The sequence below is a fragment of the Urocitellus parryii genome, chromosome 1, assembly GCF_045843805.1.
Source record: "Urocitellus parryii isolate mUroPar1 chromosome 1, mUroPar1.hap1, whole genome shotgun sequence".
Lineage (NCBI taxonomy): Eukaryota > Metazoa > Chordata > Mammalia > Rodentia > Sciuridae > Urocitellus > Urocitellus parryii.
The window spans coordinates 195,788,538-195,860,626 of NC_135531.1; the positions used below are offsets into that span (position 1 = coordinate 195,788,538).

The window sequence follows — 72,089 nt, forward strand, 5'->3', positions numbered from 1 at the left end:
GTAAATCGAACTCAGAACTTCTCCTTAGTCATGATCTGTCCTTAAAATGAGAAGGAAGTAATATATCAGCAAGAAAAAGACTAAACTGTCAAGTGCCTCATTCAGGTTTCTTATACTGTATCACTTTGGGGTCATTAACCTCACTGAGGGAAGGAAGATCTTTTGTTTGTTTCTTTTTTTATTCTGGAAGAACAAAAATAAATGCACACATTTTCAAAAATGTAGTATAGTTTGGGAAAAATAAAATCAATGTATTAGAGCACATCTCTGGGAAGGTCCTTTCTATTTCTTGATATGTTTGCATTCTAATTCATTTCATTGTTAGATTTGTGCATGGATTTCTCCTGTTGCCTGATACTCACTGGAAATGAAGGTAGTTGCTTTGAGGTGGCCAGAACATTTTCTTCCACAAGAAGAATTCAATACAAGTCAGTGAGTTTTATCTGTCTTAGCAGAACATCTGAATGCCTGGCTCTGAATTAGTAAGGCAAGACGGGGAAGGAAAACATGCCTGTGGTCTGCTTATTTCCAGGATAAGGAATCTCTTTCTTGTACCATCTTTCAACAACATGTAACTAGACTTAAATAACAAAAGGCAAAAGAAGTAAACAAAGACAGTTGTATAGTGACTAAAAGCTCAACGGCATAGATTCAGAGAGGAACAAGGAGGAAAAATGAAATATTTCTGAGAGAATTCAAGGGCTCAATTCAAGAGCCATTGAGATAGATTTTGAAATCATGAGGCTTGTCCTTTGGCTTCCAAAACTACTATGTAGGTTACTCACCTGACACTGTCAAAAAGAATTCTGAGTATCTTATAGTCAACTCACATGTTGGAGTTCCAAAGAGCTTTTGAAAGTACCATAAAGGTTGTGATAATACATATTTTTCCTTAAAGAACAGGTCAGAGGTTCTATTTTAAATCCTCTTTAATAGAAAATGAATGTATGAAATTTTTAGACAGAAGCTCTATACAGCACAGAGAATGTCTATTATAATGATGTCAGATATTGTCCCAACAGAGGGGTCAAGAAGTTTCAATGGGGGAACTTCAGCAGTAGTAATTTTGTATCACTAATATTCCCTTTGTGGAGACAGGAGAAGTTTGGTTGAAAGAAGGGAGGTAACAGCCATCAAGTTATTGGACTTGTGCATTGTTCATGTGAATAAAACAAACAACAAAAAAGAGCCATGCATGGATGTAGCAGTTGTAGACAGAAAGAAGAAACACAGCGAGAGCATGATATTCTGCTCATGGCTTGTGAAGAAAAGTCAGTCATCCACCCATACACTCACTTATCTATCTCAAATATTTCTGAATGTTTCCTGTGAGCCAGAATACTGTATTATTCATTTCTTTCTTCTGGAAGCAGTCTTGTAGGACATGAAGTGCATTGATTGGAAAAAATGTTTTCAAAAAGGGTGTAAGAAAACAGCTAAGAGTGTATGTGACACTCTTATCCATATGTACACATGTAATTTGACACATTTTAAAATGTTAAATTTGAAATCATTTTACATTTCCAGTGGTGTTGCATAAAGAATTTATTTACTTCTAGGAATTTGTGTTAGGGAAATAATCAGGCACACATGCACAGACTTATTACTTAAAGACATTAATTTTGACTTTTTTATGATAAAAAAATTGTGAAATACTAAAGGAAGATCAGTTGAGGGCTACTTAAAGAAGTTAAGAGGAATTTGTATTATTACATATTTTTATAGCCATTAAAATCCTTAAATATTTCTATATTAAAACATTTAATGTTATGATATATGCTTCAGACATACATAACACTTAATGAAAACTTATATCCATATGTGGTTATTTCTAGGAATACTTATGGTGTTTCCTAGATAGTATGTTTCAGGAACAGTAGTTTGATATAAGGCAAGAGTAGTAGAATGGTAACAAGGAAACATGGAATCAGGACTGCTGAGTCACAATCCTCTATTTTGTATGGTATTATCTCAACTAAGTTCAGGTTTCTATGTAAGCAGAGAATATCGGAATAGAATAATATATTCATTGATATATGCTCACTGCACAGAAATGCCACCTGCCTGCTTGCTGGGGCGGGGGGCATGAGTTCCACAAATAGACACTGTGATTAAATGCTGACAAATCTCAAAGATGCAGCTCAATGAGTAAAATTCATATTGTGTGTGAACAACTGATACTAAATTTTTGAAGAGGGGAATTTTGAAATAGGCAGAAGGAAACTGATGAAGGTGAACTTGCTTTTAAAAAGATGGGAGAAGTCACAGGAAAATCAAGACAGCCAAAAGCTATTTCCAATTTCACATCTTTTCTGAGCATTGACTTACATTTTGGTCATAAAAAAGATCACATTTCTGGGTGCAGTGGTGCATGTCTGTCATCCTAGTGCCTCTGGAGGTGAGGCAGGAAAATCAGAAGTTCAAAGCAAACCTCAGCAACTGAGCGAAACTCTGTCTCTAAATGAAAAAATAAAAAGGGTTGGGGATATGGTTTAGTGGTTAAGTGCCCCTGGGTTCAATCCCTGGTTAAAAAAACACAAACAAAAAATACATGTTTTCTGATCTATAAGTGCCCATTTTTTATTCAAAACTAAATTTAATATATTGATTTATGGACATTCCCATTAGATTGGAAGATTCTTGAAGGTGAAGTTTCTATTACATATAACATTATAATACTAGTACCCAGTAACTTTGCAAATAAAATACATCTGAACATATTAATGGAATCCATGCATATTTTTAGTAGTAATAAGAGAAAAGAGTACCTTTTGGAACTAGAAGGTACTCATTCAGCAATGCAGGCTCTGCCACTTCCTATCTTGGTCATTCTTTTTTTCTCATTCCTTCACTTTCTTCATTATTTTATATCTACTTTTGCCTGCCAAGTAGATATCTTTGCTAAACAAAGCACAAACAGCAAATTTTGTACCTGTGCAAAATATCAAGCAAGCAAGCTAAAATCTCGTAGACTCAATTTTTTTGTTTTGGTTTTTGTTTTTATTAATGGCAAACAATCATAATAGTCTTCATCTTGTTGAATGGTTGTGGATTTTCCAATGCAATAAGAAAAAAAGGTATTACAGCCCTCTTATACTGTTTTCACAGCATCTTAACTTAGTCAATGATAAATGATACATATGGATAGTATTATGATCATGTATAATAATGCATTCTTTTTGCTTTTCTCATTATTCAAAAATCACCAATACTTATTGAAAAACCACTGTGAGCCAGGCAGTATTCTAAAGATTGAAAATACAACAATGACTAATACAAAGTCCCTGTCCTGAGATCTCACCTCACAGTGTAAAATGAATCATGTGGTTGTCAAGTTATTTGTATGCACTCTTTGTCTAACTCAGATGACCTCTAAACAAATTACATTTTTCCAAAGTGCAGATTCTTTTTTTTTTTTGGCAGAGATTATATATATATATATATATATATATATATATATATATATATATGAGGAAAAAAGACTCTTAGAGATCAGGAAGGAGATCCGTCACATAGCTCAAAGGTGGTGGAACTGGGTTTAGAATCAGCTCTTCTGATATCCAGGGTTTAAAGTGCTAAGTCCTCACCACAGCTGCCTGGAGCACAATTTCTGGCTTCCTTAGCCATTGTGAAGTTTTTTTGCATGTGGATAGTTGTTCAAATTGGTGTTTTCTTTTGGGGACAGCACTAGTGGTGGAAGACCACTATTCCATCATCTTTCTCTGCCCTCCTGGGAGCTAAAGTGCAGATCCTTAAAGATAAGTTTTTCTAAGTCACTGTACTCTAATTCACCATTTCAATGACTATTAGTCTCAAAGAGTGGGGACCATGTGAATGGAAGCAAAGAAAATTTGTTTTTCATCAAGATTCCAGCCTTTTAAATGGAGATAGTTTAAACCTTTCTCAGTCAACTCAACCAGGCCACTGGACAACTGCAAAGTGGCTTGGGGTTAAGGTTTGTATCTCAGTACAGAATAGGTGAGACAACACCTCCCCAAGAGTTCTAGGCATGGAAGAGTTAGTGGTAAATAGACTAAGATTCTTCCAAGGGTCATGGAAAGAAAGGATATTGATGGGAAAGACAAATACAATTTGTGAATAAAGTTGCTCTTTATATTTATATTTTATATAGAATAAAATCAGAGCAACTGAGTAGACTACTAGAAATATATCTGTCATCTGAATTTTTCTCTTTACTGACTCTCACAGCATTCAGGGATGGGTCACGGTAGCTTAATGGTAGAGCAGGGAGGTATAATTTTGATCCCTGTAAAGTGTTGATATTCCTGCAGTGAGGAAACAGAGACCATTGATTACACAAAGAGACAGGAAAAGACTGCCTGAAATCTTCAAGTAGGAATCCAAGGCAAAAGCTTCTAGGTGAGCCCTACAAAGTAAAAAAATTTCTGCTGGCTGCAGACAGAGATATGTCAGCTCACATGCTACTGTCAACCCAACGGAATTTTTAGGTTAATACTTCAGTTAAAATAAAATGTTAGGGGATATCAAAAGTATACAAATGGGGGTGGGGCGTGGAGAATTTGACTGATTGCTAAGGAACTTTCTTTTGGTTCCAAGTAGGGACGAGTAGATCTGTCATGACAAGTCTTTTTTAATTATCTTTCAAAAATAATTGGAGCTTAGGAGGTAAATCTGTGTGACAGCAAGTACAGGATTCCTGAGTGGAATTCTTTCCTTTAAACGTGAATAGTTCATAAGGTTGGCACCAAAGAGAAGCAGCTATTTGCCTTCCCTGTTTCCTAGCTACACACGGAAGCACGCTCCCACATAGGCAGCTGGAAATGAGTTCTGACTGGGGCAATTATATAAATGTCACTGTAAGCTGTTATCTTATCAGCTTTTTATTTTTTCTTTCAGAGTTCCAGCATCATCTTTCTGGGGTACTGGATTACCTAAGATAAAGAAAAGTCTGAGATATATTGCCACAATAAGAACAAAGATGCCTCAGACACTGGCTTTATAATATTAGCTACAGATGGGGACTGCTTGAAACCCAGCTCACTCATTGCTCCAGTGGTAATGATAGCCATACTTTCCAAAGACCCTTGACAGTGACTGATTTATCCATTACACACTCTGCATCTTACTTGAGGCAATTCTTTAAATGCAAGGTCACTACTTTGCATGGCACAAAGCCTTTTAACATATATTAGGAGCACCCAGAATCTTATCAATAAATCTAGATTCTGTGAAACCCACTAACCTCTCTGCACAATAATATGCATACCCAAGAGGGAGGTCTCAGAGAATAACTACAGACTTGCCACTTTGTCTGACTTAGATATATTAGGAATAGACAGTGCCTCTGAAGTGGCCCACAGAAGAACAGGCAAGTGAAATAGATAAGTGCAATTTTGTATGTCTGTGAAATAGAGACGGATTTAGAGAAGCAAAAGTGACATGCTAGCTCTGAGCTACATTTTCCCTTAAAGGTTGGGGACAAAGTAATCATATGTTAATTCTTAGAAAACTTTAATTCAGGTACTTATGGTTATGATAGAGATGTATCTTTGTTTCTGGTTGTCATTTCCTCATTTGTCAGAGGATGGTACTTCACTCTCCGTTGATATGCATCTTGAAGTGTCTTGTTTGGTAGAGTGCACATACCTGCTGCACTTGACTTTCCTTGACCATTGTAAAATAAACACAAGTGCCAAACACCCCTGGTGACCATACTTTGAGAGTGGTTACAATTGTGACCATAACCCTTTTGCCTCTGCCACAAGACCACTTGTGCAACCTGGGACCTGGTCAGAGCACAAGTTACGCTAACTGAAATCAACTTTCAATAGATATATGAGAGTGAGAAATACTGTTGTAAACCCAGATATTTGGGGGCAATTATTTTTTTAACTGTGACATAAACTTAGTAAGAGCTAACTTATGTGTGATTTCAGAATGTATCTGAATTCAAAGAGTATTTGGTGGGAAATATGAACTCTTTTCCTATGCTCTCATACCACATCAATCAACTTGGTAGACTTATACAATCTCAAAAGATGTGAGGATTTCTACCCACCAGTAAGCAACAATCAGTTCTACGGTGGACACCAGCTGTATCCTCTTATGCAAGTCATTTTTGATATTATTTATATGTACATAGTTTTGGATTTCAGAGCATAAAAGCTCCATCTCCAAGACAGCCTGCTCCATGTGCCAGATGCCAATTGCAAGACCTGGTTATCTTACCAGTGTTTCTACCACTATGTACTAACTGGAATTGCCACAACCCCATCCATGGACATACTTCATTTATCAGAATGGCACACAGAACTCAGGAAAACACATTTATTAGTTCAGAGGCATATTGGAGAAGGTATAGATGAAGAGATGCATAAGGCTGAGGTATGGGAAAGAGGTATGGAACTCCCATGCCCTTTCTGCATGTATAAACTTCTAGGAGTCTCTATGTGTTCAGTTCTCTGAAAGCTCTCTGAATACTTCCTTTATGTTTTTTATGGAGGTTTTATTACATGGGAATAATTGATTAAGTCATGAGCCAATGTTAATCAGCTTGACCTTCAGCTGCTCTCCTCTCCATGAGGTTAGAGCATGGGACTGAAAGTCCTAACCTTCTAATCATGCCTTAATCTCTTCTTAACCAACCCCATCCTGAAACTACCTAATGACTGCTAGCAACTTATTTGCATACAGGAAAAAAAACTGTTATTGTGGAAATTACAAGAACTTTAGTAGTTGGATGCAAAAAAATAGGGAGGAAGACCAAATGTATATTTACAATATTACATGCATCGATGTACACTTTTAGTGCATCAGGTTCTTCTACTGAATTTACTCATATTAGTCATTCAGTAACCTACAGCCACTTCTCATTTGTATTTTTTCCCCTTTGTCCTTATTGATTTTTATGTTGTATTGACCTGTTGTTTTGGGTTTGTGTGGGCATCAATAAGAAGTGAATTTAAGTAAATTCAACAAAAAAAAAGAAATTAAGAATTCAAATTTAGGTGGAAAATCTTAAAGCCCAGATTTCATTAAGATGGGTGAATTAGCATAGGTAGGTCAGAGTGACTTTATGAACCACAAAGAGAAATGCCTTCTCACTGCAGTTCACTATCTAAAGCAATGGATTATTCTTAGACAGCCTGGTCTCTGCACTCATCTCTGAACAGAACGTGTTATCACTGCCATGCCTTCCCTTTGCCTTGCCTCTTCTAGAACTCAATCATTAAGGGAGCAACTGGTGTGGGCCAGATCCCTGTTCTCTTTCCTATATATTATCTTGTTGAATACTCACAGTTATCCCATGATAATGAAGTAATTACCTCCTTATTGTCACCTTACATAATAGAGGATAAACTGGAAGTCAATGTGTTTTAAATTTTGTTTCCAACTTGGTTAGCAATTTTTGCCTCATGTCAATATAATTCCATCATATTGCAAGGGTCTCTTCATTAACCTTAGAAAACTCTACCAAGAACTCAGGGCACAGATTAAGTCCTGTTGCTCTGTGAAATCCTCTCCCATTCATTTAGCCCAAACTTTTCTCTCCATCCTTAAATTGTTATCTTGAAAATTTCTTCTTTACAATATTTAAGCAAACATTGTATGGCTACTTTTCTAGACCTCATGCATGGATGATATCCCTGATTATCTCAAAATCCATTAGAATTAGACAAATGCCTTTCTCAGTCATCAACTGTGCTCAATCCTTTGTGAATGAGTAACTCACTTCCTTTTTCAGGAAAACTTCTAAGTGGAGGGAAAGAGATTGGATGGGACAACCCAACATCATTATAGATGATTACATTCAGTTGGGGAAAAAGGAGGGAAAAATCAGAAAAAGATGATACAGGGCTCTTAAGAGGTATAAATGGCATTTAAATATTTTAGCATATATCTTCAAATTCCAAGTTTAAGATATTTTCTACTGTACCATGTGGCCCCTTTGTATTTTTCCCCTAACATCTTTTCTATTTTCTAAATCAAGAAATTCTCTGTCCTCTCTTTCTAAATTGCCCAAGAAAAAAAATATATATTGGAAAGAAAACTCCCAAATTTATTATAAGTTGCTTGTGAAAAATTGCTTAAGAAATAATTCCTCAACTCAGTCTCATTAGCTTTCCCCTTTGAGGGATTAAAAAAAATGGATCTTTCTAGCAAAAATCAAATTTGTGCATGACAGCTACTTGAGCTTGGAGGTCAAAGGATGAATTTGGGCTGCTTCAGTGCATTCCCATCCCTTCAATCTTTTGTAGTGCTTGCACAGCAGGTAGGATTTGAATTAGAATCTGCCCTTGCCGAAAAGAAATTTCTAAAATTATGTAAAAGGCTAAAAATAATCAAATTTAAACTTGAGAGGAGACACAGTCAATGCCACTTCCAATGCTAATATAAACCTTCTGCCAATTCTTAGGATAGGAAAAGTATTTCAAAAGTGCCACATTTCATGAAGAAGGCTATTCCCCCTTTTGTGGAATTTGTGAATGCTGAAGGGTGGAGTAGGAGAGTAAGAAAAGCAGGATTAACTCTCCCAAGGGAAAAATCTCAAAAAAGATGGGGCACTTCTGCAAACGTGTGCAAGAGGATTCAGACAGATAAGCCTAAAGTTAATATCACCAAACACCAATATCCCTGTCAAGATTTAAGGTCCGGGTGACTTTCCTAGTGCAATTTCAATTTTAGCTTTTATGCTCTTGTTCTTACAAAGGCTTACTAAAACGTAAAGGACACGAGTCAAAAATAGAAATGAACACTAGAAATGGAAATCAAAAGGAGAAACCTCTGGTCACCTCTTGTTATAACTTAGATTGTAAATAACTCTGTATTCAGGTATATGGCACTTACTTTTAGACAAAAACTGCTTTTTGTGCGTTCAGAAAAAAACATGGTGGCTTTAAAGGACTGAAGATTTCTTGAGTCCTGGACTTCAGTGTCAGGGCAATGTTTTCTGCTGAAACAGTGAGGCACTGACATTTGTTAAGATAGGGCAGTCTTGTTTTCTTGAAACACTTTTAATTTGCTGGGTATTTATGATCTTTAAACCCACAGAGGTAAAACACACGATCAGATTTATTTGAAAATTTTGATCTTCCATTTCTATGTGGGCCATGCTTTTCCTCTTCAAAGTCATGTAGTGTCTGTCCCTAAGGGGCTTCCAACTGGCACATCCTAGGAAACAGTTCTTTCCTCATCAACCAGAGTCTTCAAAAGGTGTAATCTTAGTTTATATGTCCTCTAGTCCCTGGCACCAGAATGGAAAGTCTCACCAGCTTTCCACCTGAACAGTTTAGCCCAATCTTTTGCCAATGAGGCAATGGTGTGCAGTGGGTATTAAGTTTCAGTGTACTAGAAAATAATTAATGATCACAAACTATACTTATGTAGTGAGGGAGAAAATTGGGATGGTATTTTCATGTATAGTCGCTAATGCTTGAAGTATATGAGAATATTTTTGAAGATTATATTAAAAGAAACTTTAGTAAAAATGTATTTGCATACTAATATTATTTTTTAAATAGAAAAATTGAAATATTTGTTTGACTTTCTATAAAAAGCTCTGGTTGGTATTAAAATTATAGACATTTAAATTGGAGAAAAAATCTTACTTTGATTAGATCTTGATATTTAGGATATTTCTGTATTAACAATGATGGAAGCATACTGGTAACTAATAATTATAAGTATTATATGCACATACATATTATATATACACTTATTTTTGCTATATCTATATTGGTCTAGGTATATATAAGTACATGTATATATAACTATGTATGTGAGTACATGCATATATAGATAGATGGATAGATATAGATATATATAGATATATAGCTTAACATACTAGTTATAAAACCTAAATTCTCATGTTTATTTTAAAAATATTTCCCCAAATTCTATTTATTACTATTACCCTAAAAACACACATAGAAATAAAATCTTGAACTGTATACAAATTTCTGAAATATGTCAGTTATATATGTTTATTATTTATAAAACTTAAAAATATCCTCCTTTAGCATAATAAAAATATTAGGAGCCAAGAGTCCATCTCACTCATGTGTGCATGTGTTTACTCAGTGTTGGTCATGTAGTATGCACACGGTGAAGCTGTTGAATAAATGAAAGCGTGTTTTGGATAATAATGATACTTTAAAAAAAAACACAAAGTTGGAAAGATTTTACTATTCATGGGAAATTATTAGCAGAATTTTCAAAGGGAGCACCTTAGAAGTCAGTAAGTGCACGCATGCACGCACACACACACACACACACACACACATACACACACACAAACACACAGTATGATTTCAAATACCTAAGAAATAGTGCAAGGTTCTTCACTGAAAGAAGCAGGGGCTAAATTTTGCTAGGGTAAATGGAAAAGGAACTTACCAGAAAGCTAACAAATATCTTACAAAATTCTTGAAAAGTCTGAATTTTGAGACCTTGATGTATAGGCAGGGAAACAAGATAAATGAGAAGCAGAAATCACAGCCAGTGTCCAGCAATCAGAAGGGTTGGATTAGACCTCTACTGGCTCTGCCTTTACCATAGGGTGATAGACACTAGGGTTATTGGGAGTCTGTGTGACCATTCGGCCAGGCTATTGTAGATTATGTTTCAACTCCTTATGCATTTTTGTCACTCATGAAAATTTAAAAATCATTGTTAGAAGCCTCTTCTTGGTAAAATCAAATTTATATGTTTCCGTTCCAGTCGCCAAGGGTCTATAGAAATTAATTTCTAAAGGAAATTACCTTCATTAGTTTTCATAATGCTCATGATGAAGAACTCCTACAAGTTAGGATGGCCACTGAAAGAGTGACTCATATCCTTGACAGTCCTCTCCTTATACTTCCCCAGCACACAGGTATACCTTCATTTTCATATTCATACTTTATGGGAAGCAAATAACGAAAACCCCCAATATAACATGAGGAAAATTGAAAAAAAAAAAAAAACATTCATCCCATTACCATAGAGATAAAATCCAAAATCTAGTTAGATCATTTGTACAACTTGGTTCCCAGATGCTCTGGACTAGATGTCCATTAGTCTTTTGGTTTTATAACTGCTATCTCAAATTTTGTAAACTATTACTTAGCTACATTGTAGAGATTTCCCTCATTTTGTAAACTATTACTTAGCTAAATTGTAGAGATTTCTCACTGGATTTAAACTTTTATACTGGTTATAAAATTTTGGTAAAAGAGAAGTAATAAACTAAATATTAAAGAAAGTAACAACCAAATTTGTTGTTTCCTCAGATTGTCTTGGGACTCTCTTTATGAGTTGATTTCACTGTTACCTTTTCCATATACTTCTTCATATTTCCCTTTAACCAGCACCTGGGTTGATTGGATTCCTTTTTTTTAGTGAAGGATTCAAATCTTGGTCACCAAGGGTTAAAAACATTAAAAGTATTTGAACATATCAGGTTAGTGTGATATAAGAAGGCACATTGAGAATCCACAGGACTCCTGCTTTTCCTCCCTGCTCTCATTATACATCAACAATCTTATATTTTGATGGTTATAATCAGTTCCACAATCTGAGTCTTTCTGCTTATTCATGGAGCTCCTGGAGGATCCTAAAGCAGCCAGAGGAATAGGCTATACTTTCAATTCAGTGGAATCACTGGTGGTCATCTGGTGGAATTATTCTCCTTTAAACAAACAAATGTATAAATAATTAGATTCAATGGCAATGTAATAAGAAACAGAAACCCAAATCATAAGATTAAATCAGCATAGATTATTCAACTAACCATCTGTAAACTGATGTCAGTTGTCTTTTTTACAGAGATGTACATTAAATCTACCATCTATCTATATACATATCTATCTATCTGGAGTATAAACGTACAGAGGCACATGTGTTCTTCTCTTTCTGTCCCTCTCCCCCCATGTATTCAGAGTTAGTTATAGACTTGGCGTCAATATGAACATATGGGATAAGGAGGGAGGAGTCACCCAATTTAAGGATTCAGAATTCAAAGAAGAGGTTGCCAAGCAGTAAACTAAGAAGACAAGTATGATCAACTACTGAAGTGGTTTTCAATGTGGAAGCTCATGGGGAGAGCTCAGGGAAGCTGTGTCTGTGTGTAATCACTCTTAGTCATAAGGGAAGAAAATACAGTAGCTGGATAAAAAGCAGAGAGAGAGAGTTCTGGGAACTGCCAAACAACCTTCACCTGATCATCACTGTGTAGGACCATGAAAATAAGTTCAGGGAGAAATGACTGCTATTTTTCACCTCTGCTTTCCAGTCCCATGCCATAATTCTACCAGAGGACCATCAGTGAATTTTTTTTAGGAAACACTAAAGTAGAACAACATTGTTCCCTGTTAAACCAAATTGACACAATGCAGCTGTCACATTGTGAGTCTGTATGTGTGTGTAAAACTGGTACAAAAATAGATCAATATAGTAATTTTAGTTATGTGTATATCACTAATGTTTAAATTGTGAATATTTACTCATGTCATCAAATTGTACCCCCCTCCAAATAAACAAACCAATCAACAACATGAGATAAGACACATTTTTACAGATAAGTAGCAGTAACTGTGAGTGTGTGTGTGTGTGTGTGTATGTGTGTATGTATTTTATAGGGAAGTGAATCGTGGGCCACATGCTTGCTAGGCAAGCACTCTACCACTGAGCTACATCCCCAGCCCTTTATTTTTATTTTATTTTATTTTTTGACACAGGGTTTCATTACGTTACAGACACTTGCCTCAAACTTACAATCTTCCTTCATCAACTCCCTCATAGCTGGGATTATAGATATGTGATACTACACCCACCTAGATGTAATGTTTCAATTGTCCTTTCATGGGTGGAAAAAATTTAGACAGAAGGTGACTTTTAGGTAGAAGAAATAAACAAAAATGAGTAGAATGCATAATGTGTTTAGAGAATGACTTTAGCTTGCTGTGGACAAAAAAAATGTAAATACAGCATTTAGAGAAAGAATATAAAAATAAATTCAGCTAGATTGAAGAAAACCTTAAATTTTATCTCATGAAGTTTAGACTTAATGCTGTAGGCTCCAGGGAGCCAATTAATATTTTAAATTTGGGAGTGGTGATCAGCTTCTTTTTCAGATAAATCAGTCACGAGGAAGTTTAGGCACTGAGTTAAGAGGTCCAAGGGACTGAAGTAGAGAAAGCCATTGAGATAATTGGAAGAGTTCTGGAGAGACATTACTCAGAATTAACTAGAGCAGGGGCTGTGGGGAATGAAACCATAGAAGAAATTTGAAATTCATGATGGTTGCCAGTTTCAATGGCTTGATCTCTAAATATGGAGACATGAACACAAAAATATGTAAAAGATGATTCTGAATATTCTATTTTGGGTGGAAGTATGGAGAATGAAGCAAACTTAAATTCATATTAAAAGCAATTTAGGTTTGAGATACAGAAAGAACATTACACAATCTATATAGAATTATTCCTGGGATTCTCAAGGAAGTTCCCACAGAGCCAATCCCAGTGACCTAGAGAAGTCTTTCCACCTAGAGAAGTCTTTTCCAGACTTTAGTGAATCATCAGAATTACAGTGTGGAGGTTTGAGGGGTGGGGGAGTGGGAGATGGGAGGATAGAGACAGGAAGGGAAGGGTTTTAAACATATCATATATTAGGTTTCATTCCAAATTTACAAAATCAATTATTGACAGAGAGCCTTAAAATGCATGATTTTAAGCTCCCTACAGTGGTTCTGATCATCAATGAGGTTTCAGAGCTTGGGTGTGGACTTCCATGATTTTAGTGTTGCCAATCCTGTCACAGCTGTGAATATGGAAAGCACACAATATATGCACTAGAAAGCAATGGACCCACTTATTAACACCCAACAGCAGGTCACAAATGGAGCAGAATACAAAGAATAAGATGAAATAAGCCCAAATGAAGTAATAAAAACAATTTTTTTTCTAGGGATATCCAAAGAGTATAAGGTACACAAATAACAGTAGTAACAAAGCCTCTCTAGTGTAGATATGCAAACTTGCCTTTAAGAACTTTGAACACTAGATCCATGAGGTGAGGATTTATGTTCACAAATGTGGCCCCAGTGGCTAATACAGAGGCTAGAAGGCTAGAATATAGGAAGTGCTCAATAATAGTCACAGACAGCTTTGACCATTTAATTTCACACATACTATCAAGTTTCATAAATAGTCTAGACTCTGTGCCAAGTGTCATGACATATAAACCAATAATACTGTCTCTAACAAAAGGGAACCAAAAGTTGAGGAATAGGAGATGGATTTATATGTGAACAAATATGTTCAGCAAAATGTTACAGATATGTGGATATGGAACTATGAGACCTTGCAAGGTCAGCCAGAAGTCGAGAACAGCAGTTAAGATCAGTCATATGAAGCCAGAGATGACAATACAGTAGAGATGTGCAGGGACACAATAGCAGCAGTACTACTTAGTCAACGGGAAGAGGGAAAATTCAGAGTTAAATCATTTTCTATAGGCCTTATTTACATATTGGTTAATGTGCATGTGCTCAGTTGTTGCTAAAATCCTATAATGACCTCCAGGATGTTCTGTTGGTCTATTCTGTGCACTATGGGCTTATGATATAGATGTGTGGTATCCTCCAAAAGCTTTTGTGAGACAATGCAAGACCACTTAGAGGTGAAATGATTAGATTATGAGAGTTGTAACCTAATTCTCATTGATGTAGATTCACTGGTCATTAACTACCAGCAGGTAGGACATGGCTAGAGAAGGCAGGTCAGTAGAGAGATGCCTTTGGGGTATACAGCATATACTTTTATCCATGGTGAACAGAGCTCTATTTCTGCTTCCTCATTGCCATGACCTGAACACAGTCATGCCCCCACCCACCATGTCCTTCCACCTACCTTATCTTACGCCCAGAGGTATGGACTCCATTTTCCATGGACTAAGACCTCTGAAACTGACAATCATAATACACTGTTCTTCTTCTGATTGCTCTTGCCCTGTCTTTTGGTTACAGCAAAGAAAAAATTGACTAAAACAGAACTCAACTTTAGTAAACACAAAAAGAAGCTCTTCTTGGCACTAAGAGGAATGACTCTCTTGGGAAATAAGACATACTCTCATTCTGATTTTTCTCATCACTCCTGCATATTTTCATGCAAATAAATTTTATTATGCCAACATTTTTGAAATAGTGTTTTGTCTTATACCAAAGTATCACAATGGAGAAAGGTACATTATACTAGAGAGTCCATAGTACTACAGAGAGAAGCTCTCTAATCTACCAACCTGAAGGACTCAGGGCTTTTCTGCTATCTCATTGCAAGTTTTCAGCCTTCCTTGACATTGTAGAGTAGACCTTACTTAGTTAAGCAGAGTTTTATAAGAAACTTAGGGTTCACCAGGTAGATGGAGCAAGCAAAGGGAAAATGATTATGACATACATATAAGGTTATGTTAGGAAGTATTATGAAAGAAGAATTGGGGATTTAGAGCTCAAAAGAGAAGTATGATCATTGTACATGGAACTCTTCTTATGTGTCTGGCAGGCAAAAACATGGGTTGATGGTATCTGTCAAGGAAAATCCTAAAAGTGAAAAATATGGTATAATACTGGTACTGTAGGGTGGTAGAGAAGGAAGAGCCATTAAAAAGAAGTTGAGAATCTTTGAGTGGAACATTAAACTTAAAAAAAGAAAGTGAATAGTAGTTAAGTAGCAGTCTATGATCTAGGACAACTAAGTCCCTAACTCTGATTATCCATGGCCAAAAGGCAGTCAATATTTTCAAAAAAACACTATTTATTAAACCAGTCAAAACTGTTGTTGGAATAGTGCCATATTAATGCTTTTTTGAAACAAGCTATCCACTAAGTAAGCATGCTTGCCATTTTTTACCATTCTTTTGGTCTTCTCAAATTTTTTTATTATTTTCTTAAATTCCTGAGCTAAAAGACCTCTTCAGGTACTTTAAATTTTAAAAAATGCACGAAATTTCAGAGACTTAGTAATTTATTAGAGTTTACAAGAGAAATCACTTTCTCAGGACTACTTCACACCCAGAGAACTTTCAGAATTATTTGTATGGATGATATTTCTCTGTCCAAAAATAACTATTGATGATTGACTGCAGCAAGTATGAGTTCTATAAACTCAGGGGCTTGCATGTTGCTCTATAAATATTGTGGTAAGGACATAATTGAACTAGCATAGAGTCTCAGACCTTGATATGTTGAGCTATAATATGAATAAAAATAGGAATCTTGACATTAACTATAAGCAGAACTGTCATATCAGGCTATTTGCACCCCTCATTGTAGCTGACCTTTAAAGAAAAATGAGTCTTAATGGACATATCTGCATAATGGCTTTTCCTTTACTTTCATTTAATGCTAATTGAGTACAGATTAAGAAAAATTTAAAAATTGATGTTTATGTCCTGGAGTATGAAGGAATTTGACCATTCCTCTATGAACTATCAACTTCCCAGGAAAGCTATAAATTTTGCAGAAGCAAAGTACTTACTGCTCTTATTTTTTTAAGAGAGAGAGAGAGAGAGAATGAATCAACACATTCTTTTAAGTTTTCATCGGACACAACATCTTTGTTTGTATGTGGTGCTGAGGATCGAACCCAGGCCGCATGCATGCCAGGCGAGCGCGCTACCGCTTGAGCCACATCCCCAGCCCCCTTACTGCTCTTAAAACTAATATTTACGTGGGTCACTGTAGTCTTTGTAGTAGGGAGGAAAAACAATTGGACTTTATAGTAGGCTGAACATTTATAAAATTCCTTTGGGAATTTCTGTCACTTGGATCAGGTGTAGACAAGAACATCACCTGTATCCCAAGTTATTGAGTAATTCACATAAAAATGTAATTCCCTTAGATTTAACTAACAAAAAAGAAAGAGTCTTACAATCTTTTATTTTTATTTTTTGGTACTAGGGATTGAACCCATAGGAGCTTAACCAATGAACCACACCTCTAGCCCCTTTTTACAGTTTATTTAGAGACAGGATCTCATTGAGTTGCTTAGGGCCTTGATAAGTTGCTGAGGCTGGCTTTAAACTCATGACCTCCTGCCTTAGCCTCCCAAGCCATGGGGATTTCAGGCATGTGCCAATGCACCTGGCTCCTATAATCTTTTCAATTATGTCAGGTTCCTACTGATGATGACTAGTGGAGTCATGAGTTTTGTATTTTTAATAAAAAATGTGGAAATTAAATAAGAAATTTCAAGTAAGTTGGCCAGAGATAAGGAATTGAGAGTATATATGAAACTAAAATTCAAATCTCCATTCTCCACAAACAGTACTTATTTTTCGATTTGTACATATATATTTTTAACCACACTATGCTGCTCTTGACAGCAACTCAGGAAATCAAATGTACCAGAGGAAACTTATTAACCTATGGAATAATTTTGTTGTGCTAAGAGCTATGTGATGGAAGAATTGATCTCCCCAAGCTAAGTCAAAAAGTTTTCTGATAAAAAGTCAGATTGTGATAAAACTAAGTTAAGAAGACACATAATTGGCTGCATACATGGTAATACATCATTGAGCTCTCACTAATCTTTTAATCTATTTAATTCAGAAAATTTAAATTAGATGTAGAAGAAACTCATGCTATTAACTACAGCAGTGGAACAACCCATTAGCAATGGACCATGGAGGTACATCTTTTTCCCCTCTAGTGATAAAGAAAGATCAAGTGTGCTGATTGATTGGAACATCATAGGTGTTTTTTAATTGCACAAAGAAGTTGAATCTAATTTGCTTTCTTTTATGTGAATGGCATTGAAATGGAGTGAAGAAAAAAGTGCATCATGTAGATCACTCTACCTTATAATATATTCTGGAATCAGGATAAATGCTTTTCTTGAATAGATTTTAAATGACTTGGAGTGGAAATGGAGAAAACATTACTCTATCTCAAGCTATTTGCTAATCAGTGATGCTCTGTAACTTAATGCTTCTTGCTATGCATGTGCACACACATGAACATGATATATATTATGGTTTGATTGTGAGGTGTCCCCCAAAATCTCACCTGTGAGACAATGCAAAAAGCTTCAGAGAAGAAATGATTGAGTTGTGAGAGTCTTAACCCAATCAATGAATTAATCCCCTGATAGGAATTAATTGAGTGGTAATCAAAGTGGTAGGGTGTGGCTGGAGGAGGTGGGAATTGAGGCATGGCTTTGGGATATATGTTCGTATCTGGCAAGCAAAGACCACACTCTCTGCTCCTGATCATCATGTGAGCTGCTTCTCTGGAGCCCCAAAGAATAAAGCCTGCTGTCTATGGATGGAGACCTCTGAAACCATGAACTTTTAAATAAACTTTACTTCCTCTACCATTGTTCTGGTCCACTCTTTTAGTCACAGTAGTTAAAAAGAAGTCTAAAACAACACATATATATGTAAACTGCTATTTCTTTTCTCCTGGATATTCAACACAGTTGGAGTTTCTGAATGGCTTTGTTTTTCAACTTAAGTTTAATCTTTTCCAAGAGTTCTTATTTAAGAACTTCTTTGCCAGGTATGGGGTGCACACCTGTAATCCCAGCATCTTAGGAAGCTGAGGCAGAGGGATTTTGAGTTCAAAGGCAGCTTCAGCAACTTAGCAAGTCCCTAAGCAACTCAGTGTGACCCTGTGACTACATAAAATACAAAGAAGGGCTGGGGATGTAGCTCAGTGATTAAGTGCCCCAGGTTCAATGCCCAGTACCCAAAACAAAAACACTTCTTTAACTAAAGTAATAATCCCAAATATTATTACCCAATTTTAATTCATTAATTGAACTTAACATTTATTGAGGCCAATTTTATGTTTTTTGCCTTTTTTCCTTTAATTATTCTGCATGATGAAAATGGAAGAACTGCCAGCCCAGTAGATTCTTCTGGTGGTCAGTCGTAGTCATCCCTGAATGCCTTGTACCCTAATAGTCCCTGCAAGAAAGGGGAAGCTTAATAAATATTCATTGTATATCCATTTATTAAAAGATTGAAATACCAAACTTTTATTGCAAACTTATTGGTAAAATGTTCTAAAGTACATGACTTATATCATTACTAAGGTCACATTTCAAACACTAGAAAAATTATCTCTAAATTCAATTAAAAATCCTTTTACAAGTGATGAAGCAGGAACTCACAAACTAAAGAAACAGTAATATATACATAAGTGTGAACATGTTAAAAGCCAGGAAGTGGGCCAGTTACTTTGTGTTTCATGAAATGTTTATTTTCATCATTAGCCATGGAACATAAATAAATTTATGTATGGAATCAGATAATGTGTATTCTTTAAGTATTTATCATGTAACCATCAGTCACTAATCTTTACCTATATCCACTTAAAAAAAACTAATCTTAGATAGATGAAATTTAATCCTCTGAATATAGTTTTTAGGAAAACAAGCATTAAAAACAGTATTTGGGCCCTTCGGGGAAAAAAAAATTTAAAGAATCTTTAAAACAAAATTTTACAGTGAAAAGAACATAGGATTAAGAGGACTATTTAGATCTCTTACAGAGCTAAAGGAATGGAAAGAGCAGCATTCATACAAAGAACAAAAAAAGTGAAGTCATGCATTTTCATGAATCTGAATCTGAGTTGACATTACTGGACAGTAAACTAGTCCAGAATCTAATAAATGCAGGCACCAAAATCTAGGGAATACCAACCCACTGACTTATTGGTTATACATAACAAGATGCTGATAGCAAGAACTCCTCTAGAGAGGGTGGATAATTGGTACAGTCTGGCCACACTCTGACAAGAGAGTGTGGACCCCTGAGGATCACAGTATTTGGGGCATTAATCCTAGTCATGGTTTTTCTTCATGATCTCCACTTGCCCTCACAGAAGGTACTGGGAAAGGTAGCAAAAAAGCATACCTTATGGTACACACTAAGGATAGGGAAAGGGCAAACACTGCAAGAGAAACACAAACTGCCCCAGATTTTCTTTTCCTGGTCCCTTTCAGATTAAAAGCTTTCATCTATGGAAGAACAGGCAACAAATACCGTCATTCTAAGGACAGTTAAAAACATATTGCTGATGGAAAAGGAAAAAGGTGACTGATTCCTGTAGAGCTTAGAATATGTGTGAGCTCAGAAGATCCCAGATAGGGGCAGGTGAACTTAGCAGTCTCCAAGTCCCCAGGGAAATTGTGTCTGCACTATGGGCCACTCACCTACAACAACAACAACAACAACAACAACAACAAATAACTGCAGGGTAACGCTGAGAGAGAGAAATAAGAAGGACAAGAACATAGAAAGACATTCCCACTGGGGTGCAACTTCTGAAGCCAAGCCAATGCCAAGAAAATACTCTCTGCCAAACTAGCCATCACTGTGTATCATTAAAAATCTCCAATACAACACTACTTCTAATTCATTGGCTTGCACGTTGGGCCTACAAGATTAAAGAGCATGGCTATCTCCAAGCATAAGGCTTGTTTACCTTAGTCTCTAGCATTTTGCACAGTATGTTTGGCTTGCAGGAAAAAAAAAAAAGTGGCATAAGAAAATGCAAAAGCAAACCAAACCAAATAACAAAAACTCCTCCCTAATGAAAAAGAAGTCATCAGAATAAAATTCAGGTAACACATACAAATTAGAAGTTTCTGACACAGAATCTAAAATAACAATGAATAATACATTAAAGCTGTGGTTAGAAAACCTGTGAAATAACAAGAGTAATTTCATCAGTGAAATGAGAACTCTAGGCAAGAATGAAGTAGAAATGATAGAAATTAAAAGTTATGTTAGAAATGTTCCTTCAATGGGTTCATCAGGAGACTTAGTACAAAAGAGAAAAAAAAACAAGTAAAAACAAAGAATAGGAAGGATAAAGAACAGGGTAAATAACACTAGTGAATAACATAGTAAAGAAGTTTAATATATGTATAATGGAATCTGAGGACAAGAATAAAAGAATAGAAAAAATATTTTTTAAATGATCAACATTTTCCAGATTCTACAATTTTGTATTTTTGGGATATTAAAGAAATGGAAAAAGTATAAGAAATAATAATAAAAAATATGATAGCCCAGTATATGGGGTGGTATGGGAGTGGGAGTAGGAGTTGCCTAAAAGATTGGCATGAGAGAATTTTAGTAGTTATGACGCTATGCCGTAAGTAACTGTGGTGGTTGCTGCATCCCCCTAGGCATCTGTCAGAACCCATAGGACTTAACACCACAAAGTGAATTTTTACTATGTGCAATTTTTTCAAAAATTCCACCAGGATGTGGGGGAAACTCGAAATGAAATGTAGACAGTGACAGATGAACCTGCCTGATTCATAAATCAATCATGTAATCATATTGAAGAGCCTATGGGGAAAGGAGCTAACCTAAGTTACTTTAGAAAAGAATGTTTTCACTGGATGTTGTAGGGCTAAGATCAAGGGAGCTGTGAATAAACATTATATTAGGTAATTGTGTTTTTTATAGGAAGAAGAACTATCACCTTGAAACCCATATAATTTCTAGGGTTGTAAGGCCCTAGAAATCTAAGGCCCAGATTCTCACTGTTGGAAAAGTAGTTACAAATTAGGAAGAGAGAAAAGGAGAAAAATAAATCCTGTGGTTTTAGATATAGATGTGGATAAATCTATGCATATCAGCATAGACATGAACATAGATATAGATATGGATATAGATTCCAAATGTAGGTTGGAGTTGGTTTTATCAATATGAATTCATGTTTAGGATACAGAAATAAAAGTAGATGTGCATGGATGGATAGATTAGTTATACACACACACACACACACACACACACACACACACACTCCTAGCTTTGTCCTCTGAGAGGACTTCAAGCACTGTCTGCTCCAAAGTTTGAGCAATAAGCACAAACCATTGGTTTCTAAATACTCTTCTTCAATAAAACTAACAAGGTTTTTCTGGAGAAGTGGTGATTTTAAGTTGCTCAGAAAAGATACAAGGTAAGTCTAGAGCACTTTGCATTATTGAAAGTAGTGTCCAGAAAAAGAATCATATATTGAAAAGAAATAACATCCAGTTTAAAGCAGGTCCCAACAGTCAATACTGGAACAATTTGGAAAACAAGTACAAATCACATTCAATTTTAGTCCCTGCCTCCCAATAAAGTAAATTTCCTTTAGACTACTTTCTCTTATTATACCAAAAATATTTGAGGCTGGGAATTTCATAAAGAGAAGAAATTTATCTGGCCTACAATTTGAGAGGCTGAACTAAAATATATGACTCTGGATTTTTGCAAGGACCTACTTGGTTATATCACATCATGGTGGGGGACATCCTTGTGGCAGTTGAGTGCAGAAAACGTATCACATCACAAAACCTGAAGCCAGAGCAAGGTGAGAGGTAATACTTGGTATTTTCATACCAATACTTTCACAAGAATTAATTCAGGTTGTCACATTTCCTTACAAGGGCATGCCTCCAATGATCTAAACACATTCCAATTGGTGAAAGTTAATAGGACATTGTTAATTTGTTCCCATGGTAATTATGCACACTAGATTGGCTACAGTAAAAAAAAAAAAAAAAAAAAAAAAAAAAAAACACCTCCAATATTATGGCAGGCACTCTCACAAGAACCATACAACAGTACTACTTCAAAAAATAATTTGGAAGTTTCTTATTAATTTAAACATACATCTGCACTCTGATCAGTAATGTACCCCAAAATAAAAAATGCATTAATGAGAAAGATTCTTCTAGTGTCTTTTTTCAGAAAAATGATATAAACAACTGATATATCAATTAAAAATTACATGAATAAGCTATACTCTCCTGCCACATGTTTAAGTCAAAACTCACTTTTTTCCTACATACTCTTATATTAGACAAATGTACCAAAAATATGCACTGGAAAAAAGATAACATCTTCAACAAACGGTGCTGGGAAAACTGGAAATCCATATGTAACAAAATGAAATTAAATCCGTATCTCTCACCATGCACAAAACTTAACTCAAAATGGATCAAAGACCTAGAAATTAAACCAGAGAGACTCTGTCTAATAGAAGAAAAAAATAGTCCTTAATAAGACTCCTATAGCGCAAGAATTAAAACCAAGAATCAGTAAATTGGATGGAATCAAACTAAAAAGTTTCTTTTCAGCAAAAGAAACAATCTGTGAGGTCAATAGAGAGCCTACATACTGGGAACAAATTTTTACCCCTCACACATCAGATAGAGCATTAATCTCTACGGTATATAAAGAACTTAAAAAGCAAAACACTGAAAAAACAAATAACCTATTCAACAAATGGGCTAAGGATATGAACAGACACTTCTCAAAAGAGGATATACAATCAACCAATAAATATATGAAAAAATGCATCATCTCTAGCAATCAGAGAAATGCAAATCAATACCACTCTAAAATATCACCTCATTCCAGTAAGAATGGCCAGCTATTATGAAGACAAACAACAATAAGTGTTGGCGAGGATGTAGGGAAAAAGGTACACTCATACATTGCTAGTGGGACTGCAAATTGGTGCAGCCAATTTGGAAAGCAGTATGGGGATTCCTTGGAAAACTGGGAATGGAACCACCATTTGACCCAGCTATTCCTCTCCTCAGACTATACCTTAAGGACTTAAAAACAGCATACTACAAGGACAAAGCCACATCAACGTTTGTAGTATCACAATTCACAATAGCTAAACTGTGGAGCCAAACTAGATGTCCTTCAGTGGATGAATGAATAAAAAAAAATGTGGCATATATACACAATGGAATTTTACTCAGCATTAAAAAAGAATAAAGCCATGGCATTTGCAGGTAAATGGATGGTGTTGGAGAAGATAATGCTAAGTGAAGTCAGCCAATCCCAATAAAACAAATACTGAATGTTTTCTCTGATATAAGGAGGTTGACTCATAGTGGGATTGGGAGGGACAGCATGGGAGGAATAGATGAATTCTAAATAGGGAAGAGGGGTGAGAGGAAAAAGGAGGGGGCAGGGGATTAGCAAGGATGGTGGAATGTGATGGACATCATTATACAGAGTACATGTATGAAGACTTAAATTGGGTGTCAACATATTTTATATACAGAGATACAAAAATTGTTGTATATATATGCATTAAAAATTATAATGCAAAAAAAAAAAGAATAGTGTTACCTTAGATTAGGTAGAGGGAAGTGAAAGGAGGGGACAGCAGGAGAATGGGAGATAAGAAAGATAGTAGAATGAAACAGACATTATTACTGTATGTATGTATATGACTCTATGACCAATGTGATTCTACAATATGTATACTCAGAAAAATGAGAAATTATATCCCATATATATATATGATATATCAAAGTATATAAGTGCATTCTACTGTCATGTATAACTAATTAAAATACATAATTTTTTTAAAAGAGTCAGCTGAGATTCCTCAGATATATCTTGGGACCATGTGTGAAGCTTCTTGGCTCTTTTAGCTTTTCTCTCCCCATGGTGCCAATCTGCCAGGATGGGTCATGGTTCTGCTGACCATATGTGGCTTCTCTTGGAAACATCAGGGACATTTCCTCTCCAATGTCCCTCCTCTTTACCAAATGTGCATTGGTTGGCTTCCTGTTGTCTAGGGTCCTCTTGATGTCTCTGAATGGCAGATCAGGTGACTCATCAGAATTGCAGGGCCTCTAGAGAGGTCCTGTCATTCTGTGGGTCTTGGATGACCTTAGAAAGCAACGGTCAAAATTGTTGGCTGCCTTTTCCTTGGCTTTTGACTTCCTTGACTTCAGTCTCCCAGTTTTTGCTTTTAAACATCCAGCAAACCAGTTTCACCATTCTTAAAGTGGGAATATCAGGTTATGACTTCAATATCTGTAATTCTGCAGTTACCCCTTTCATTTAATTTAGATTAATATCAGTACCGGAAATCAGCACTATATACTATCTGTCCTATAGGTTGATGGCTTACTATCTCAAATTAACTCAAGTTGTTTTATCAGAAACAGTACCTCTGCAAAACAGTAACAGGAAACAGTTATAAAGGAAACAGTAAATAACAGGAAACAGTTATAACAGGAAATAGTAAGTTATAAAGCTTACAAGGAAAATACAAAATAAAATTAACACAGCAAAACCATATTCAATTTGTGTAATAGCTATCAGCCAAGAAAAAATACTTTTATAATTGTAAACCTTTACTTAGTTATACATTATATTCCCTGTTTATTTTGATATCACAGTAATCTTTACAACAAAAAGCAATCTTTTGATTACAATTTTAAATAAACTCAAGTCTAGTCTATATTGGAGCCATTCTAACATGGAGTAAGATGAGAGGGAGAGACTTATCTCAGGTAAAGTGAGGTTCTTGACAAATAACACAATACAACATTAGATCTGAAACTTGAATAAACAAAAGCTAAGAGACTGTTGAGCTCTCTTTTTATGGAAAAAGTGGCAAAATGCTTTCATGTGTTACAATACCATCTTTAAACAGATCAGGCTCTCCTTATTACCTTCCAAAATATATTTAAATTCCTATTTCAGTATGAAGAATAACACAATAGTCTATGTATAATTTATTGACAATAGGAACAAAGTCACTTTTGACCAACTTGATCTTAAACACCTGGCATAAGGTATAGCCTAAGCACAGCCCTACATGTATCTTTAAAGAAAAAACAATGATATTCTTAATGCAACTGGGGAGAATCACAGCCTCTGGGACAGGAATTCCTTGTATTTATCTATTTCTCTATTGCTAACAAATCAGTAAACACTCTTTTCTTTTTCAAAAAAGAAAACAAAAACAAAAACAAAGCTAATAATAAAGAAAGAAAGAATTACATGGATAAACAATTCTATGTTGATATAATAGACTACTAATTAAATATAAAGGAAAGATGGTAATATGATTTAAGCTCAAAAATACTAATTTAAATACAAACCAGTCAAAGATGCAAATACTGTAGAATTCTAAACACTAAAAGTAATATATGGTAATAGAAATCAGAACAATGGATAAATCTGGAAATAACGAGTGAGAATTAATTAGAAAGTAGGGAAAACTTTTAGTATTTCATAACTTAATACATGTGATGGACTTCCATGACTTTATAAATTGGTTAAAACTCATTTATATATATATATATATATATATATATATATATATTATAAAGGAGTAAATTTAATTGAATATAGTGAATATAGTTAGGTTATGTCTCAGTAAAAGCATAAGTTTCCTACATATCTAAATATATGTATAATCACAATAAATGTAAGTGGACTAAAACTGCCATTATGCTAAGTGAAGTTAGCCAATCCCCAAATACCAAATGCCAAATGTTTTATTTGATATAAGGAGGCTGATTCATAGTAGAATAGGGAGCGGGAGCATGGGAGGAATAGACGAACTCTAGATAGGGCAGAGGGTTTGGAGGAGAAGGGAGGGGGCATGGGGTAATTAATGATGGTGGAATGTGATGATCATTACTATCCAAAGTACATGTATGAAGTCATGAATTGGTGTGAATATACTATGTATACAACCAGAGATATAAAAAATTGTGCTCGATATATGTAATAAGAATTGTAATGCATTCTTCTGTCATATATAAAAGAAAAATTTACATAAAAAAGTAATTGTCAGACTTTGCTTAAACAAACTTCTCTTGTATGCTGTGTTTAAGCAACATACATAAAAGATTGAAATGTAAATTGGAAAATATGTGCCATAACTCATTTTTTTTAGTCTTATTTATTTTAGAAAAAGCAGGCATTGCAGGTGAAGCAAAACTAGAGATAAGGTAGATGAATACATTATAAGTTTAATCCACCAGAGCTATTTGAAAATTAAATAAAGTTATCATCCATATATAGCTATTTAAAAGAAGATGTGGGGAAAGTAATATAACAATTTTTCAAACAGAAGTCAGTAGTTAAAAATATTTTCTTCCTGCTATATCAGACATTGTAAAAACTCAAAGGAATGCAAATCAGATAGAAGGTATCTAGAACCAGTTTCAAAAAATCAGTTTTATGATTAATTGCCTACATAAAACAATTTATATCAAAGTACTAGAATCAAAGTAATACCTAAGTGTTATATTTCTTTTGAGTATAATAAAAGTTAGAAAATTATGTATTATAAAGCACACACAAACACACAGATAAGTGATAAGGTCAGAAAAGAATATAGGAAATATTTTTCAAACTTACAAACTGGAGAAGAGACATATATAAGTTGTTGTGAAAGTCTTCAAATATTCATACAATTTGATTTCTATTAAAATCAAAGGTCTAAAAAGTTTTGATCATCTTTACAGTATGTGCAATCTGCAATTGACTTCATTTTTCTTGAGTTCTACTGCCTATGACTTGAGACACCTTATTAAGGTTACTAAACCTCAGAAAAGTGGAATATAGAAACCAGAATAGCTACTGTATAGAGTTTTGTAGGGATTGGGGAAAGAATGCAGAAATATATAAATATATACTAAATGTTTAAAACCTCTTTGGGACAAAGGGAATTATCTATGAATTATCATCTTATTATTTTTATCTTACAGGATGTTGATGAAGAAATCTATTTACAGTTAGGGAAGACATGATTTTAAAAAAATAAAAAGTGATAATGTCACTGGGGAATTCTTAATATCCAAGAAAAGGAATACTACTTCCATTCGGAGTCAATATCTATGAGTTTAGAAAAATAAATGTCAAGCTTCTCAGGGAAGAGAAAGTGCAATCCTCTGGGCAGGGGCTTTGTAAGGGACTAAGGCTCAAGGGAAATGTATGGCCTTTTGGAGGAAAATATAAATAGAATGAAGGAAGTGGTTAGATCAATTAAGGGTGGAGTTAAAACTAAAGAAATCATTTTGAAAACACACACACACAGGTTTTTGAGCTATGATCTCAACAAGAAGGATTTTAAAACAACAAGACAAAAATGTTAAAAATCCTGGAATTGTAAAGTGAAGCAAAATGTTACATCCCAAAATAGACTATAACAAATCATACTAAGAATAACATAAGGATTTAAAAACTGTGTTTGGAATAAAAAGGAGAACAAGGAGGAATATATCCAGAGTTCAAGTTGTAATGTTAATAGACAATAGACACTAAGCTGAGGGACACAACTTTAATTTTGCTCCATTTTCTCTTCCAAGAACAATAATCTTTCAACTAAAATATCCCCTTAACTACTGAGGTTATGAAGACTGTTTGAAGTTTCTAGAAAGAAAACAAGAAAAGGAATAGCCTACAGATGGATGAATTACTTGATTTCCAAAAGGGTAAACACTAAAAATGCCCCCAGATTATAGCACCTAATGTAAACTCCCTCAAATACCCAGTCCATATTACAAAACAGATGGTCGGTGAACATTCACAAAAGAAAGCATATAACATTTGGGCTCAGCATGATCTCAGTAAATGAAACATGACAGACTAAATTTATTTCCTTTTTTTGATACAGCTACCAGAAGGCTAGATGAGAGAAATGCCCCAGAAAATAATGCATCTGGATTTTAGAAAGCAATTTGACAAGTGTCTCAGCTGTCCTTGCAGACACTAGAGCAATGTGGGCCAGCAGATAGTACACTGGCTGGATGTGAGCCTGATTCTGTGCTCACATCCCAGGTGATGATTTATGAATCAGGGTCAGGCAGGTAGAAACTATCCCACAGCATGCCCAAGTTGTAGATTTTTGGCCTTGTTTTGTCCAACCTGTATATCAATATCTGCTTGCATTCTGCTGCAGCTGTTTGTTAAACATATCAAAGCAGAAGAGAAATTCACTAACATTTATTCTGCATAAGACCACTATATGTTTGTCATAATGCATACGTTAACAAAATTTATTCTTACAATAACTTTATATGGTATAGGTATTATCCTCATTTTAGTGGGAAGGAAATTGGAACTCAGAGGTCTGAAATACTCATCCTATAGCTAATGTTAATCAAACAAGGAGATAAGTTTGCATAATTCCAAAGTTTATGGCTTTTCCACTGTAGTGTGCTATCTCACAAAAAAGATCAACTGCACAATGTGATTATCATAAAAATTATCGCTGGGTTCTGCTATATTTATACATATTTACTGACCAGATTAATGGAGATCATGCTCTGCAGTGATCTGGCCATAAATAGAAGCACACATGCAGAGAAATGCATAATGTGCAGAGCATTGAGAGAACAATCAACGTGGGGAAACCAGTTACGTGATTACTTGGATCAATAGCATGCATTTGAAGCTATTATAATAGTTTCAAAAAATACCAGAGACTCAATGAGGGAGAGGAAACATACAGTGGGGTATAAGTAGTAAGACAGTGAATCAATAACACAGGTCACTATGTGAGAAGAACTTTGTAAATAACAGGACATTGCAAGGAAGGGAATATTCTACTTTGTGAGGTAGCAAACTCTCTATAATTGGACAAATTACAAGGATAACTGGGTTTTTTTTTTTTTTGGTATGTTGCAGTAAAGATTATTTTGCATTTAATGTAAAGTTAGACCAAATGACTCCCAGAGACTATAAATTTCTATGCATATTCATCCACAGTTGCTCTGTACTATCTCATATTCTCAGATTTTAAAATTTATTGTGGACTACACTAGCAAGATAAGTGTAAAATAATAACAGTATTACCATATCATATAATAATATACTATAAATAAACTAAAATTGGATAAGTCACTTATTTTATTCATTTCAAAGGGGCCCTTGCTTCACCAATACTATGCCCAACCTACCTCAACATGACCCCAGGTCAGCCTCAAGGCAACCCATAGAGAAGCACACTCCTGCCTGTCCAATGGTATTTTTCTGTCAAGACACTACTCAACTCTTCTTTCTTTGAAACCACACCAGTCTAGAATAACCTTCTATTATGAAATCTTAACAGTATTTTTATTTTTTTCCATTAGTCTTTTAACTATCATCATGTGTTGTGGCTTTTTTAGCAGGTTTTTTTTTTTCCTTTTGAAGAGAAAATGGCTTAAATACTTGTTGAAACCCACATAGTTCTATTTTATTAATGAATCATAAATAAAGGTAACACCTAAATGCTTCCAAAGCGTTAAATATATTCATAATTTGAAAAAAAAATTCTAGCTTGACTCCTAATACAAAGATATAAATGCACATTAAAATTAATTAATGTTTAGTGAATGATCTTAAATTACATTAAGAAATGAATTTGGGTGTGGTGTTTTGTATCTTATGGGTTAAGAGGGATACCAAGAAAGAGGGTAAAGTTATCTTCCACAGTAAGTCACTCCAGGTTAGCTCACAGTAATTGCTGAAACAAGTCTTATGCAATTAAATTGTATTCATTTTAACAATGTCTTGAGTCCAAGATTTAATTTAAAGCCACATTAATAAAGACATCGTGATGAAAGTAAAATGATAAACATATAAATAAATGGAAGTAAACAAAGAATTCAGAAATAGAAAAACTCAGAAAAGATGTAAAGAAAATTTAGAAGAGGAAAAGGAAATCTTTTCAACAATTTTTTCTGGAATAGCTAGTATTTGTAAGAGAAGACAAATAAAAATTAACCCTTACCTAGCAACATACACACAGTAAAATAAATTGTGCTGGCATGGTGGCATATGCCTATAATCTCAGCAACTTGGGAGGCTGAGTCAGGAGGGTCACAAAATTGTCTCAATATTTAAAAAATTTTAAAAAAATAAAGCCACAGAGATTGTGACTCGATGTTAAACACTCTAGGTTTAATTACTAATACCAAACAAAAATTAAAGTAATAAAGTGAATGAAGTGAATCATTGACATAAATGTTAATGTTGAAACAACAAACCAAGATAGGATGAACATAAAAGAATGATTTATGAGGGCTGTGGCTGTAGCTCAGTGGCAGAGCACTTGCCTAGCATGTGTTCGATCTTCACTGGGTTCAATCTTCAGCACCCCATTAAAAAAATTAAATAAAGGCATGTTTTCCATCTACAACTACAAAAAAGATTTAAAAAAAAATAATGATTTATGAACTTAGGGGTAAGCAGATTTCTTAGTACACACACTAAAAGCATCACTTAAAATGAATTCTACTTTATAAAATTAAACATGTTGCTCTTTGGAAGGTATTCATTAGCAGTGCAATTATTATTAACTAAAAATAAAATAAAATTTTAAAAACAAGATTAAAAATGAGGCCATGTTTTTGATACATATATTTAGTAAAGAATTTATATCCAGGATATATGAAAAAAATTCCTATAAGCCAGTAAAAATAAGAGAAGTAATCCTATTTTTAAAAAGGCCAAATATTTTGAGACACTTTACAAAAGAAAATTTACAAATGGTAAAAAAAAAAAAAGTGCATGTAAAGATGGGTAATATCACTAGTCTTCAGAGAAATGTAAATGAAAATCCCTTTGTGAGAGGACTTCCACTTCTCATCAAGATGGAGAGATTCCATCTATCATTTGAAATAAGAGCAACAGTACCAAAAGGAAAAACAGACAAACTGCATGAAACAATGTTTTATCAAAACCTGGACACGGGCAATGAAGTACTGGGATCCCTGCCTAAAGGGAAATAATCAAGGGAGGCACTTTGATTGGCCCAAACAATGTCACCAGGGGAAGAAAGCCAGGCAAAATTTGGCAAAATACTAGAGTTGAAGAGTCAGGGGATCCAGAGATACTGCAATGCCTAGAGTTTCCAGGACACAAAACTGCTAAGGAGAGAGAAGAGAACAGGGCATGCAAGATGTCTTCCCTGAGCATTCAGCTGATTACCGAATAGGAGCTATGTGTGAGGAAATACCCAAGGCTGGAGAATGAACCACCAATAGAGGTAATGGCACTCAATACTCACAAAAGGCTGGAAATAGTGCTTACTTCCATTGTCAAAACTGATGTCCTCACCCCCCATCAGACACTGGATAATGTGCACAAAAATGTTTGTCTCAGTACTGAAGAGTAGTTAGTCCTATAGTGAATAAGGTATCTGATCTACCTAACAAATCTTGAAAGTAAATCTTAACAGATTTAGTTGTTTCTAAGTAATTTAGAAAAATAATATCAGAACAAAATTCAAAAATATTTTTAGGAATACCCAAATTTCTGTACCCAATGTGGTAAACTTTATAATTCCTGACATCCATTCAATGTTACTAGACATTCAAAGAAAAAAAAGGCCAGAATATGGAACTTACAACAAAGGAAAACTTAAAAAAAACTAACCCATAATTGGCAGGTGCTAGAATAATAACCAAGAACATTAAAAAAAATATTTTAATTAATTTTGTATACTCAGATGTCATAAGCTGGGCGAGGTAGGTCAGTGCACACCTCTGATCTCAGTGGCTCAGGAGGCTGAGGCTAAAGATCATAAGTTCAAAGCCAGCCTCAGCAACTTAATGAGGCCCTAGGAAACTTAACAAAACCTTGTCTAAGAAAAAAAAAAAGGCCAGGGATGTGGCTCAGTGGTTAATCATCCCTGGGTTCAATCCCTCATGCAAAAAAAAAAAAAAAAAAAAAAAAACAGAAAAGCAATCATAGAGGAAATATTTAAAAGACTCATATTCAACTTCTACAGAAGAAAATTAAAAAGTACAAAACGAAAAGTACCCTGGATAGGATTAACAAAAAATATTATATTGGAAGAAAAGATTATTGAACTTAAACAAATAGCAACAGAAATTACCTAAAATGAGACACAGTACAAAAAAAAGGAACCTAAAAATATCAACAATAACCACTACAATAACAAAAGAGAGAATCAGTAAACTGTGATACAAGTGATATAATATATATATATATATATATATATGTAATACAAGTACTCAAACAAGAGGGAGATTTTTAAAAAAGTGCCACATCAATGTTTATAGCAGCCCAATTCACAATAGTTAAACTATGGGACCAACCTGATGCCCTTCAACAGATGAATGGATAAAGAAACTGTGGTATTTATACACAATGGAATATTACTCAGCCTTAAAGAATAATGAAACTATGACATTTGCAGGTAAATTGATGGAGCTGAAGAATATGATGCTAAGCAAATTAAGCCAATCCCAAAAAACCAAAGGCCAAATGTTTTCTCTGATAAGTGGAGGCTGATCCATAATGGTGGGTTAGAAGAGAATGAAGCAAATTTGGATTGTGCAGAGGGGAAAGAGGGGAGGGGAGGGTTGTGGGGATGGGAAGGATGATGGAATAAGAGGGACATTATTACCCTATATCCATGTTTGATGAGTTACACTACCAGTGTGACTCTGCACCACGTACAGGCAGAGGAATGGAAAGTTGTGCTCCATTTGTATACAATATGTCCAAGTGTATAACTATTAGAACAAATTAAAAGATAAATTTTACTTTCATGTATAACTATTAGAACAAATTAAAAGAGAATATTTTTTAAATGCCAGTGCAAACAAAACAAAACAACAACAACAAAACTCACAAACCTTTCTACTCAAAGCCCTGTGGGGAGGGGAATAGTTTTGGTTTGGATGAACACCACAAGTCCAGAGATGCCAAAAAGTCTGCAAACACCAAGAACAAGAAATGAAGAGAAAAGTGACACCAAGATTCATCATAAATAAATGCCTCAAAATCACTGATAAGCAGAAAATCAAAAATAAAGTCAGATTAAGATGCACATTAGATATAGAAGATTATATATATATATATATATATATATATATATATATATATATATATATTATATATTATATATATCCTCAGATCACACATGGCAAATAATGTAAGTAAAAAAGAAGTGAGCAACATCACTAAAGTATCAAAAGAAGAAAACTGTCAAGCATGTAAGTCCAAACCTATCAATAATAGCTTCAAATAATTAAGGAAAATGAAAGACATTTCCAAGCATATAAAACCGAAAGATTTATCACCAACAAATCCACACAAAGAAAAATGTTAACTGAGGTCCTTCAGGCAGGAAAAATAACACTCCATGAAAATATGAACCGACATAAGATAATGACATTAGATGTGGTAGCTGCATTGTCCACTCCAGTGCTGGAACTCCACAGCAGCGGTGGACAGAACTCACAGAGGACAGCATCTTTGGACTTCACAGATGAGCCATAGGTACTCCAGCCTCAGACTTCTGCACCTGCCCTTCTCCCTTCCTGGGGCTCTTCCTGTAGATATAGAAATGACTCTCTCTCTTATTTCATGAAGCCATCCTCTGTTCCAACGTAACTTCCTTAGAAAGGCTTTTTCTCACTGAATTAAGATAATGCTCCCTATAATCTTTAAACCCGCACACTGTTATAACATCATTTTGATAAAATATATCATATTTAACTTAGCATTCTACCTTCTATTATTTATCTGTCTAATGTTTGCACTAGGGGTTCACTTTATGAAAATGCGTCCAACTATACATTTTCATACTTTCTATATGTGCATTTCTTCAATTAAAAAATATTTAAATAAGAGCATAGTAAGACAAAACCATATTCTCATTAATTAGCAAGATTAAAATTACAAATACCATCAGTACCTAGTATTGAGGAGGCTGATGCAGATAAGAATGAAACATCGTACAGAAACTTTTGAAACTTGATGTGGCAGTTTTTTAATTGTTTAACCTCTTCCTAACTGTTCTATACCTGGAATTAAAATATACTACCAAATTAAAATATATATTCTCTCAAAGACTTAGATATAAATTCCCTTGTAACTGAATAAGAACTGGGAATAACTACTCATTTAATGGTGACTATCAATTAAGTGTTCAGTGGTAAAATAATATATAATTCTACATGCTTAGATTCTACTTAATAGTAGAAAGGAAAGAACTACTGTACATGCAAAACTATGAATATATCTCAAAATTAATAAGCTAGTGAAAGGCCACACAGGGGAATATACACTATATTATTCCCTTTATATACAATAATAAAGCTACAAAGTAACCTACAGTGATGAAAAGCAAGTTGATGGTTTCCTGTATCAGGAAGCAGACAGATGGCTGCAAAGGGATTTGAGGCAACTTTTGGAATAATATAAAATATTTTGTATTTTGATGGCTCTGTGGGTAAGTATCATTCAGCACCCATCAAATTGTTCCCTTTAAATGAATGAGTGATGTTATACGTAAATTATACCTCATACGTGTTGCTCCAGAATTTAGTTTTGCTGGCTTCTCTAGTGTAGAGAGTTCCTATCTTCTGTGCTTTTTTCTCTTCTTCTCATGTTTTTCCCCATCCTTGGCCAAAGAAAGACACAAATTACGCACAGAACTTTCTCATACTTGGCCTCAAATTACTTACGGGCCCAGGTTAGAAGCCTGAGTATGCGTTTGTCAAGTTATTTTCTCTTGAAACTCTACTATGCTAAGAAATTTATTTTTGTAGCTTCCAATATGTGACACTGCCCGACTTTAGCTTTCCCACTTTACTGGGGAAGTGAAATAGCAATATGCTAGTAATGGATATTCATTGCATAGGTGCAATTACCATTCCAAACCACACGGATCAGAGTGAATTCCATCACCTGAAGCCTTCTTCTATGTATGTGAAACCCATAAAAATGGTAATTTGAGAAAAGGCAGGATTTAGTAAGTTTGGGGAACAGGGGCCTGCTCTCAGGGCATTATTATGTAATGAGAGTTTGTTCTCACAAAGTAAGGCTTTTAACTAGCAGTTTCATTTGCCAAATGTGGATTCCCTCTGGATTGCTCTGTTAGCACGCCACAATGCAATCATGCAGTTTTCCAGGAGATGAAAGGTGTTGCTGCAGAGGCAGCCAGACTTTCTCTCCATCATGACGAGTTCTACGAGCAGACCGATCAATTTGGCTCTTCCTTTTTTGAGCTGGAGATAGTTCCCTTGCTATTGAAAGCATCTTTCATTTATTTTATATTTTTTAAGTCTTTCTCCTTTTATTTTCACCTTACCACAGTCTTGTAGAGTAAATGGAGCAGGCATTATTTAATTTTGATGAGTAAAAAATAAACCCACATCACGGAGACTGAGTGAAGGCTGTCAGACCTGGATAAGGATAGTTGCAGTGCCAGTTTTCTCTAAGTAAGTCATAATCTATTGGAGCTTCATGCATATTCCTCAGCAAATGAAGATGCACATACTCACCTGACAGAGAGCATACAGCAAGGATAAATACAATATGCATAAGGAGCTTGATATAGCTTTCAATGTTATCCAAGATATAAGCTGTATAATCCAAGTCATAGCAAAAAACACTTGCATATCTTATGTAAATTACACTATGAAGAACTAATTTCAAACTAAGAGCCAACCATGCTAGTTAAAGAAGGGTTTTATTAAGTATCTGAGGGGCAGGGAGACCATCATGCTGAGAAAAGCAAGAAATAACCAATTGTTTTGAAAGAAAAGACTTAATACCTCTATGAGTACTGCCAAATTCTGTATATAGGGAAAGCCAGATAACTGCCAGGTAGGATGATAAAGCATTACATTTTTTAAGACAAATGTAGACGTAGCACAACCTGAAAAACTCAAATATCTTAGGCTCACTTAAAGCAATTGTGAATTGACAGAAACTAATGACTGCAATAACCCTTAAAATTAATGAGTGTTACACAGAGTTCATTCTCTGATTCAGCAGCTACTCTGCAGAAGCTCATTCTATAAAACGATGAGAGGTAATTTGTAACTTATTTACATAATCTTACATTTTGAATGTGATGAAAGTGAAGGCTAGGACGTCATTTTGGCAGCAGATTGGATTCCTTTGAATTTAATAGACGGTATAGGGACATCCTATTCTGGATTATTTTGTTACATACTGGTATAGCAATTTTTCATTATTTATAATAAAACAATATATTCTCTAATATACCTTCAGAATCTCTTCGGAGGCAGGCCAATTATTCTATTGGGTTTAAAGAGGTGCTACAGGCAACACTTCTAAAACAAGACAGCATGTTCAAGAGAATTCAGAGGCTGTGAACTCAGTGATGCTGGATTGATTCTCTGCCCTAATGTGTACTTTGTGTACAATTATGGATTAAACATTCAACTTTATCAAGCCTGTTTCTTTACCTCCTTAGTGAGAATACTAATATTTCACAGGGCTATTGCAAAATTAAGATTTGTAAATTGCCTATCATATAGTAGGCACTCAAGAAATAATGGTTATACTTCGAGAACATGGAAGAAAAATAAGCTATGTGCTTTCTAATGCTTCCTTTTCCTAATATTATTTTCCTCCTGTCACTTTTATATGTTCGTGTTCACTGTTTTTATTTTTAACAATAGTGATTACTATTGACAAGATTAACACAACCCACAGTGTTCTGCAAAATTATCCTAAGACTAAAAATAACTACAGGTCCTCCCTCATGTTTCTAAGGACACAGAATTCACAATGTACTTGGAGAGTTATTTATTGACCAGTGAGGTAATCCAGATTTGTAACCTTCAGTGCCACCTTCCTGTGGTGGGTTGTTCCCTGCAGAATCAGCAAAATACCTTGGCAAACAACTGAGACTACATTATTCCTTCAAGGTCCAAATTCTTCCAAATGTTGGGGGTGGGCGGGCATTGAGGCTTTATTAGGACAGTGACTACTTTCTCTCTCCAAGTCACCTGACAAATGTCTTAAGAGAGACTAGGCTGGAGATGGATTTTGACTTCCAAAGCATCTCTCTCTCTCTTTGGAAATCTAAAGACACAGAAAAAGGAAATAAAAAATCTTATCTTTTTCCCTTTCCTCTGTCCTTCATCAAATCTATTTTGAGAAAAAGAGGATACAGCACTACTCTAGACACTGAGGATAATGACAACAAATAGATGTGAACAAGGGGATTCAGACAATCAATAAATAAACAGGTAGCTGCTATCCAGCATTTCACATGAAGAGAAGCAAAGAGCAGTTTCAGGAGCATAGGGACCCCTTGGGTGGGGGTGTTCTTGTTGGTACTTTACTAAATGTGGTCAAGAGGTTTCATTGAGAAGATGATGTTTGAGGAGAGGAAATGAGAGGGTGAACAATGGAAAATATGGAGAAGAACATTCCGACTTCACTGCTGAAAAGCATGTTTTTCTTGCGGCCCATTAGTGAGGTAAGAATGACTAGATAGACTAAGGCCAGGAAAAATTGAGCTCTAGAGTTCATAAGAAACAGATAGCTAAGGGTCACCTAGGTGATGGTCATGACAGAAGCTTTTATTCTGGAGGCGATTAGAATCTATGCAACAATTTAGGCAGTGGCCTGATGTTTTTGGCATTCAGATTTTTAAAACACTACTCTGATTTCTCTTTTGACAAGACTATTTGAAAAATCTAAGTAGAACAAGACCATGTGCAGACAATTGCAATAATCTACAAGAACCTCAGCAGTAATTTGTACCTTAATAGCAGCAGAAGAATGGAGGGAAAGTATTAAGAGTCCATATATTTTGAAGGTAATTGAAAAAAATAAGCTTTTGGTTTGGTTTTCGAATAGAAGACAAAGAGAAAAGTAAATTTTACTCTTACTAAGTAGTAGAATAGAAGTAGACCTTTAGAAAGATTGAGTGGGGTGGGGAAGGTTTTGCATTGGTAGAGGAAAGAAAATATGTTTGTTTGGACTTTTCAAATTTAAGACCTGTTAGACATCCAAGTGTGGATCTGAACAAAACAATGCATTACACTTTTCCTGAAAAGGTTATATGTCCATTTAAAAAGTAAATATTGCAACAGTCTTTAAAGTCAGCATGGTTAATATTGTATACTGTTCTAAATTCTCAATATAATATTAAAACATCTTTGAAAGACTGTAATCCTCTCAGTTTTCTCAGTGGAGAAAACTTAAATAAGTTATTTAATATATAAAATTTTAGAAGCAAAATCTTAAATAAAAAAATTATTTCAGAGCTTACCTCAAGGCCCTTTGAAAACGTGACCATATGCTCTGCCTTCTTTCAAAAGATAAGAGAAATGGCTATGAGCATGCATTATGTGGCTAAGAGTTTGCAAAGCTTACTACCTTTAATTTTTGCAAAAACCCTACAAGCAAGGAGTTAGAATTTCTGTTTGAAAAAATAAGAGAATACCCTTCAACTAATTAAGGAGCTTAAAAAAGATGTTCAAATAACAAATAGAGCTGAAAATCAAATTCAGAATTCTTTGCAATTTTTTTCATTAAAAAAATAAAATAAAATTTAAAAACTGAAGAAATTTCACATTTGGTTTCCCACAGAGTGATGAAACTAGCCATGCAGAGTCAAAGCTAAACTGACCACTTAGACTAAATTGAGAAAGAGTGATGAGATTGAGCCTGGGTTGCAATGTGACTGTTATTCCCCCCAGTCTTTTTAGATCATGCCTATCAAAGACCAGTCTTATTGTATGATAGATTCCTGTGCTATTATGGAATCAGTTTCAGACATGTTTCAATCTACTATTTACAGACAATTTAATTTGTATATTCAAGATTTGCTCCATAGAGATTCTCTTCCAGTTCTTTCTTTTTCCCACAGGACACTTAATTGTTCTATCACCTCCATGTGGTGCTTCTCCAGCCATGACTCAAAGACTTTAAATGACTGTATTTATTTTAAGAGAAACTTTAGTGCCTATAAAATCAGCATGTTCTCCTTCAGCACATCTGTTCTCTCTCTGAGTTTTATATTATCACTTTGCTAGAGATTTTACTTGCTAGATCAAGGGAGTTTGGTGTGCTTTGATTCAACTGGATTCCTATTGGTACTGAGTATAATTAACAGTTAGGATATACTGATATTTTTGTACTTGTATGATCTTTACCTGTTCCTCAACTCTTTAGATCTGGAAAGTCTTCCTCTATGACAAGGAAATGATTGTCTTTTCCTTGCAAAGAGGGACCCTGGCAGTGAACTTTCCTGGTGTCTTCTTTTAGTTACACTTCAGACTGGCGACATATAAATAGTTTTATCTATTTACATTTTACATACATCTGTGTATTGGGTTACTTTCTTATCTTGTATTTGCTGTCTTTAGAACTCTTACTAACTTGGGGGTTTTAAAATGAAGAAAATGGTGGAATGATTTTTGGTGAGCTTTATGTATTTGCACCAAATTCTGAGAAATGACTCCATCTTGCCTTAAAATGTGCTTTGCTACTCAGCTACTTCTTGGCAGAACCTTGTTTAAATTTAATGACTGTGTTACTGCCTTTGCATCCATCACTTAAAATAAGAGCTGAGATCATACTAATTCTGAAGTTTAGATGTAAGTTTAGATCAAATTTAGTGTACTCGATGCACGAGATCAAACCCTTAAAATCTGGTAAAGGTCAGCCAGTCATTTTCCATCTTTCACGTTGCTGTCTGAAGTGTACAGCTTCCACGGTTATAAGAGCAGAGAAGGAAGGGTGTGGGAGGTCCTTGCCTGCACCTGCCACAAAGTGACAACAACTCTGCTCACAGTTCATTGGCCAGGAGTACCAATATGGCTCTAATCTAAATGTAAGGAAATTCAGTGAGTGCCAAATCACCAGTAAGAAGGAAATTTCTATTTCTCCTTCAGAACTTAGCATCAAATTCCTCCATATACCATCTGGATTCTATTGCTTTAAAGAGAGAAAATCCCAGGCTAGTAGTTCCGCAACTTATGGAATTTTATAGCATACAACCATAAAATCCTAACAATGAAATTCATAGCTGGAACACAAAACATTGGAAGAAACTGAACTGCTTTAAGATTATACACATATAAATGAATATATGTTTAATGGTATAAGACTATTTATTCTTTCTTATAATAATTATACAAAAAGTATTAATGGTTTCTGTAATTGTGTATCATGGGACTTGGGTTATTTTATTAGTAAATAATTTTCAATAATTCATAAACCTCCTTTAATTCTCAGTTGGAATTGAGTAACAATATTACTAGAAATTAGAGTGGTAGTTAGTTATCTTGCTTTCAAGTTTCATATAGGTGCATAACATTTTTTAATGTGTAAGATTTCTTAAAGACATAGAATAAATTTCTAAAATATCAATTAAAGATGGGTTTCACTTTAAACAAAAATATTGTAGGCACGAAACTGGTTGGGTTTTTATCTTTAAAATATTGTCAGCTCACAAGTGGATTTTTTTTATTAAAGGTTGAAGTCTTCTAACATAAAACAAATTTGACAAAAACTATCCAAAAATAGCTGAACAATATCTGGAGGGTAAGAAAGAAAACCATCACATTTAGTTACTTTGATTACAGTCAGTTTATTTGGATTTTTAATGTAGAATTAATTAATTCAGAAATATTTTTACAATGGCAATACACATCCAAAGATGTCAAAAATGAGAAATAAAGCCATTTCCAGAAAGCTAGTGAGTACAAACTATCAAACTAGCAAATGCAAGTCTGTATTTATGTGGACTGAAGTTTGACTTCAGTTTATACTTTATCCAAATGCTTGCTTACACACAGACACGTGGGACTAAGATAACTAACTTTTCAAGTTTCCAATGAATGTTTGATAAATCCTTTAACACAATTACTGAACAATTATAATGTTATAGCCCAATTGATATGCACATCAATGTAAATATACTTTATGTAGAATAAAAAGATGGAAGAAACATTGGAAAAAAATAAACTGTTTTCAGATAAGATTATACACATATAAAGTCCACAAGATTATGACAGGATTGTGTGTGTAATCTGACACTGTACAGTTGAAGTAGGTTCATATTTTGGTTCTTAAAAAATAGTATAATTAATGGAAACAATTTCAATACAAATGAAGCTTATTGTGGTCCTGTCCTATCCCATGTATTGCATAGCCACTATTACTTATATTTATGGATAAGTAGCTTCTCTAAGCTCATGTGCTAGAATTAGTTTGTAAGAACAGTACCCTCGATTTTCTGTCTAAATCTGTTTTTTTTTTCCTTGAATTTTGAAAAAAAAATTTTAATGGACAATAGGTTGCTATTACTATCTGAGGTTACTATACCTAAATAATTCTGTTTAAAAGTTCTCCAATCCTTATTCTGCAGTAGATGATTAAATGATAAGTCTCTGTAGAAAGTTAAAAAAAAAGTGCCTTAAGGATGCTCATTCAAACATATTTTGAAACAGAAAAATACACTTCAATGAAGAATTAGTAAAATTAATTATGTCATACCAATATAATGAAAGTCTGTGTAGGTATTGCTGGGGTTGGGGTCAGTGGTGGAGGGCTCGCCTGGCACACATGAGGCACTGGGTTCAAACTTCAGCACCAAATAGAAATGAAATAAAGATATTGTGCTGACCTACAACTAAAATATAAATATTTTTTAAAAAATAAAATCTGTGTAGGTATAAAAATGTGTTTTATATTTATAAATATAAAATGCATGTGTATTATTATAAAATATATTCTACAACTTGCTTTTCATGTATGATTATTTTATCTTTACATAACTATATGTCGTCAATTTATATGTAAAGAACAATATGTATCTTGATATTGAATCTTACTTCACACATATATACATATATTATAATATATAAATTATATACATTTATATAATTCGAGGATATATTAGATATAGTAAATGTGTATATATGTTATATATGCCCATATGTATACATAGTAAGTGTGTTATATGTTACATATATGTACATATGTATATATGATATATATACACATTTTACATACACTATATGCATATATTAAATTCCAAAATTTACATCTTAAGTGAAAGAAACAAAGTTGCATAATCATTTGCCAAAGATGACCCACTTGTGTAAAAAAAGGGGAGAAGTCAATAAGAATCTATAAAGTATGCTACCTTACCACATATTATGTATTCCTATGCAGAAATTTCTGAAATAATACATGAGAAACTATTAATCTTAGATAGCTATCACCTAGAATTATTAATGAATCAGAATTTTAGGATCAGAAAATATTTATTGCTGACATTTACTGTTCTGTATTTTATAGTTTGATCTTACAAAAAGTTTATACTTAAAAATTATTTTATATTAGTATCATTATTAGCATTTAGTTGGTGGCATGTATGCATAATACCTTAAGCTCAATTGTCAATATACCAGATGTTCTGAAGAAGAATGTACATGAAAAACTCACACACACACACACACACACACGCATGCATGCCCTGGCTTGTCAATGGAGATAAATATTTTTTAGATTTTTTTTTTATTTTTTTTTTATTGTTGGTTGTTCAAAACATTACATAGTTCTTAATACATCATATTTCACAGTTTGATTCAAGTGGGTTATGAACTCCCAATTTTACCCGTATACAGATTTTTTAGAGATTTAGAAAGATTCATCTATTTCTATTTCTTGAATATTTTATTTTTAAGTATTTTAAGGATTCAAGAAGGTACACAGAATATAAATGTGTATGTGAGTATATAAATGCATATGTGAGTATATAAATTGCAACAAAATGAAAAGATATGTAAGTTTTCAGCCAGGACAAATAAAAGGTAATGGGCAGCTTTCACACTCTGGCTCACTACCCCTTTTTTATCCCCAAAGCTGAGCCTTCTAACTTTGCTCACTTCTAACTATGTGGCATAGTGTTGCTTCTAAGTATATTTTAGGATTTACTTTTTTACTCAATATTAAGTTTGTGGCATTCATCCACATGATTGTGTTCATTTTTATTTGACTATAAAGTCAATTGTATAAATTTACTATTTTTTGTATACCTTATTTACTGTTGATGTATACTTGGAATGTTTCCAATTTGAGGATAATGTACAAAATGTCACTGTGAATAAAAGACAATGGAGAGTTTTATTAGTAAAGAAACAGACCAAAGTAAAAGAGTAGAAAATCCCAAAATAGACAAAATATGTTTGGGTACTTATTATTACTATATCATAAAAGTAGCACCTGAAATTGGGTGGAGAGTAGGTATAATTATCCAATAAGAAGTATTGATAGGAGTGGGACAGAGCTTTGAAAATATTTTAGGTAGACACATAATTTTATTTGGTTTGTTTGTTTTGTGTGTGTTTTGTTTGTTTGTTTTCCAATGGTGGCAATTGGACCCAGGGCCTTTTGCATGCTAGGCAGGCAGTCTACCACTGAAGAGCACCTTCAACCCTAGACCAAAGATTTAAATAGGATAATATTCGATAATTTAAAGAATAGAAGAAAACATGGGTCTTTTATAGGATCAAAGGAGGGAAAATGTCCTTCTAACTATCTCAGAACCCAGAAAGCACAACACAATAAATTGGTAAATAGTTCTAAATCATCGAATACTGAGCGAGCGGTTTCCTGTCACAGCCATAAAAAAAAAAAGAACAAGTTTCTTAAATCATATTTCAAACATATCAGAAAACTGTAAATGATAAAAACTAGCTAAAATAAAAAAAAAAAAAAAACAACTTGTTAGAGGAAGTGAAAATGACCAGCCACTTTCTTCACTAGAAGAATTTATCAATTCTAGGCATTGCCTGAGGCATGACCTAAGCAGAAGTACTCTCCTGGAATACTGACATGATAGATCACTCTCTTACAGGAGCCCCCAGTGCTCACCTGACTTTTCCCCTGAGAAATTTGTTGCAAGTTGCAATAAAGCAGAAAGTTTGAAGGTTTGTTCTGAACCATCTAAAAAGACAGAGTAAAATCTCTGTGGCATCGTGGTGTTTACAAATCAGAGTCCTGCTAGAAGAGGGACCTGCTTTAAATAGACAAAGTCTCTTTCTTCCTGAAGACGTGTAACAGAGTCTAAATTTTTGTGAGTGGAAGCTAACATGGTAAGCTCAAAACCTGCAAAGCACAGAACCAATTCTTTTGGAATGTTCATGACTAAAGCAACAGAAACCACCACATTGAACAGAAACAGAGAAGAAGACCTGGCCAAAGAAGAAAGACAAACCAAATTGTAGTTCTAAAACTGCAATTCAACATAAATCAACTCAATTCCTAACTGGTTAAGATTACTACTGGTTTTACCTCATTTGCTGTCTTGGTCAGTTTGCTATAACAAAGTACAATAGACTAGGTTGATTATAAACTACAGAAATTTATTTTTCACAGTCTAGAAGCTGTAAGTCCAGGATGGTAGATCAACATGGTTGAGTTCTAACAAGTGCTCTCTTCCAGTTTGCACATTGCCTACTTATTTTTATACACACATGGAAGAAAGAGAGCAGACTACCTCTCTTTCTATAAGCGCATCCTCTTCCTATAAGAGCACTAATCCCAGTTGTGAAGCCTCCACCTCAAAATCGAATTACCTCTCAAAGCCTCACCTCCAAACACCATCACATTGGGAATTAGATTTCAACAAATGAATTTTGAGGGGGCCCAAACATCTAGTCCATAGCATTTGACTAACAGAGAAAAGGAAATTGCTTTCTGGTGGAAAGTAGCAGGATCTTTAATTCTCTTACACACCGATCTGGCACAGAATTAAAAATTAGAAGAAAGGTTGGGGCAAGAAAGTATGGTCTATGGTCAAGAAGAAAACACAAATAATGAAAGTAACTGATGATCACCATTCTCCAAACTTCTTCCTAACCACAGGTTGGGTGCACCAAGGTTATCATGCAAACTGATTATTTTCCAGTGAGGAATTCATCTGAGGGACAAATTCTATCTGATCCCCGTCACCATGACAGAAGCTTTCACAGAATGGTGCCATCCTCTGAAGTGTTCCATCTGTGCCTTCCTCCCTGGACAGGAGTCAGACCCTCACTGTGGTCTTCATCCTCTCCCTGTTTACCCCTGCTTTTTCGTAAGTTTCTTTCAAAATAAATATCTTGCACATCGGATTCTATCTTGTCCTCTCTTTCCCAGAGGATTAAAAAAAAAAGACACATAGTGTAATAAATTTAAAGCTATTACCTTGCCTATTGGGAGTCTAACATAAAGGAATCAATGTTCTGAAGCTAACTTTAATACCAGTCTAGAAAAATGTGAAATAGAGAGCAAATCTTTTATTGAAAAAATGCATTTAAGCCAGTGTAAGCTCTACTATATAACATTATTTGCTATTTCTGATTATGAAGGCCATTGCCAACTTCTATGGCTTAGAAATTTGAAAGTTTTGTGCAATAGAAGTGAGGACTAGACCTTCAAAAGTGAGTTATTAAAGGTTAAACATGTAGTGAGAGGTCTACTCACATCATATTTGGCAGAATACAATTTCCCCTATAATATAATTGAATAGCTCTAACTGGCCTGATTGAGATTCCCTTGGAGCTTAATTCCATAATATTCATTTCCTTCCACCATCTGTTGATGGTGCCATACCACCAGTCCCTTGAGCAACCTCTCCATAGACCAGTGATTACTAACTTCTAGTGCTAAATGAAAACATTTCCCAGAGATCTAGCACTGTCTCAGGAATTGAGAGGAAATCATGGCACAGACACACCAGCCACCCATAGCTATGGAATCTTACAATTACTGTAGAGCTCTTAATCTACCAGCTTTCCCTGGTCACATTTTGTCAGCTATACATGTATGCTAACAATGGTCAGTTTAGCAAGTTGGCTAACATACCAGTCGAGGTAGCCAAACAGAAATATATATATATATATATATATATATATATATATATATATATATATAAAGATTTATAAAAATTTCAGGATACTGGCTACCAAGAGCTTCCCACAAAGTAGAAAGAAATCTTGAATTTCAAAAGTAGATTCCCAGGCCCTTCCTTGGTCTGTCAGAAATATACTTCTGGGCCAGAAAAGTGAGGTGTCCAGAGTGAGGTTCAGGAGTTCCTCAGAGAGCAGGGAGCACTTGCAGAGAGCAGTGCAGCTTGCACAGTATTTTCTGGGGAGGCAGGCATGGTTGTTCCTGTACTAAAGGTAAGAGAACAGAGCCTGCTGGGAAATATCCCAACATAGGTCTCTTCCTTCTAGAAAAGATCATTTATCCACTTACCTGAAGGTCAAGTTGACAGTGATTAAAGTTGGACACCTGTGTTCTTTCTTTTCTCCTAGGAGCATGTCCTCACCTGCCACTTCCCTGAAGGGATTGAATGGATCAGAGGCTAACTAGTTTAGTTCTTTGTTGGTGACTAGAAGATGTGAGGATGCACAAAAAGAAATAACTCTGTAGAAAATGGCTGAGTGATTTATTCAAAAGATACAAGATCTGAACTTCATACTTGGGATCTGGTTTCCACCTAATTCTTTCTAACTTTTCTCATGTACCCCCATGTTAAGTCATCTCTTTGGTCTTAGATTCCTCAACATAAAATGATAATAACATTCTCTCACAAAATTCTATGATGATCTAAATAAATCATATAAAGATGCCTAATACTGAATAAAAGCACATTAAATGTTTTTATTAAAATTTACTCTAAAAATTAGAAAATAATAAATTTTATACTTCTCCCCTATTAATGGACATAACACAAATATCTCAAATATCTGTCATCTTTATTCTTATATGCTTTGTTTGTTATCAAAATAGATGCTATATTCCCTTGGGGAAAAAAATTTAATTGTACTGACTAGAGAAATTTAAAGACTTAAGAGGTCAAATGTCGATTCTATTGCAGTCTGTTACTATAAAACTGAGTAACTGTGGTGCTTTTGACTACCGTTCTCTCTCTAAAATCTAGGACATCACCAGGAAAATCATAATTTATAAATTAAGAGTCAGGGAAAGGGCAAGTAATTAACTAGCTTCATTCCAGCTCTTTTCCCTTTTGCATCAATAATATTAATATTTGTGTGATTTGATAGCACATGCTGAAACTATATCTAAGGCTCCTCTCTAGAACATGTGACTTTCTATTAAATGACATGATATAAATCTGAATAAAATGAAAGAGAACTTCACTTGCTATCTCTGATTGACAAAAGTTAGATACTAACATCACTCAGAGCATTGAGCAAAATGTTCAAATTGGCAATTGTTCTCAAGGTGTTAGGGAACAATAATAAAACACAGTGCCTCTGGCTTATACCAGATTAATGTTATTTTCCAAAGAGGTTCTGTCAATTCGAAAAGAAAGTATTTCTTTAGGGGTTTACAATAGTACACATGTGCCCGTTTGTGTGCATAAAATCTTATGGCATTTCTCATCTAATTATATTTTATTTCAGAGTGATAGTGATGTCCTTAGAAAACAGAAAAACTGAGAGTGACACTGCATTTCTATTTCCTAGAGTTGTCACAATTTCCACCACAGATAAGCACAAAGTTGTGGTTTACTTTGTGTCCACAAAAAGAGTTGATTTTGGAAACAGTCCTGCCACCAGTAATTTTGTAATAATTTTAAGCAACAGTGAACTTAAAATTATTTCCCCACCTTATTAGATTTTAAATCTTTTAAAAATGAATTTTTTTCCTTTTGAAAGAACTTCACAGAAAATAAAAATAGAGATATTTGTCAGAGACCTTGCATATTCTACTAACTATAAATTGTTTATTTCTCATTAAGTAATACTATTCTGACGAATGTAGCATCAGACTGGTGATTAACTATGCTAATTGAGTGACATGATGAGGAAGTCAGGCTTTTCAGAAGAAATGAAATAAAAATATTTTCATAACTAAAAGCCTTGAATGAAGCTCAGAGTCTTGTTTAATTTTTGCTAATTTTTAATTAATAGAATTAATTCTTTTTAAAATTTATTTTTTAAATTTATTGTTTATCCTAATTTATTATCCATGAAAGCAGAATGCATTTCAATTCATAGTACACATATAGAACACAATTTTTCATTTCTCTGGTTGTACAGAAAGTAGAGTCACACCATTTGCGTCTTCATATATGTACTTCAGGTAATGACATCCATCTCATTCCACCATCTTTCCCACCCCTGTTCCCCATTCCTTCCTCTCCTTTAATTTTATTTTAGTGTGATTTATCAATTATTCTTTTATGGATTATATTTTTGGTGTATCTAAAATATCTTTGTCAAATTCAAGGTTATTTAGATTATGAGTTAACTTTTGGAAAGATATGAAGTCTATTCTCTCTCTCTGTCTCTCTCTCTGTCTCTCTCTCTCTCTCTCTCTCTCTCTCTCTCTCTCTTGCATTGGATGTTCACTTGCTCCAGGATTGTTAAATGATTCTTTCTCTACAGGATTGTTTTTGCTTCTTTTACAAATATCAATTGAATATGTTTCTGTGGGTTCATTTCTGGGACATCATTCTGTTCCATTAATCTGTTTGTCTATTTTTTTTAAACCAATGTTACACTATCTTGGTTTATAGGAAATCTCAAGATCAGGTAATGCCAATATTCAGAGTTACTTCTTTAATACTGTGTTGACTCTTCTGAGCCTTCTGCCTTCTTTACATGAAGTTCAGAATCAGTTTGTCAATATAGGCACAATAATGGAATTTTGAATGGGATTCCTTTGCATCTATAACTCAAGTTTGTAAAGATTGATCTCTTGATAATACTGTCTTCCTTCCATGAATATAAGATATGTCTCCAATTATTTAGTTTTTTTCATCTTTCATATATTTTGTCTCTTTTCTCATGTAGAGTCTGACAATAGTTTGTTAAGTATATGACTTTTTTCATGTTAAAGAGAATGCTAATATAAATGGCAATGTGTTTAAATTTTATATTCCACTTGTTATTTCTGGCATATAGAAACTTTTAAATATTGACCTGGTATCCTGCAAAATTTTATAATAGCTTATTAGTTCTAAGAGTTGTTTTCTGTCGATTTTTGTATATTCTGCATAGACAATCATCTATGAATGATGATAGTTTTATCTATTCCTTTTGTATACCTTTTTCATCTTTTTCTTATCTTATCAGATTAGCTACAATTTTATAATTGTATAATCTTTATAATTTATCTCCTGTAAGGATGAGGTTAGCTGTAGAGTTTTTTGTAAGTTTTACCAACCTGAGAAAATTCTCCTTTATGCTTAGTTGGATGAAAATATTTATTATGAATTTAATTTTGTCAAATGTGTGTTCTGCTTCAAAAGATAGATCATATGATTCTTTTTTGATATAAAAGTTTAACATTAATTCATTTTCAAATGTTGAACCAATCTTTCAGACCTGAGATGAATCACATCCAATCATGAACTACATTTATTTTCATGCATTGTTGGGTTTAGTATAGTAAAATTTTTTTTGAGAATTTTTAACATGTTGATGAGAGATTTTAATGTGTAGATTTTCTTGTTTGTATGACTTATATTCTTTTAAAATAAAGATAATGCTTACCTCATAGAATAAACCGGGAAGCATCCCCTCTGTTTGTATATCTTTCAAAAAAAATATAGAAAACTGATATATCATCATTAAATGTTTGGTAGAATTCACAGTGAACCCTTTAATTTCCAGTGTTTTCTATTTTGGAATATTATTAACTATTGATTCAATTTCTCTAATAAATATCATTCTTATATTACCTATATTACTTTGGGTGATTTCTTTAAAAAAAAATTGTTCCTTTTCCAAAGTTGGTCCATTTCATCTAAATTATAAAATCTGTGATAACAGAGCTTTTTCCTTTAATATTCTATTTTTCTTTCTTATTTCACTATTCTTTCTGTTTTTCTCTTGATACCAATTAAACCAGTAATGATAGCCCCTGTTTCATTTCTGATGTTAGAAATTCATGTCATCTGTGTTATCCTTGAATTTATCTTGACCTTTTTTAAAGCCTGTGTGTGTGTGTGTGTGTGTGTTTCCATTCTTGAGAAAAGGTATAAAAATGTATATTGTGGAAGATTAATGATGCTTTTGCCTCTGTTGGTGAACAATGTGAACAATAGGGAGAAATCCCATTAATGTTACCAAACCCAAGCATGCACTACATGGAAATCAAGAGAATAATATTAATTATCATAGTTTTGATGGACTACTCTGTAGGCAAAGCCATCAACACAAACTTTTTTTTCTTTTTTCTAGATTCCTACATGGGAATTCGCCAAAATTTACAAAGAAAACTTATATTCCTATAAGTTAAATATCAGTCATGTAACTAACAAGGCGAGGCTTTGAATCCTTACTTTTTAGACTCAGAAAACTAGCCTCCTTTAACACTTTATTGCTTATAATGATTCAATCTCTATTATCCTGAGCTGTAAGTTCTCATAAAAAAGTGAACCTAGTATAATTTTTGCCCTTTAGTATAATATGAAGTAGATGGCTATGTGGACTACAGCTGCTTCTCTGCTTATTAAGCTATTTTAACATTATTGTCTACTCCTAAGACTAGAGTTTGGTAAAGAAAAAATTAAGGCAATAATTCTTAAAATATTTACAAAGCTTTTTTGAAAGTATAAGTAATTTTCATAAAAGTGGCATGTGCTATATAAAAATCAATGAACAAATATGTTTGATCAAATATATTGATGATATGTCTAGAATTCTGCACCAGTTATGTGGTATTTCATGTCATCAGTGATGTAAGTGGTTACAAATTAGTCACAGAGATGAGCCAGATGTCTTAAGGTCATTCTTTTCATTGATTCACCTTAATTATTATAATTATTACATTTGTCAGTGACAGCTCTAGTAGTAGAGGCTTCTAGATATATCCACTTAAAACACTTCTAGAAATAAAATTGTTTTTTAAGTTCACATGGTTTGGGGTACATTTCAGCAAAAGTCTTTTAAGTACATTTGAAGAGACACGTTAAATGCTACAGAATAAATGTTTAGCACAAAAAAAAATGGTGCTGAAAGGAAAAAAAAACTCTTTCTTATCATAACCTAAAGATTGTGATTAGTTTAATACATTTAAAGCTTTTATAAATTTTCACATAGGTTAGAAACAGCTTTGCTAGGTTTTTAGGTCCGAAGCTATTTATTTTCCTCCTGTAGATATATGAGAAACGGGGAATTGATATCAAGTATAGAATGCATGTTTTATTCAAGGCCATTCTTTATTGCCACACTTGTCGGGAGAGCTCCCAAGAGGAGGTTAACAGAAATTGACAATACAAGCTGGGAGAAAGATAGAGGGATCCAGAAACAAAACAAAGAAAAGAAAATGAACAAACAGGATATCTTCAGAAGCAGTGACTCCTTCCTTTGGGAATAGTCACAAATCTCCCATCTGAGTCTTATTAGGTTCTCCTTGTTTGAAACAGGAATGAGGCTAGTAGAAAGAGTGTGGAAGAGTGCATGGACAGAGTGTGTCTAAATGACAAAGAGGGACAGATTCCTTCAGTGACATATTGGAGATCCCTTCATCATGTATTTCAAATGTCTTTATTTGACTTTTAAATCCTGATAAAACTTTGCAATTATACTATCTTGGGAAAAAATCCCCATAGCATTTTTTAATTCCCAAATGACATAGGTGACTTCATGTTTTCAACAGTCTGTCAAACTTCTGACAGGTGTAACATTTCTCCTCTGGAGTACCACAAAGACACTGTGTGGGAACATTGTGCTGGTAAAGCAGTGAGCCACATTAGAATTTTGAGATGCTTGGGAGCAAGTGCCTTTGCAACTGCATATGGATGCTGGTGGCTAAGGGGATGACTTACAGTTTTAGGGTCTCTGCAAGCAAATGCTTCTCAGTATCATGTACCTAAGACAATATTGCCCAGGAAGCCCTTTCCAGTGCCAGGGGAGCTCATCCTGGAATAATGAAATCACAGTCTCTAAAATGAGACATAATCAAATTCCCTATTTCATTTGAATAAGTATACCATGTTTAGAAGAATTTTCCTAATCTATTGATAAGGTCAAGGATATTGGTTTGATATGTGTGGGTGGGAATTAGTAACAGAGTCCCTGGTCCATCTAGTTTTAGTTCAAGTCTATCTACTATGAGGTACTATCTACAATCTTAAGAGGGGTATTCATGTAGGTTTTTCAAAGGCATCAGAAATCGAGTTTAAAAACAAAGGGCATTTCCAAAGATGAGTGGAATCAGACATTCAAACTGATCTCCAGAATGAGTATCATCTGCATAATCAATGCTGTTCCACTTGATGGTCCCTGTTCCAGAGAAAGAAACCACAAACTATAACCTACTGACTAAATCTGGCCCACTGTTTATTTATGCATGTCCCGTAAGCCAAGCATAGTGCTTACATTTTTTTAATGTTAAAAAAATAGCAAAGAAGAATAATATTTTTTTGACATAGGAAAATTCAAATTTTCATAGATAAAGTTTACTGGATCACAGTCATGCTCATTTGTTTGTATGTTGCTTTCACACTACAAAGCAGAGTTGAATAGTTGCTATGGAGACCATATGGCTCACAAAACCTAAATATTTACTCTTTAGACCTTGTATGAGTTTCCTAGGGCTGCTATAAAAAATGGCTTCAAATATTGTCATCAAACAACAGAAATTTAGTCTCTCGCAGTTCTGAAGGCTAAAAGTCTATAGTCAGTGAGATGTGCCCACTCCAGAGGTTCTGGGGGAGATTCTGTGCCCTGCCTTTGCGGCTTTGGTGGTTACAAGGATTCCATCTCTCTGACCTCTGCCTTGGCTTTTCATCAGCAACTCTCTCTGTGTTCTATTCAAACACATATTTATCTTTAGATTTAGGGTTTACCAGAATGATCTTTTTTTGATATTCATAACTTAATTTTATCTGTAAAGGCCTTTTCCTTTCTTCCCAAATAAGTTCACATTTATAGGTTTTAAGTGTTAATAACTTCAGGGAAACTGCCATTCAATCCCCTTATAGAAAAATGTGTTGTGGTTTAAGATTTTAAATCTAAGTCATGAAAAATGGGAATGTGGGAGAGAAAAAGGATATATATTGTGAGAACTATTGTGCTTTGCCTATGAGGGTTGCTGTTTATCCTAAAGGGATAGGGAAGTCTGCTAGTAGCTGGGTGATCTTTACACACAGTTGAAAGGATGCTATTTTGAGAAAGATAGGTATTAAGTTCACCTACATGTAATTCCTTATTTTCTAACAATAACTCCTTAAGTATACCATATGCCAGTGGATTGACAACTAGCTTAGAAACTTGCCTACAAAAAAAAAAATAGCTTCTCATTTAGAAAACATCAGTAGGTACAAAATGATACTCTGCTGATAGAAGCTATAACGAAGCGGTAGATTTGACTCAATTAAGACAACCCACTTAAAGCTACATCTTATTTTTATTTATTTCATAGAAATATAAAATTTTATTCTCTCCAATTGTCCCCCAAAAAATTCGTTCAGAGAAATTAAGTCTTTAGGAACAGGAAAAGGGTATCTTAAAAGGCTCTCTAGGAACTTGGAGGTTAGAGAGGAATCAGAATCCAGTGGCAGGACTCCCTCTGTGTTTATGAAGCCTATGGATTTTTCTTGCAAGATCCCCTTAAGAGGACACACACTGAGTATTCAGTGGCAGCACCTCAGGACAGCTAGAACTCTGCCAGGAACTGTGGTGTCACTATAGGCAGCTGGCTGATCATAAGTTAGGACTCCTGCTGTGGAGAAAAGCAAAGGGGAGTTTCTGACAAAAGAAAGGGATGGAATGTCAAGGAATCAGGAAGTTTGGATGTCTGACTCTTCCTCCAATCTGTGATGAAGAGGATAAGAATTTTTGTCTCTCAGCCCTAGTTAGGTGAGTAGATGAAGAGGTAGAAATGTCATTTTTCATTGCATCAATGCAGACATCAAAGAACGTAGAGTAATGTTCTAAAATTTGAAGGACAATGATAGAGAATGCCCATGGAAATAGAAATTAGTAGAAATAAATATGAAATAGATTTTATTTTTCTCTCTAGAAGGAAAAATGAATTTAACCCAATGAATGTTACTTTGCCACTGATAAGACTTGTGGGACATCTACAGGGTTTTATATATGTCCTAAAAAAAAGATGACAATTTAGCATAGTTATATAATTGTAAATATATAAATGTATACACACATGCATATATATAGACACACACATGTGTGTGTGTCTCTCTCTCTCTCTCTCTCTATATATATATATATATATAAATATACACACACAGGAATATTAGCCATATTAGTATGACTGTTTAAATATGTATATATAATGAAACTTTATTTAAAAAATATATGACTAAGTATAGGTAATAAACATAACTACAAATCAGTTGGATGGAAGGAAATTACAACTTACCTGATATGAAATTGTTGAGGAGGGAGCTCAATAAATTCACTGAGTTACCTGGAGCTCCAAGGCACAGGGTTGGGACCAATTGTTATGAGAAGTTAAGACTGTTTTGTTGTTCAGGAACATCACTTCAACAGGACCTTTAGATGTAAAGACAAAGATAAGTATTGACTATTTTCTTGGCAAAGACTTAAGTGCAATGAACAAATCTAAAATAAGATGTTTATGATCATGATGCCATATTCTTAAAAGGAATAGATTTCACTAAAATAGATTTATTTTAGTGAAATCACACCCATGCAAGCTAAATAATGTTTTCTTCTGAATCTAGATTATTTTCCTGCTCCTGTTTGAACATTATATTTCTTCACAAGATAGACATTCTTATTTTCTTTTTTAAACATTTGTTGCAAGACATTGAAGATTTGGAATCATAGTTCTAGGAGGTACAGTCCTGATCTGTCATGCTAAGGAAAAGAATGTGAAAAGTAACTGAAAAAGCCTGATTCTGCTGATGGCTGAACTGTAACAAGTGTCTCAGGCCTGTTGTCATTTAAAATAGTAAGTTAAGGGAAGGAATACAATAGATACAGTTGTTAGGAGGCTGAGGTTCACTTAGACAAAAGAGGCAGAGTTCTGTTTCATGAGGATGAGATGATCTGAAACATTAGGGACAAAAAACAAAGAGGGAAAGAGAGAATAATGAGTAATTACTTCAATAATTCTACATTATACATTAGACTTGGATTTGCCTATCTTATAAAATCAAGGGATCAAAGCAGTATTATCTAAATGAAGAAAGGATTAGAAAGCTCTCACTTTCTAAAAACAAAAACAAAGCAAAGGTAAACTTATGATAGAAAACTGCTGGAGAATAAGGGTGTATAAGGAAAAAAAATCACTTGCCATAACAGGAACTATATGTAGGACATCATCAGTCCACAAGAGAGTGCATCTTTGACTTTCTCTTCTAGATAACACAAAGAATGAAGCAGCAGAAGCCCTAAATTGTCATGTGGAATATATCAGGATTCTGTCAATGACCACACTTATAGTGGCAAGTAATTAATGGCTTAGAAAGGAAATGCAAAAGTAAATAGATGAGGAGGTGCATAGTGTGAAGTAATTTTGTGTTTAAAATAATAAACTGACACATCTAGATCCAGACACTTCTTTTAGTCTTTGCAAATATCAGAAAGAGGCTTCTGAATCGATAAGGATGTTTGTTTATCTTGAACATGAGCCAAACAGTATCAACAGTTGGCAGAGGATTATGCATGAAAAAGGAGGCTGGGGAATCAGGGACATATGTTTGTTGTGAGAAAATGCTATTGCCCATGCACGGGGTCTTCCCCAGAGGGATCCAAAGGAGAATGGGGCAAATCAATCACAGCGTATAATCCCTCCCCTGTCAATTATATATAGCTGAAATTGGATTGACTTGAACAACTTTTTTCCTTAAGAAAAGAAGGAAAAACAAACAAACAAACAAACTATTGTAGGCTTTACTGGGAGCCACTCCCCAGGCTAGCGCGATGCAATGCCACCATCGCAACACCCAATTCCTTCTGGACTCTTGGGCACTGCTCTGAGCAGTGTCACCCTTTACATCAGAAAGCTGTAGAGCAATATAGAGGGGGGTGGGGTGCAGGGGAAACAAGAAGAAAAGTAGAGGAGGTAGAGTAGAACAAGAGGAAGAGCATGTGGTAGAAAAAGTTCTCAATCCTCTGGAAAAGTGGAGAACCTCCTAAAGTGGAAGGTTTCTCAGGTAAGTAAAACACACAGGCACCAGAAAAAAACCTGACCCTCATTGCTGAGCTTCTACAGTTGCAGAAAACAGCAAATGAGACATAAATCAGACTGAGGCAAGTGTAGAGCTGATTCTGATTCTGAAGATAAAGGAAAAGTGAGCAAACCAAAGAAGAAAAAGAAGAGTCAGAAAAGCCAGGGGACTCTGCCCTGGGGTTTGGAGCCCCAGCAGATTATTGGAACTACAGACTCCAGCCCAGAGCTCCTGTTCCTGATGAAATGGAAAACTCTGGTGAGCTGAACCAAAGAGGCCAATGTCAAGTGCCCACAGGTTGTCATATCCTTCTGTGAGAAAAGGCTGATGTGGCATTCCTACTCCTCAGAGGATAATGACAAAAACGATGACAATCCTGAGTACCAGCCCCTGTCACCTCTGATGGTGTATTTAAGTAGGGAGGGAAGGAGTTCCACTGTCTTGACCCCATAAGGTGGTATGAGAAGATGTTCTTTAAAGAGCCAGTTTATTTTCTGTGCCCTGCAGAAGCTCCAGTGTTTTAAAGCCCATTCCAAGCTGTATAATGTGCATACTCATTCTAGTAGGGGTGAGTGTTTGAAGGCAACCCATTCTTCACTTTACTGAGAAAGGCAAAGGGAATTCTATGAAAGACAAAATTTGAAGACTTGGGTATGTGGGAAGGCAAAAAAGGTTGATCTTCAGAGCATCCCCACAACCCACAGCCTTCTAACCCACAGTGTTAATTCTGCATTTTAACAGCTAACATGTGTGTAGTTTTTGTCTATTACTGGTATATTATTTGGGGTTGGAGGGATAAGGTGGTAAAGAAGGAGATGAGTAGGATCATTTTTGTTAAAATTTGGGGCCTGATTGGGAAAATGGTGAAACAATGGAAAGAATAAGTAACTAATGATTTGGTTCTATGGCAGAATATTTTACCTTAAAAAGAAAAAAAAAAAAAAGTCATTGGCACCATAAATGAAGACTGTGAGAGACTGTTTAAAAGCTGTGAATGCCTAAAACCTATAAGCCAAGGTGTTCCCAGTCTGAGTTAATGTTGTTCCTCACAAAGGACTAAGCCAGTTCCTAAGTTACCAAAGCTGCCATTTTGGAGATAGAAATTGACTGAGATGGGAAGGTCTTTTATTGGAGAGTAGACACAGGCAGATTATTTTGTCTTAAAGGTGCTAATTCTTACAATTAGACAAAAAGACCCTTTCTTTTCCAATTATGAATTTGTAAATATAATCAGGTTGTCCATCTAAGCCACTGGCTGAAGTACAAGGGGAGGGGCCAAAGGGGGGCAAAGAGGAAGAGTAGGGAAGGAGGAGGGGCCATACTCTTGGGATGGAAAATTCTTGGAGCCTCGGCTTTTTGAACTTTAAACTCTGAAACCATTAGCAGTAGGATTCAGTCACTGACAGCAAGAGTTTCATTAAGTCAATTCAAGGGTTGAGTGGTTTCCAAAGCCCTGGTCTCAGGAGATTCGCTTTCACATTGGGGCAGTGGTTTACTTTAAACACATTAAATTTTTTTTTTTGAAGAAAAAATGTAATGGATCAACTGCTATCCAAAATGCTGTCTTAAATCATGAAATCCAAAAGTCCCTGATATCATGTAGACCTGCATCTAGAGCTACATTGTAAAATCTTTTTAGGCCTGTCTTAAGTTTCTGTGAAATTTTTGTTTAAATGTAAACTTCATACACACTATCAGTTTTTTTAAATTTTTAAATTTTTTTTTTTTTTAGTTGTTGATAGTCCTTTATTTATTTATATGTGGTGCTGAGAATCGAACCCAGTGCCTCACACATGCCAGGCAAGTGTGCTACCGCTCAGCCCCAGCCCCAGCCCACACTATCAGTTTTTGACTTAATAAAGCTATAGATTTATAATCACTGAAAAAAAAACAGTTTATAACTTGGAAAAGGGTGGCAATCATGAAGAGTAGTTTATAGACTGACTGTAATAATAATAATATGTGCTGATTATGTATGCCAGGCAATGTGTTAAGAACTCTGTGTGCACTGTTTTACTTCATCTTCATAACAAACTTTTAAATGGATCATAAAAATATCCATGTTATATAGAAAAAAAAATAGAGGAATAGAAGTACTTTGCTCAAGTACAGAAGTACTGTCACTAGTAACTCTATAACAGCTACTAAACACTTGATGCTAGTAATTATTATAATTTCTCCTACATTTGGTCACATAATTTTCATTTTTCCCTACCTGTGAATACTATTATTCCATTTTTAAAATGAGAAGAGAAAATGGGTGACTTGGATTCTAAATCTAATTAGCAAATCCTTGAGCCCATATGTTTAACTTTGGACTAGCCTGCTCATGTGTTAGTGCCCACAAGCCTGCCAGAAGAAGACACACTCAAATCTCTGTGTGCCAATTTATCTGATGATGAATTTAAGCCTCTTTCGAATTCAAGTGGGAACTGAAGATGTTTTGATACAGTAAATAATGATAGGACCCAAATTTTGCAGTTAGTTATTATTTTTGCATGTTACCATTTTATACATATTATTAAAAGAATGATAAAGAAAAAAATTGATGTGAAGCTAGATCAATATAAACTATGACCATTGACATTTTTCAAGAATATCATGCATGATATAACATTTTAAGTGAAGTTTATAAAATACATAGAAATTCATTTTCCTTAATAGAAGACTAGAAAGTGTGGCACACACATCTCAGTTTCCATTTTTTAATAAAATTTTTACCAATTCCCAAGGACATAAAATATGATGAACTTTGCATGAATACAAAGACTTAAATTTAATGATATGAATCATATGAACTTGCCATTATAATTAAGAAATAATGACATATTCAAGTGATATTTGCAGAAAGTAAAATTAGTTGTCAAAATAAATTTATCTCAGCACTTTGCTGAAAACATATAATTTTACATAAAATATGTGGTTAGTTATTTATCACCTAACATTTAGTGACCCTCACTGAGAACATATGCACAGAGTATGTGATATAATACTTGCATCTCGGCACCTGCCATCGAAGTCACTTTTATATAAATAATTTCATTATGTTACCATAAAAATATAAGCAAAAATCTTATGCCAAATTTACAATTATGTAATTAAATTGATCAATTAAAATATCTCACATTTAAAAATAGAAACCATATGAGCATAAAATAAAGTCTAGAGGGGAGTTAGGATTAGAAGTAAGACTATTTTAAATATTTCGTTTCGTATTTCTAATTATAAAATAAAAAGTGTAATTATTGCAGGAGATTCAGGCATGGGCTTCAAAACATTTATAGACCTCACAATATCTTAGAGATATTTGAAAGATATGTTAGAAGCAACAGCTCTTTTCAGCAATATTTTAATTATTTTTTGTTGTTATTCATCTTTTTTGTTTATGGACTAAACTTACCCATTGAGGTTTTCAATAAAGTAATAAGCCTATAACAGGCTTACTTCTCTGAGGATTCCAATCTCATTGAAAGTGTCAAATGTTGGTATAGAGCCATAAAATCATTAACTCTATACCCTGGCATAAGATTAGTTCTCTTTAAATTGTACTTATAATTTCTAATGCATTACACGATTCTGAAGTTACTCTAAAATTTTTTTCCTTCTTTAAAATAAAATCATAATATTTCCTGACACCAGAGAAGTCATCTTCTGAAAAGTCAACAGAGGGTAAAAGCAAACTTCATCCAATCATCTATTTTCCCTGTTTTTGACAATGAATGAATATATTTATATTCTGATAAAAATCTACTCTCCTATTATCTCCTCCTCGATATGAGCGAATATTTATCAAATATTATGGAATCAGATTGATCAGTACACTACCTAGTCTCCCTGATTCTTTGCTTATGTAAGAATGAGTTACTATGGGAACAGTGGCAGATCTGTGAATAGCTCTGTAAAAATATTCCACTTAAACAGGGATTCCTAATATTTCATTTCTAAGAAAGTTTGCTTAAAACCTGACATTTTCAAAAGCCAAACATTTAAAAAGTCATATAAAACCTATGCTTTCAAAAATGTTTCTTAACATTAGAAAGTAAACCTCTGATTAGGAAATCTACAAAATACAGATTGGCATGTTGCATGTGAGATACTCTGGTAAACTTTTTGGCTGGAATGCAAAATGATTTTATCCATGGAAAATCTTTGATGATGGGGACAAGTAAAGACAGTCATAATTTTTCAGAACTAATAACCAATTATAATAAAAAAAGAATAAGCAGTGAAGCCAGTAGTTTTCTTTATACATTCTTACAAGAGGCTTGATCATAAGGAATATGCATCTCTATCCACATATGGAGAAGTGTTACATAAGGCCCCTTCAGTATATAAGTCTATTTTGTAGTAAATTTGCCTCTACCCCAAAAAGAATATCCATATGTGGAACTACTAAGTTTTCAGTAGCAACAGTACACTTCATATGCTGTTCCGGAGTGATCACACTTCCCAAATGGTCAGAAATGAAGCTCAGTGAAATTATTAAATATTTTCTATAAAGGACACAGAAAATGGATTTAATTAGCACATATCCTCAAAATAGTTTGGCATTTTGTGTCATTGATGAAAAATATTACAAATATGAAAAAGTTTCAGAATCCATTAAGTTTTCACATTTTTTTCTTAGTGTGGTTATCAATTTGACCAGCAAATGCTGCAATAATTTCCTTCTTCCTCAGTATTGAGGAAGAATACTTGACACATAGGCAACACCAACAAATATTAACTAAATGCTCTCCTTAAGTAGAAAGAATCAAAGTTAAATAAATAGAAAAGAATAATTTTTAGTGCCCATTTATGTGGCGCAGGTGTTAGACTTCACATTGTTTATTTTGCTTCTTCTCAACAAATATCCATGGACTTTAGAAAGAGTAAAATGAATTACTTAATTAATTGAACCATCTGAATTAATTAACCATCTGAATTAGACATTTCATTTTTAAAATAAGGAACAATAGAGATAATTTCATTTCACCCTTAATTCTTTCACCTTTAATTACTGTCTTTCGTAAAGTACTCTTATCACGCATAAATTATTTTTCCATGTCAATTATAACCTATTATAATCAAAGTCATCATTTTACTAATTTTGTAGCATTTGAGTACAAGAATCAAGCATAAAGACTTGGTCAGAAAATATGACATATAAGAAGGCATTTGAGGAGTTGATAACAAAAAGAAAAGTTTAATTATAGTTATTGATTATACTACCATACTAAGAATGAAAAAGTAAAAGGGAATGACAAAAGGTTTTTTTCTTGTCAGTAATCTCAAATAAACATTCATCTTCAATTGCTGCTTTCCTAGAACAGTAGCAAAATGAACTAAGGTGCTTGGGTTCTTGAGCCCTGACAGCTCCATTCTGATGTAAATTGATTTCTATTGTTTCCCCTATTGAGAATATATGTCCCTAATGCAGGCAGTCTTACATGATTTAATTAACGAATACTAGTCAAATGTATTCAGAGTTTATACAAGAGTAGTGGATTCTAGCAACATTTACAAGCTGTTAGAAATGATTCTTTACACTGCTGCCAGTTCTGCAAAACAAGATGTGCCACCATGTTAGAGGATCTTAGCAACAGAATAACATTCAAACTAGTTTTCCCAGATTTATGAAATGAAACCAACAATACTTGAAAAAAAATAAACTTTTTAATAAATGGTGATCTAGCTGTGATTTTTTTTTTTCTGATCCAGTGTCATATGCTTCTCATACTGAGCTTAAAATTCCTTCAGTATTCTTGATTTTGGCTTTGAGTTATTTAAATGACATTTGATCCTAGAAGAGTTGGAAGGGAACTAGTCAAATATGTATAAATATTTTCTTAAAAGATCTCATATTTATTATGGCAAAAACAAATGCACTTGGGGCTGGGGATGTGGCTCAAGCGGTAGCGCGCTCGCCTGGCATGCGCGCGGCCCGGGTTCGATCCTCAGCAGCACCATATACCAACAAAGATGTTGTGACCGCCGAGAACTAAAAAATAAGTATTAAAAATTCTCTCTCTCTATCTCTCTCTCTCCTCTCTCACTCTCTCTTTATAAAAAAAAAATGTTAAAAAAAAATGCACTTATCTTTCACTCTCATGGGTTCAGTTTACTTTGGTTCAAAAAACACCCTTTAGTTCCTCTGATAGATTTATAGGACCCTTTCTTACAGGAGTTTATGTTAACTGTGACAAAAAATAAATTAAATTTTACTCATCAGGGAAAACCATTCATTAGTAGTTTGTTGATGTTTGTTTTGCACTATTTTTCACTAAGATCAACCACATTGCATGTCTATCAAGTTCAGGTATGATTTCCTTGGGGATTGTGTTTATTTGCTATTTCCTCATGAGTTCCAAGCACAGGGTCCAGCACACAATGTATGTGAGTTGAACAAATGTCTTCCGTGGAATGGAGCAGGATTCTTTGTTCAGGTGTTGGGTGTTAGCAATCAGGAGGATTGCTGAAATATAGGTGTCCATTACTCCCCCTTCAGGATTTTAGTGCTTCTGAGCACCAATATGTTTATAAGAATTTGTTTCTATTCATTTGTACAAGTTTCTTCTATTTCGTTGTTTATGATATTTTTGTTTTTATTTTTTTCCACTCAAATTGTTTGATATGAATTGACGAGGGCTCTTCTCACTGTATAAGCATGTAATCAACAGTAGAAGAAGAAATTTTATATTGTCACATTGGAAAATCTTTTAAAATGTCAAGGAAAGAATTCAGAAACAAAAATGCAAAAGTCTATCTGGCCGGCATGATAAGTTATGACTTTATGCTCTCAAGCAAGAACGAAAGCATTAATTCCAACAGCTTTGTTTTTTTATAACAGTGGTTTATCACAAATCCTCAGCGTCAGTTTTTTAGCATTTGCCAAACTGCAGCCTAGACTTATGGTAATGATTCGCTTTGAATATTCAAATACTTGAGCTCTCTATTGCATTTTATAATTAATACTATAACAAAATGATTTTGTTCTCTGTTGGTAGTTTTGTTGTACCCATGTGGTGTTTCTTTAGGGATCCTTGTGCTTTTGATTCTGGGGGGAAATGGACTTCTCTGTGAACAGATATCTGCTAGTTATTACAGAGATACAAAGCATGAAATAGCATGTCTGTGGCACCTCTGAAAAAAACAGCTAAAATAACAAAATATCTGTTGGATGGATGTAAATTTTCTATTATTTTTTTCAGGAAAAACCTCAACTCTTTTATGACTTAAGATAGTCTCGGGGAGTTATATAATCTACTTGAAATTTTCGATAGCAATAGATTTGCATAGAACTAAAAAACTTGCTTAAGAATATCTAAAACCATTTAAACAGAATTTGCTAATTTCAAAGGTTGTTGATTTTAACTCCTTATTCCAATGTTCTGAGTTCATTAATTACTACCCATCTTTGGAGGGCAATCTTTCTTCAGTGTTGCCATTTCTGACCACGATAAACATGGGATTTTGGATTCTATGAAATGATGTTCCAGATCTGAGGCTCATATAGAGAATGCATCAAAAATCCCCTTTAATTCAAGAAGATTTGATTAAAAAGTAGAATGAGTTGATAATGTTTCTCAAAGAAACATGAGAAAAAGAGTGAAATTATAAATCCTAACCAGAGTTAACATAATGAATAATCTCATTATTTTTATGTAAACCAAATGTTGGTTCATTTACCAGATCATATTCAAGTTATGAAACTGCATTATTTACAACTTTTTGAGATAGTTTGTGTGCATCTAAGAAACAAACACAAAGGAAAAATCAAAAGAATGAAATGTCTATGTTTTCTTTTCTCAAAAAACATTTTAGAGGAAAAATAGTAGTTAAATCAAATATTTTGCATGTTTATTAGTGAATTTGATTTAATGTTGCATACTTTTACAGAGTCATGGACAAGGATCCTCTCCCAACCAATCCAAGATACACATATATGCATTGGGGGAAAAAAATGCAGGAACCTATCTGAGGAGCAAGCCAGGGGTCCACCACAGCATTCAAATGAGTGATGTGCCTGGAAGAGCACTCAAGTGAAGCTGATGATTGAGGCAAAATGACTCAGAGCCTGAGTTGTTTTTGTTTTGTTTTGTTTTGGTTTTAATAAGTGCATTAATGAGGCCAGAGAAACAAATTGTATACTGTTTTTCAGAAAAAAACAAAACAACCCTAACATGACAAATTCTAGCCACCTCTTCTGCTAACAAGGAGGAAAAAAAATGCAGAATGCCTGTATTTTGAAACTATTTCTCTAGCAAAATAAACACCTCAAAATCGTCCATAGTAACATGAAAAATGAGCATTGTTATCTTTTGTGAAGGAGATATTTATGAAACAGAATATAGTCTAATCTACTTTGATAAGAAATTGTGCCTATAAAATAGCTCATTAGAAATAAAAATGAAAAGTACATTTTATCACTAAATGAAAGAAAATAACTTTGGTACCTGATACAGAAAATTGACCCAGAAAGATTTTAATTTCTCAGTTTTTGTCAATGAACTGAATTAGATGATCACAATGATGCCTTGTAACTTTAGGACTTTATACGATTTCTTAGATTGCTAAAGAACCATAATTCTCAGGTCACAGAAGTTACAAAGATATCAATAACCCATAGTAACATCTGACTTTTCCTCTGCATCATAAATAACGGTAATTTCAGAAATTTAGGTGAAATAAAAGTCATCTGCAAACCTGATCAAAGAGGTGAAAGATTAAGAACTTCCAGTCACAAAGTTTCCAGAGTTGATCAAACTCATACATTTAAAAATTCAATGATTTTTACAGGATGGAGTGTAAAGTATTTGGCCCACTAGGTAAAATGAATCCAAATGCCGCCTTCCCTCATTGAAGAATTAGACAGAAGGATCAAGCGGTTTTTGTTTGTTTTTTTTTTCCCCGCAGTTGCTTTGTGAGCAGGGGTGCCATAAACAATCACATATAATTTTATTTCCCTGCTCATTATAATCATTGCTATTACCCACAGAAAGAGCTTCTCAGAGGATGGAGAAAGAAACAGAAACTTTTGGAAAACATGAGCATATGTATAAGATTTCCTTTCTCGAAAGGTCTACTGTTAGCTTTTTCTCTCTCGCCAGTTCCCTCCCCTTCTCCTTTTCTGCTTTACTCCCTCTCTCTTCCCGCCATATTATTTAGTGAAGGCCAACGACATGCCAGGATGTGAGCTCTCTGGATGACCTAGTTAAAGTCGGCTTGCACTTCCTCAGTTCAAAATCAAAGACCCATGAGGCTGAGCGAGGGCTCGGGAGGTCGTTTATCTCAGACCCCTGCGTTGACTAGTAGCTGCTCCAACCCTTCCTAAACTGAGGTTGGAGAGTCGCTTGCAAAGCACCCCAGGGTGCTACAGAAGCTGTGCTGGTGGCTCAGTTCTCTGCATTCTCCTTCGCAGTCAGGGGCCAATCAAAGTTCCCGAGAGGTGGAAAGGCCACTCTACCTTTAGATGTTTTGCCTTTCAAACGAACTCGAAATGAGTTCCTCACAATGAGCGGCCATTTAAAACTTCCTAGGCGATCTGAAAACGACAGAGATTTAACTGTTACTTTAGAGAGCTATATTTCACTTGTCATATCAAATCTTCTTTCTGTTCCTTAAAATGGCAGTTAGCTTACCAATCTTCCATTTTCTCTCCACGTTGGCCATGTAGTGGATGTCTGGGCATCTATCCAGTCAATAATTTCCTCTCATAATGATGGACATTGTACAAATCAGTTAAGATGTTTGTCATAAAATTCACAAAAGCAATGAAATATATTTATTTAAATATTTTAGGCAATTGAAAATAAAAATATAGCATTCACATTCTGTATAAGCAATATGCAGCAAAATTAATATGCACCAATATAAAAGAATACACACACACACACACTTTTTTTCCCCCCTCTTATTCAGGTAGGAGAAAAATTGAGCCAAATGATGATAAGTAAATCTTCTTGCAGTGAACATGAAGGTTTGTCTTTGGAACCTTGAATTTAGATATTGCTCATGATAATAGGAAGATAGTGATGGATTTTAAATAAGGATGCACCTAAATTAGTGTGGTTCAGAGCTCACTTATTAATCATAGATGCCCCTTATATACAAAACTCTCATAAGTAGGAGTGGCGACATCAATTTTTAGCTATGAATTTTTAATTGCTATTTGGGAGATTTTGTATGTATATGTTAATTTTTTTCAATTTCAGTATTTTTATTACATATTTTAGGAGTCAGAAAATGATTTTCTCTACAGGTACAGATAGAATTTTTTTTTTTTTTTTTTTTTTTTGCAAAATTTTGCAAAATCTCTCTGTCACTCTATTCAATTCTACCATTGCAGTGTGAAAGCCATCATACAGGATACATAAACTAATTAGCATGACTGAATTTGGCTTTCTCTGAACAAGAGTCGGCCCATAGTCTGCAGTTTTCCAACCCCTATCTTATATCATAAAATTACAAAAAATATTAAAGATTTAAATGTAAAATAATAAAACTGTAAAAGTACTAGAAGAAAACTTAAGAGAAAAGCTTTCTAATGTTAATGTTAAAATATATTTTAATTATAAGCCCAAACTCAGAATTCAAAATAAATAAATTATAAACTTGACCACATGCATTTTTTTTTTAAAAAAATGGCAAAATTCTGAGAAAAACTTTAGAGAACATATTTGCAACTCATAACCTAAACACTAGATTTATGTCTTTACTATATTTAAAAGACATCCTCCTAAAAAGAAAAAGAGCAAAAAATAGGAAGATAATTTACACAAAATATATAAAATGTATCTTAAGCCTATGATCTCAAAGCTTAGCCTCCTTCATAATAGGTACATTTGAAATTAAAATAAACATAAATGTCCATTTTCACCTGTAAAAACAAAAAATAAATAAATAAAAATGTGGTAACACTTATATTTGTGAGTATGTTTGGATATAGGAGATCTTGAACACTGCTCCTGTTGGTATAACTCAATATGTTTTCTATGGAGATCAATCAACTTTTCATTTAAGTTTTTATGAAAACATAAAATAATGAACAGTTGATGTATATACATTTTCATTGACATTTAAAAACATGTTTTGGTTGAAATTGAAAATTTGGTAAAACTTTGTTAACATGAACTGAGGTAGAAAGACTGCTTGATTAGCATTCATGAGGCCCTGGGTTCAATGGCCAACATTCAATTAAAAAATAAAGAAGATTTAGTTAAGTAATATGTAAAGCAACTGCAGACAATTTATACTCACTTCCTCATAAATTAGTATAGTTTCATACAAATAAGAATTTTTAAGCCTATTATTTAAATATCTTTCAACCTGCATTTTGATGACAACTTTTCAGAGCTCTGACATCACCTAAAGGCCATGGCATGGTATTCCTAATTCATCTAGTGATGGTTAATTCATTAAAATTTTCTAACTCTGTAAGTATTTTTGTAATGAATACTACAGTTATACATTTCTGGTTTTGAGTTTCTTGTTTTCTACATTTTTCTAAAACTTTAATTTTTGAAAAACTCCGTAACTCACATCATATAAAATTCCCTGCATGACTACTTTTAATTCACAATTATCACACAGCCTTGCTCAATGTTCTTTAGGAGAGTGTGTGACTTATCTGTATCTTGCTATTGTCATATTGTTGTGTGAAACTTTCAGTGAAGAAAAATGCAGAGTTTTTAGATAGTGAAGCCTGGAGAAATTAGAGCAAATGCTGAGGGTTTTGGGTTACATATTTAAGAATGTGATATCCTATCAGGAAATCGACCTTCTGCTGAATGTTTTTAAGCACTGAAATAAACAAATTAGATATGTGATTTAGAAACTTAACTGAGATAATTGAGGGGAGACTGGGCTACAGGCCAGAGGAATTCCCGGGAGAAGGTTCAAATAGAAGGCTAGTAAAGGAGTCCACATGAAAGGAGGGACTGACTAGAGACTGGAGTTGAGAATCAGAAAACTATTAAGGATTAACTATTAAGAAAACTATTAAGGATGTGTAAGTTTATGGGAAGGGTATTTAAAAGATTCTAATATATTTTATAAAACTATCTAACTACTCTGATAGGTCATTGTCCTTGCTTTCTGGAGAAGCGTTTTAAGCAAGGACATGTTTTTCACCCAGTTTGGATAATACAGCCATCATTTGCACAACAGGAAGGCCCTTTGCTACTTTAACAACTTGTATGCATTAATGCAGTGCTGCCCTACAGAGAGGTCCTATAGGTAACCTCATAATTCAGGTAAGTTTGCTACTTTGAAGCCTTAAAACTGTTCTCATGAAAGTAAAGGTTATCTCAATTTTTTTTTATGAAAGTATTATTGCAAACTGCACAAAATGCTACTTTGAGTGTATAAAAGCTTTTTGATTGGGGGTAAAAAAAATGGTTTGGAGCAAATAATTTAAGAAATTCTTTCATGTTGATGTTGATATGTCTTGCACAATTCAAGCCTGCTGATAAGATAGGATATTATTGGTGTTCTTCACTTCATTAGTAATAGATACCATCACCAGTCCAAAACTCCAGTAATGTTTGTCTAAGTCAACCAGACAGTCTAAATACAAGTAACAGCTTAATACTTCCTAATTGTATGAAGTGTCCAGTTTCTTTTCCCAGCGATGTCAAATGATTAGTGGGGTTGATGCAGAAGTATGATAAGCACTGGGTGGTAGGTTGGCCTTGTTAGTCTACAGGTTCCTATATTTCTCTGAACTGGATATAATATTCAATGCCAATCCATCAGTGTCATCACCCTCAGAGAACATACAGTTGAAGTTATTAGGGACTGGACACTCAGGTTTGAATTTGACTTCATCACTTAAGGTTTAGTTGACTGTAGACAAGTTAACAAGTTACTTAATCTCTCAATAACTCAGTTTCCTCAAATGTATATTGTAAGTGGCAATAGTACTTTTGTGGTATATTGTTAGTAGTAGGTTAGTAAAGGCAGTTAAAACGCTTAGAATACATCATAGTAAATAGCATTGACTAAATTATTAATTATTAGTAATTATTAATAATACTTCTTCCACAGGGTAATAGATTTGGCTGAGGTCATTAGACAGATTTCTAAAAATGAATATAAATTACTTTCAGATAAAAACCACTGTTTCTGGAAATTTCTAATTCAGATGAGCTAAGTTGATTTGACATCTGGTTAAAATTTCCATCCAGAAGTAGGAAAGGCAAGTTTATAAGGCAAGGAAAACCCTAGGGCAAAAGGAAATATCTATATAAGGAGCACTGATGTCTGTATCTCTTAAGATATTTTTCATATTACTTTGTGTGATTGTTCTTTTTTTTTTTTTCCTGAGTCACATATACGACATTTGCTCTGTATTGTGACAGTATTCAACATGGCATATCACCAGCTTAAAACAAAGGGGGATTCTGATTTTTTTTCAGGAAAATACAGAATAATATATTACAAAGTTTGAAAAATTATGTGATTTAATAGGAAGGCCAGAAATCAAATTATATTTTGACCCTTTCCTTCAAATAATTTTCTGTAATAAATAGTTAATTTACTTCTTGAAAAACTTCCACAAACCTTTTCCTTCTCATCATCTTTTCCCTTAGAACGGAAAAAAAAAATCTATTTCAATATATATTTTTTGTAGGTCAAACAGCACTAAAAAAGATCTGGGAAGTTTAGGAAATTATTTAATAATGAACAGAAAAAGAGCTCTGAGCAAAGAGCATCCATAGAAATCTCCAGAGGTCACTCAAGGGACCACTGTTGCTTGACATACATTTTTTTTTCTTTAAAAGAATTTTTATTTCCCAATAAGAATATTGGTATTCATTATTCCATGAACTTTGCTACTGTTGTGCCTTTGTGTAAGTTCAAGAATACTGCTTTGGTGGGTTCATGTGTTTTATACTGACTTTGAACAGCCATGATAGTTGCAATAAAAAAGAATTTGGAAAATGAATATCTTAAAAGACCTCTTCAAGTAATAAGGTATTCTTCAGCATGGGTAGTGCTCTGGCTAATGCATGAAATAACTTTATGGGAATTAGGAATGGAAACGTTCCAGGGTAAGACAAATGGCCGAGCAACAGAACTATCTCTTTGGTGACCTTGTATAGTGCACAATCTATGTAACTATACATGGCAGCTTGAACTTTGAAGAAAATAAACTATTACTTGACAATTATTCTTTGTAACTTGATAGTAGAGGTAAAAAAAAAAAGTGTTACCGAGAAATCAATTAACATGTTGAAAGTTTAATTTCTGGTCCAACAAAAAATTTAAAGTATTTTACATAATTGTATATTTTAGTATAGAAATTCTACCGTCATCTCACAACTATATCTGTTTTGCATATTGTATTAGGCATTTATTCCACTTACTATGTATTCTTGCCCAAAAAGTGTACTTTGAGGAAATTTGTTCTCAATATTAGCCATAAATATATATGCTTCATATAATTTTAGTGTCATTTTGATAAATAAATAACTTCCATTTTAAGAAAATCATTTGTGCTAATTTGTGCTTATGTTTTCATGATTTAATTCTTAGTTTTTAAAAACATAATTTTTTAGCAATCACCTTTTTACAGTCTGAGCTCAAATTTTTGGAATTTCAGTGAATTTACCAAGATTTTTCTCTCTGGAATTTTTCATGTATTATTCTCTTGATCTGAACATTTTTTTCTCAATTTCTCCCTCTAATCCCCATATGTTTTCTAGCTAATCCTACTTACCCACCACATTTTATATTACAGGTTTCTTACTATGGAAAATACCGTCATTTTTCCAATAACCAAATCCTACTTGATGATCTTTTTTAAAGGGAGAAAGGATTTTATTTAAGTAAAGGGTTGATTTCAAAATGGTGTTGTATTTTCACCAGGACTGTGGTATCAGTCAGTACAAGGTTAACTTAATCTTGGAAATTCCATGCACTTATGTCAGAACCTCACTTTTTTTCATCCTCTCACTGTTGAGGCCTATAACATCATTCTGGCAAATGCATTGGTCTGCTCCCCTGATGAAAAGAATTTCTTCCGGAAAAAAACATATGATCACTATCCATCTTCATTTATTCATTTTTCTTTCTTTAATGTGATTGCATGAACCTGCAGCATCCAGCATTCAGCATTCACTCTTACTCAGGACTGAAAAAACAGCTAGCTAAAGATGGCAGAGCAGGAAAACAAAGGTCCACGTTATGGATCACTGAGTCCTTGGTGACACCACTAAATTTTGGTTCCACATTTATTATCACCTGCATCTCATCTTTTTTGGTGTGATAATTAAGCATATTTATTTTAAATCACTGTCTGATAACCAAATATTTTTATTTGTAAAACAATATATTCAGATAGTCTGTTATTCTGTTTTTTGTTTTTTGTTTGTTTGTTTTTTACGGTTTACTCTATTGTTTCACTTCATTTGGGAAATATACACTGGATTCT

At 34.2% G+C, this 72,089-nt stretch overlaps 1 pseudogene; it reads left to right on the forward strand.

Annotated features, from left to right (window-relative positions):
* The first annotated feature begins 21,119 nt into the window (after positions 1-21,119).
* LOC113183202 (chromobox protein homolog 1 pseudogene) lies at positions 21,120-57,127 on the forward strand (annotated as a pseudogene).
* The last annotated feature ends 14,962 nt before the right edge of the window (positions 57,128-72,089 follow it).